The 58,365-nt window shown below is 34.3% G+C and overlaps 2 protein-coding genes across 2 annotated transcripts; both read right to left on the bottom strand.

The window, feature by feature from the left end:
- Positions 1-4,382: 4,382 nt before the first annotated feature.
- LOC123663714 (luciferin 4-monooxygenase-like) lies at positions 4,383-25,805 on the bottom strand. The gene is made up of 11 exons (XM_045598380.1): positions 25,653-25,805; positions 25,217-25,424; positions 24,678-24,876; positions 21,686-21,808; positions 20,620-20,794; positions 10,320-10,460; positions 9,847-9,972; positions 8,752-8,835; positions 7,557-7,703; positions 4,915-5,080; positions 4,383-4,609 (listed from the first exon to the last, which is right to left on the bottom strand). The coding sequence occupies exons 1-11, from the start codon at positions 25,803-25,805 to the stop codon at positions 4,482-4,484; spliced, it is 1,650 nt and encodes a 549-aa protein (XP_045454336.1). The 3' UTR covers positions 4,383-4,481.
- Positions 25,806-36,353: 10,548 nt separating this feature from the next.
- Positions 36,354-44,083, bottom strand: LOC123663713 (luciferin 4-monooxygenase-like). The gene is made up of 11 exons (XM_045598379.1): positions 43,928-44,083; positions 43,127-43,334; positions 42,591-42,789; positions 41,748-41,870; positions 41,280-41,454; positions 40,173-40,313; positions 39,760-39,885; positions 39,115-39,198; positions 37,597-37,743; positions 36,885-37,050; positions 36,354-36,580 (listed from the first exon to the last, which is right to left on the bottom strand). The coding sequence occupies exons 1-11, from the start codon at positions 44,081-44,083 to the stop codon at positions 36,453-36,455; spliced, it is 1,653 nt and encodes a 550-aa protein (XP_045454335.1). The 3' UTR covers positions 36,354-36,452.
- Between the last annotated feature and the right edge of the window lie 14,282 nt (positions 44,084-58,365).

Here is a 58,365-nt window from a genome sequence, read left to right as displayed (position 1 = left end):
ATTTGTAATAAACTTGTAGACCTCATAGATTCAGGTAATTAAGTGATTAGGCATATCCTGCATTAAAAAATCTTAAGTAAAAAAATATGACAGTCATTTTTTTTTACTTCAAACATATTTTGTAATGTCAATAGAACGTAACAACTTAACGTTAAACTTAAACTTAATATTTTACCACTGCTATAAGTAAAACTATTTAAAACTTTGAAATAGTTTGAAAATTATCATGGCAAAGAATAAAACGAATTATTCATACATTCAAAGAAGTAATTAGAATTATCAAATTAATAATTAAATTATTTAATTAGAATATAAATTGTTACAATACTTTATTGATACCTTTTGCCTTCATATCTTTTGTTAATTTTTGCTCTTGTTACATTAAAAACATCTCGAAAATCAGACTTTCTAATTAAATAAAAAACGTTATAATTAAACAATTAAGCTGCATAATGTAGATATAAAAATTGACGTATGTTTCATGATGAAAGTTCAAATAAAAAGAAATAGACAAGAACTATGTAATTTATTTATTTGTTTTTTATCGTACACCAATATAAAAATAGTAAATACAGTAAAAAAAAGATGTGTAAAGGCTATCTTATCGGTAAAAAAGTGATTTCTTCCAGACAACCTATGTGCATAGGACAGGAAACAGTAGCAGGGTGTGAAGTGCGTAACAAATTCAGTAAATATTCACTAATAAAAAAATTGTGGCACAAATATACAGATGTAGATATAAAACATAATGTATAGTCGCCTTAATATAATTAGGCGTGTCATTATGCGAGTAACCATCTGAGGATACTATATTATTGATGTTAAGTACCGTTCCGAGTTTCGCTCAAATTACAGGTCTTCAAAGACTCACTAACAATCGCTTATGAAAATACAATGTATTTTAACCGACTTTGAAGGACTTTCTAAATTTGGTTGGGAATTTTTTATGTATGTACAAACAATTTTCGTGATTCTTTTTTTGTTCGATGAGAAATAGTTACCATTTGGTCTCATAAAAATTTGATTCATTTTAGCTTAGTAGTTTGTATTTTATGGGTATTTGTTATATTAAGTTCGACTATGTATTTTTATGTGTGTTTCTACATAACTTTTTAATAGGTGTACCGATTATGATGATGCTTTTTTAAATGAATGGTAAGTATCATCAAAATCTGTACACCTAGTAAAAGGTTATGTGAAATAATACAACGTAGTTAGATGAAAAAATCAAGCTTAAGGGAAAAAGTATTAAGCTCTGATCCTTCTCCTACATGGAGAAAGAGGCCTATGCCCAGTAGTGGGATATTATAGGCTGAAGCGAGATGAAAAAATAATCTAGTAAATACACATTATTATTAAAATTAACCCCGCGACAAGCATCAGTTTTTGATTTAAAACATAATCATTAAAATAGATATATGAAGTAAAAAGTTATGAGGTAACACATATAAAAAAATACAGTCGAATTGAGAACCTCCTCCTCTTTTGAAGTCATTTAAAAAACGTAGTTTATTACAAATTTAGCTTTCATCAAAATCCATATGTAATCTATTTAGAACATACTGAATAAATCATCACACTTCACATACCGTTTTAGATTTTAAAAAAAGTAAACAAGAACTTATCGTTAATGGTGTGCTTAATTATAGTCACAGGATTACTATTCGACTGTGAATACATTAAATGTTTAGGATTTAATTATAGTTCGCCGTGGCTATTTAACTTAATACGTCTTTGGTGTCAAATACAAATGTTTTTTCTTTGTAACTTATTTATATTTTTATAAACTTTATCAACACATTTTGCAGAATTTTAGCAATGATTAATTACTGAAGCTTTTTCATTTTTGTCTGTCTGTCAGTCTGTTTGTCAACCACATCTTCAGGGTAACTGATGTTATTTACGCAGAGCCACCAACAGCCCGTTCATGTACAAGTTAAATAGACGGGGCTAGGTCAAGCCTCCTTGTCTCAATCCGCACTCCAACTCATACACATCCAAGTGCGTGCCTGCCTATTTTACCACATTTCGATGGTCGTGGTCCCAATATTCCAAGATAAACACTTAGCCGAATCATTTGGAGTTTACTCTAATTCCTCTTTAGCACTGCTCACACTGAAAATCCTAAAGGCCTCCACTCCCTGACCGTTGAGGTGCGGGGATATCTGCAAAGGTTTTTTCTCCAGGACAAATATGTCATTTGTTCTGGATCCACGTCCACGCAGAACTAATGAGGAATGAGCGTGCTGACCATCTGGCCAAGGAGGCTACGCTGAAGTCAAAATGCGCTTTTGATTACGACAGTTGCTCGGTTTCATTCATCAAGCGGAGCATCCGTATGCAATCGCTTGATGAATGGAAACAGCGGTATCGTGCCGGCGAAGCGGTAGGCGTAACAAGGGTGTTATTCCCTCATGCAATAGACATACACAGGATCACGAGTAAAATAAAGGTGGACAGTTTTGTCACGGGGCATGGCGGATTCTACGAATACTTGCAACGATTCAGGTGTTAAGGAATAGGTCTGTGATGTCGGGAATCTATGTTCCACGTCCTTCTGGAGTGCCCATAGGCTACGTCTAGAAAGTCAAATTGGTCTGAAGTTGGCAAAAGTGAAAAATAGTATTTTAATAATAATATTATTATATTTCCTGTAACATATGATAATTGTAACCAAATGATGTAGAAATAGTCTTAGAGAATATATAATTTTATGTAAAATTTAGATTAATTTTATGTAAGAACTAGCTGTGCCCGCGACTTCGTCCGCGTGAAATTTAACAAAAAATTTATTGTTCAGTTCGCAGAGCTATAAAACAAATTAATTTCCAAAATAAAAGTAGCCTATGTTACTACTTATTACACCAGCTATCTGCCAGTGAAAGTCCCGTCAAAATCGGTCCAGCCAGACAGACAGACGGACAGACAAAAAGTGTAAAAAATGTTATTTTGATATATGTACCGTGGATACATACATATACATTTAGTAAAAAGCGGATATTTTAATATTACAAGACACACTACTTTTATTTATTTGTATAGATGTATAGATAGAAAAACTGTTATTAGATGTTAAGTTTCTTTGTACTAGATTTTTTATGTTTGAGAAAATGTAGCCTCCATAGATTAATATCAGAATTATAATAGTCTGTAGTAATAGTTTTTAAGTAATATAGTATAGTACAAAAAACTTTATGTAATAATAATAACTACTGTCTAATAGTCATATTTTGAAGTAATTATAAACTATATTGAGACATTGTTAAGAAAAAAAAGAAAAGAAAAAACACGTGGGTAAATTAAAAACTTTTGTACCACAACCTCCTTTCCCCCGATGTACTAGTAGTTAAGTGTTAGAATCAATTTAACATAGATAGGAACTAACCCAGAATATTTATTTATTTATATATTTATTTATTTATTTATTTATGCATTAACAAAAACTTAGAACTAACATTACAGTTACCCAATGCGTTAGTTAAGTTTATCACAACAAGTAACATTAAATTTAACAAACAATTCAATAAAAACAAAATAATCAAAAAATATAAAATAATCAATAAATAATCAATAAATATAAAATAATCAATAAATAATCACACTTAAAAAAATCATAAAATTCATAAAAAACAAACATAATAATAATACAAATTAGTACATTTATATTAATAAAATTAAAATCAATGTCAATATGTAACATTAAATTTATTAATTAATTAAAATAATTCAATAAAATCAATAAAAAGATAATAATAATTTTACGTCTCATTAATCATATAATCAAATCTAAAAAAAAAACAAAATTCATAAAAACAAACATTCAATAATAATAACACATTTTAGTATATCTATATTAATACAATTAAATTAAATTTTTTATATGTCAGATTAAATAAATAATGTCGCGATTGATCAATTTTTAAAGAATTAAAAGATTACCGAAAAACTGAATATGAATGTGGATGGACAAAAGAAAGTATTAATTGAAATTAGTATGCAGGATGAAATTGCGAGAGGCATAAATGATAGAAAAGGAATGGAAGAGTAGTAGTAGTAAAGACTCCGAGCTATGTCTTGGAGGTATAGATGCGATAAAAAAAATATTCCAAGACAGATGCTACCTCGCTGGGTACATCCGTCTCCTCCCTTAGTTTTTCCAAAGTACATTATAGAGTATGGTATCAAAAGCCTGTGAGAAATCCAAAAGACAGGAATATACCGCAATTTTTCTAGCTGTATAGTACTGCGCATATCAGTAGCAAATAATGCCAATAAAAGCTTAAACGAAACGGCACAATTTCACTTCAACTATGAGAACACTGAGTATGTTTCTCACTGACTAATTCAGTAAAATTTACCAAAGAAAAAAGGTCAAAGCAAAATTTGTACTTAGTAATTATTTATTAACGCTTAAACAATACAATTTATTCATTTTCGTTAGCACTTTAAAGACGGCTCCGCAAATATTTTAATGAGGTCTATCATTCTCTTTTCATTGTTAAAACCATGGATTTTAATTTTGTCCGATCAATTTTATAAGTAGAAGTCAGTGGTAAATCTTTACAGAATATAACGCCTCCTCGGAGTTGCTTCGAATCGGTCAGTGAGTCTGAAATATAAGTTGCAAATTTTAAGATTTATAATTCTTCTTATAATATAAATGTAAAAGTTTGTATATGTAAAGTATAAAATGATAAATGGATCGGTGCTTGGTACTCTTTACAATAGTAAAAAAATAATGTTTCAAGATCCTTACTCAAACTGTAATAGACTCTCTATATATACTATCAACCCTTATTTCATATAACATTAAGGTACTTCCCCAGTCGAGCTGCTCCAAATATAGAGAAGAATATTTCCTGTAATTTTCTACCACAACAAAAATTACGATTACATTTATAAAATATAACCTACTTTTCACTAAGTCTTTGATTTCTTGAGCGGTGATATTATATCCCTCATGGGGTACGACGCAAGCCACAACCAAGTCTCCTTCTTCGATATCAAGAATACCGGTAACTGCTACTTGGAAGACTCCTGGATGTTCAATTATAACATTTTCGATTTCTTGTGGAGAAATCTACACAAAGAAAAAATTATATGATTATAACATTTAATACATTAATATAAAAACACTAATTGTTTTTAAAAAATTTAACACTATTTATATTTTACGCTTTCAAATTAAAATAAATGATGAAATTAATGCATCATTTTAGCAATAAAATAATTGTTTGAAAAGTTGACAAAAATTACAATTAATTTGTTGTAGGAATGTGATTAATTATTGTGATTTTAATTTGGTGTAATAAAATTTTCTTCGGCTAATTTTATATAAAAAGTCATAAACGTGAAGTAAAATAGTAATGAATAAATGTTAAATATTGATTGTTGACAAAACTCTTGTGATTCGAACTTAAGCTTTTGTGATTGGGACTAGAACTCTTCTGGTTGGAGCTCTTGTCGTGTTTGTTTTCATTACCTTTTGCGACCTGCATAAAACAAATTAAATCGAATATCTATATAATACTAATCGAATATCAAATTTAATCGAATATCTTTTCCACGGTGACACGTCACCGATTAAATTGATACGATTTTTGTGACATTTAATATTTTAAAATATATTGTATCTAGCTGACCGGCAAACGTTGTTTTGCCAATAAACTGTCTACAATAAGTGTGCGGGGATTTACTTATAATCGAAAGCGTTGTAGACACTGAAATTACCATTCTCATCTCTACTCCGTGATGTTTGCTGGATGAGAGGTGACAACGGTGGACATCTAGCGGGGATAACTGATCGATTGATAGTTGATCAGTTATCGACCGGCGAAGGCAGAAGATCAAATTGGATTGAGAAAAAAAAACATAATTAAAGGAAATTATTAAACACACATACATACATACATATAATCACGCTTCTTTCCCGTAGGGGTAGGCAGAGACCACTTCTTTTCACTTGCTACGATCCTTATATACTTCTTTCGCTTCGTCCACTTTCGTAATTCCCTTCATACATGTTCTCCGGCTTAGGGTACCTTTGACCTGGCCTTTTTTCAAGACGTCCCTTATTTAGTCTCGGAACGTCCGCCTAGATCTACGCCTTCCAACCCTTCCTTCCACACTCGCCTTATACACTTTTTTCGTCAATCGTTCTTCACCCAATCTCTCGACATGACCAAACCATCTGAGCATACCTTTCTCAATTTTGGTCACTACATCTTCTTTCAGACCACAACGTTTCCTTATCTCACTATTCTTTATCCTGTCACTCAGTTTAACTCCTATCATACTTCTCAATGCTCTCATCTCAACTGCATTTTTTCTGCTTTCATGTTTCTTCTGCCATACCCAACTTTCACTTCCGTACATTAGTGTCGGAACCAGGGGGTGTTGGTTGCATGCACAGCCAAACAAGCCTTGTTAGACACCCTCCGACTGCTCATAAAGGAGTGCAAAGCTCCATTCACCCTGTTTCCTGCATACACTCTTCTTTCAATATCACTCTCACACTTTCCATCTCTTGTAAACTTTGAATCCAGTTACACAAACTCATTCACCTGTTCAATTTGTTCATCTCCAATCACGATATTGCAGACTGTTACTGCCTCATCTCTTTCAAACACCATCACTTTCGTCTTCTTTACATTCATCTTCATTCCCTTTCTTACAAAAGCTCCACTCATATCAGTTACCATCTCCTGCAACACCTCGGGCGAAGACGCAAGTAATACTTGATCATCAAGATAGAGAAGACATTTGACGAGTAACTCATTCATTCTCAACCCATTTTCATTCTCTTTTAAATCTGTCAAACAATTGTCCATGAATTAAACAGCCACGGTGACGCTACACATCCCTGTCTAACATATTTTCGATATTAAACCATTCAGTGTATGCCCCATTTACCATAGCAAATTATTAAAAATAATAAAAAATAAAAATTGCGATGAAAAAATAGGGTTTGATCGTAGAGAGGTGGAAAATTAGAAAATTAATATAATTTTTTTTTATTCTAAGTCATGACAAAATAAAAATCTTGCCAAAAAAAGTAAAGTTTATAATTAACAAATAAAATATAGGGGTTGATCGTAGAGGGTTGAAAATTTAGAGTTGTATGTATTTTTTAATGTTGTATCATAAAAAAAAATAATTTATATAAAACTTAAAAAAAATTAGGGGTAGACTACCCTTAACATTTAAGGGGATAAAAATTATGTTCAATTCTCAGACCTATATATATACACGCAAAATTTCATGATAATCGGTCAAGCCGTTTCGAAGGAGTTTAACTACAAACACCGCGACACGAGAATTTTATATATTAGATATTTATGTATTTACTAACCATGTAACTATTATTGGTTATTAGCAATAAAAAAATACGACAATTTTATAGCTCATATAGATTTTTCTGTCGATCGAGTTTTCCTCACAAAACCTCTAAAAATTGTTTTTACCATACTTTTAGTATTATGTATATTAGTAATACCTAGTGACTATTACAAACGGCAACGGACTTATATACTTCCTTATTTTAGATAAATAGCTACCTGGTGGTTCCTATACTTTAGTAAAAGTTTCATTCGCTCGACATAATAATAGTTTGACTTTACATCTCTGTACATAATATCGCCAGTTCTTAACCAGCCGTCTTTCGTGAGTACTTCTGCTGTCGTTTCTGGATTGTTGTAATAGCACTAAAATGAAGATATCATACAAATATTTAATGTATTTTTCTTCTAAAGAATAAATAGACAATAAACGGATCACACTCAATGGCCGCTACGATACGATAAGATTCAGCCTGTAACATCCCGCTGCTGGGCATAGGCCTCTATCTCCACGTAGGAGAAGGATTGGAGCTTAATCCACCACGCTGCTTCGCTGCGAGTTGGTGGATGTGTTCTATTACTATTATTTTCGGTTAAGAAATTGTAAAGTATTTGGTCCAATAAAGAATTTATAACACCCGGGGCCGAGGGCTTATCATGCTCTCCGAGGCGCGGCGGGGAGACCCACAAAGACAGACATCCAAACCGGAAAGAAATAAATATAAATAAATAAATAATAAATATCTGCACAATACACACACGTTCATCTGTTCCTAAAGTAAGCAACTTAATGCTTGTGTTATAGGTAACAGTCGACTGGTATAGCTACATATATTTTTTTAATAATATCTTATAAATATCATATAACATACACACACGGTCGTCTGTTCCTATGGTAAGCAACTTAATGCTTGTGTTACAGATAACAGCCGACTGTTATAACTTTTTTTTTGATAAATATACATAGTAAAAAGACATATATAAATATGTATAAATAAATATAAATAAATACAAATATTACACCCAGACTCAGGCGGGAATCGAACCCGCAACCCGCGGAACAGAAAGCAGAGCTAAAAGAAAGCCTCTCCGAGGCACGGTGGGGAGACCCACAAGGACAGACATCCAAATCGGAATGTAATATTTGTACAAATACAAACATCCATCCCGAGCGTAAACGTCTGTAATAGGGAATCGAAATCAACAAAGGAATGGATGTGACTATTACGTCAAGCAATCTTTTACGATTGCATGATGCTGAAAAACAGACTGATTTTCAATGAAGTTTTCAGTTTGTGAATTTGTTTTGGACCTAAAGTTGGTGCTACTCTATTGGTTTTTTGTGATTTTTTTTTGTATGTACTTCTATTGGTTTTTTGTGATGTTTTTGTTATGAACCTTTTATTATAGTTACCTTAAATATACCTGGCCCTTTTACCCACAGTTCTCCGTGTATGTTGGGCTCCGTTACGTCTTGTAAAGTTTCAGGGTTCACCAGCTGAAATATAAAATACGTCCAGAATATAAATGTCTATAATTAAATAAAGTTTTGTAGATTGCTTATACTTAGACGTGTTTCTCTTTCTCTTGATTATTTTTCTTTGTGTGAAATAATTGTAATCATATTGTTGTTTTTTGGTTTATTTTATTAAACTCTACTTTTTTAACCGACTTCCAAAAAAGGAGGAGGTTCTCAATTCGACTATATTTTTTTTATGTATCTACTAGAACTTTTGAATGGGTTCTTTACTAGAACTTTTGAATGGGTGGACCGATTTCGACAAAAAAATTTTTAATCGAAAGGTGGTGTGTGTAATTTGGTCCCATTTAAATTTACATGAGAGCTAACAAACTACTGCTTGAGTTACATCTAATAATGCGTTTTTACTTATCTATTATTTCATCGACCTACGTTGTATTATGCCGCATAACTTTTTACTGGATGTACCGTTTTTGATAATTTTTAATGTAATCAAAAGCTGATGTTAATCATGTGGTCAAATTTAAATTTTATCGAGATCGGATAACCACATTTTGAGTAATCTTTGATAACGCAATAACGATAATATTTACTTGACTATTATTTCGTCTACCTACGTTGTATTACTCGTCGATGTAATTGAAGTCGGTTTTTTTTTTTCGTTTGCGAGCAAATACAATTATTTGTAACTTTAGTGTATATACTGTTATTTCAATGTCTGCGACTTGTTATTTCGTATTACTTATTTAGAACTACATCTTTATTTTTCTCGGGTAGTTTTTGCAAGATTTCTTTCAACTACTTTACACCTTAGTGAAAAACTTATTTAAAAAGTTATTTTCAAACTTATACATGTTTAAAAAAGTAAATAATTAAGTAAAAATTTTTACGTGTCTTAATTTCACTTGAATTAAGGACAAGGTTTTATTTTTTATTTTTCTAAAACTAAACTCCTAAATATGAGTAATTATAATCCAATTCATACAAATAAATAAATAAATAAATAGGAATTTATGAAGAAGTACTCACTCTATGTTCCAAGGACGATAAAGGTTTACCAAGAGACGTTGGCTCAGTTTCATCAAAATCGAAAGCCATACCTGACATTTCGCTCATGCCGTAAATAACAAGAATGTTTGTGTTTGGAGTGGCCATCTAAAGAAAAAATAATATAATATTAGACAAATTTGTTATAATGGCAATTTTACAAAATTATTAAGCGAATCACGGTATTTTTGTTATAAAATAAAAGTTCAGTATCATTTTTGTTTATTACCAAAAAAATTACCATTTTGTCAAAAGACTTCTTGCATTTGAATATTTTATTAACTTCTTACCAAACTAATAGCTAAAATCTGAAGAAATTTGAATATTATAAAAGTTATATAATATTTTAAAATGTGATAAAAGCATTTTAATAATTAATATTAAGACATATAATTTTATATTAAAGTATAATAATATACGATTATATAATATAAAGACAACAGATATCAACCAACTTTCATATCTTCAACGAGTTTAGGATGAACCATGCCCCCGCCGATTAGAAATGTTTCAAAACTTGTAAAGTCACATTTGTCTCGATCTCCGATTTTCATAAAAGTTGATACCATACTTGGGCCCGTAAATGTAAATGTTGGCTGTAAAAAAATGGAATTCCGATAAGATTACTTCAAATATCTGGTATCTGGTAATTAAATCAAAAGTTATTGTATATTCAAGTAGTTTTCAAAAGCATTGTTGTATCGTCATTTTACGAAGTATAATGTACCTACTTGATGATATGGTGAGCGATGAAAGTCTTTATAAAAACAATATTATTTAAATTCACAATATTTATTAATTCAAAATATAAAATGAAATTTCAATTAGATTAAAAATAAAAATAACTGTTCTATGAGATGGTTGATACAAGTCTGATTTAAAATATATTTTAATAATTAAATTGTAAAACAATCAGATTGCTGAGTCGCTTATTCTATTGTTCCCATGTTCCATCCATTCATCCTTCGTAAGCGAGATTTTTGTGTTACGGCATGGAAACGCCTTCCTCCTTAAGAGGGGAGCTAGTAACACAGCTTCCAGGAGCGTCCTCGCGACATTTTTCCTTTGACTGTTTGCTTTTGCTATGTACTTTCCACGCGACTACGCCTCTTATCAAGACATAGAGGAGTATTGTAGACCAACTCGGGATTAGCATAGTATTGAGCCAATTGGATTCTTCTACTTCATGAATGTCTTCTGCTTTATTCATGAGTTCATGGATGCTGTCCAACGAAAGGTCGTCTAAATGTAATTCGTACTTGACCTCATCTTTATGTATGTTTTGACTGGCTAACGGGATAACTTCATTGATATTGATTATATTTCTCTGTGTTCTCAACGTTCTGTTCAAGACATTTATTTGACAATCTTCTGTGACGGTGACGAGAAAGACATTTGATGTTTTCAAATATTTTGTTTTGGGTCCACTTTGAATTCTTGAGATTTCAGGTGCAGTTAATAATGTTAGCCACAGAGTTTCTTCTATCTTCTGAAGCTTTCCCCGTTTCAAGTTTAGACGAGCATGCGTGCAGTTTTTAGCTTGTTGTCTGATAAGAGAAATGATGCATGCAATCTTCTGATTTTTCTATTATTCTTGTGTCCAACGATTTGCAAAGCATGGTGTCATCGGAGATCTTCTTACAATCCTCCTCTAAGTATGCGAACTCATCTTTTCCAAGTACAAGGAATTTGGATTTAGGAATGATAGTAAGGTTTTGTTTATTAGGAATGAAGTACATATGGATATAATCATATATATTATCATCAGTGGATGGGATTTCCAATATTAAAGTTAAAGAATGTCTTGTACTATAGGTTTTTACGACAATGGACTTTTTTATTTTATAGACATTTTCCATAGAAATCTCTACAACTGATTTGAAAGAAAAAAAATTCTGCAAATTATTTATTTCTAAAAATAAAATACGTGGGTTTATAAAACATTTAACTACATTAGCTTATCTAAAATTAACCACAAACTAAAACTTATTTGTACGTATATCTCTAATAAAAAGTGTAACTGATTTGTAACCGAATTTACGGTAATATTTGCAACAACGTAACTATACTCATAAATATTATAAAGGGAAACCTGTTATTGGCCTAATTTTTTTAATTCTTTAGAGTATGTATTAACTGAAACGCTGTTGGTTTTCTTAATAAATAAAAAAAAATCTTAACATAGAAGCTATTCGGTTTTCATTTTCATGAATCTTATTTACCTACGCTAATGATACTGTATATTTCTGGGAGTTGCTAATTTTATTGACTGAAGCACGGATATTTTAATTTCATTTTCTATACGAATCGCGTCTTCGTTATCTAAATTACCAGTAATAATTTTTACTAAGGAACCTTTAATGAGACCGCGCTTGACTCTATTTCTAGGTGTCATGAAACTTAACTTTCTGTCACTCAGGTTCAGATTGAGTTCGATTTGATCCCTATACGTTTTATGTAGGTCTACTAATGTAGTCTTGTTTTCGGTTGCTTTTGTACTTGCATATAGGGACATCAGTTTAGTGGAAACAACGTGTAAATGAGTTATATTGTAAGTGCAGGCAAGGTTAAAGGTATCAATTTGTTTAATGATATGACCTTGTTTAAGTAGTAAAATTCCGTTAGTGTTATCAATGGGTTGTATTGCTACGTCGGATTTTGATTGGAACACGAAGGATCCGATGATGAAGATGATGACAATGACCCTTGAACAAGATGAGGTCTACGCAGGAGTTTGAAGTGAACTCTTATAGACTTAGAAACCAGAAAACTGCAGCAAAAAAACTAGGTATTCTCTCTAAGGTCAGGCGATACTTCACTCCAGAACAGCTGCTTCAACTATACCAAGCACAAGTTCGGTCTTGTATGGAGTATTGCTGCCATCTTTGGGATGGATCCGCCAAATACCAACTGGCAACTTTGGACTCGGTGGAAAAACGAGCTAAGAGACTCATAGGTGACCCTACTCTGACAGACACCAAGTTGCAGAGTCTCGATCATCGGCGTAGGGTAGCTCGTCTGTCGGTGTTCTACAAAATATATTTCGGTGAGTGTGCGAAGGAATTACACGATCTAATTCCCCCAACAACCTTCCGCCATCGGGACACTAGGCGCGGTCGATCGTTCCATCCTTATGTCGTCGATATGCCACCTACGCGCACAAAACGCTTTGGCTCTACTTTTCTGATGCGCACAGCTAAGGAATGGAACTCGTTGCCCGCGTCTGTGTTTCCCGAACGATACAATCTGGGTGCCTTCAAGGCCAGAGTGAATAGGCTGTTATTAGGCAGGCATGCTCCACCTTCGACCACATCGTCACTTAACATCAGGTGAGATTGTGGTCAAATGCCTGCCTATTTGTCATAAAAAAAAAAAAAAAAAAAAAAAAAAAAAAATAGAGTTAGGATGGTTACCTATAACCTCTGCTACATTATTGGGATGAAGATGAATGATTTTATACGGGCCTTTAAATACCGGCTTCTTTTGTTGTTTCTCGCGGTTTTGGCGACCTGTTTGAAAACTGTTTCACCTACTTATTTACGTTATTTTCTCTGCTGTCTGGTTGCGTTTTGCTATGATTTATTCCTTGTGCTTTGACATGTTTGCTGCAATACACTCTTGTACTGCTTCAGCGTTTTTTTGATGTTAAAGCACATAACCTTGGTAAAATTGCCTAGTATAATGAAGCTCTAAGGGGTTTCGAAATGCAGTATGTGCAAAAAATAACTCATGTGGGGTGTATTCTGTTACTGAATGAATAGTATTATTGTATGCAATAACAGAGAATTTCATAATTAATTGTATGGGGTTGTCCTTATTAGTCATTCTTTGGATCCTAATTATTTCTCCTATTGTTGAATGAAAGCGCTTTATGGGTGAATTTGAATTTGGATTATAGGGAGTTGTGAAATGAATATTGATATCATGTAAGGCACACATCTCCTTTAAGACATCGTTATCAAACTTACTGTCAGAGTCAGTTGTAATTTTAAAAGGGGTTCTTAACACTAAGAAAACGTCAAATAAGGCTTCTGCTATATGCACGCTAGAAGTTGCACTTAAAGGGATTGCCTGATCATAGTTCGAGAAGTTATCGATGATAGTAAGAAAAGTAGCTCCTTCCGTGGAATATAAGTCTATAAATAGATGATGCATAGGTTTAGTTGGGGTTTCTGTTAGGGCTAATGGGGGTCTTAAGGGGTTTCTTTCATACTTAGCTTGTAAGCATATATTACATTGATTGAAAATGCTTGAATAGTGAGTACATCTTAGGCCAATGGTAATTTCTATGGATTTTTTTTTGTACGTTTCTTGAATACCACGATGAATCGTTTTACCTTCGTGATACTTTTAAATTATTTCTTGTTTTTCGATCTTATTTTCTACCAAACTAACGCGTAAGAACATCTCAATAGCTTAGGGCCTCTATCATTGAATATCGTTGTATATACTCTAGAGCCATTATACTCAAACTACGGCCCGCGGGCCGCATGCGGCCCGCCGGGCCCTTGTTGTTGGCCCACCTGAAGTTACCAATTTATTGTAAACCAATTTAATTTTTGTGTCCACTAGAAAACGGGCGTTCGGATCAAAAATTTGAGACGATACAAATTGTAATTACTCTGAGTTGTTCGATGAGTTCATTGATTTTAAAGAAAAAAAGGGAAAAATAGAGAATATGTAGAATTTTTGAGTACCAAAAGTATAAAAACGTCCAAAGATGTGCCCAAATCCTACTAACATTTTTTGGATCTACGTATGTGTGCGAATCGTCTTTTTCAAAAATGAAATACACAGGAGGACGTTTATAGAAACAAACTTACAGACTCTCATCAGGAAGATATAATAAGGATAGCATGTAGCGCTAAACCAGACCTTAAAAAAGTTTTAAAAAGTGTTCATAAATACAAAAATGGCATTAAAATACGTTAAAATCTATATAATCGTATAATCACATTTCATTAATAAACTAACTACATTATTAGTTTGGAATTTCGTTTTAATTGAAACCTAAATAGTTTTTGCTTGCGGCCCGCGACACCATGACTGAAACGTGTTTGTGGCCCCTATAAAAAAATGGTTGAGTACGGCTGCTCTAGAGAGTGCGCGATAAAGATCTTCATTATAGAAATAACAATGGAATACTCGATCGGCTATGGTATATAAATAGTACAATTTGTTTTTCAGTATTATTCACTGGGATGAATACATCCTTAATAATTAATTTTACGAGAATTTGTTGATCTATTCTCTACCTACCCTATATTTTTGAACCAGGGGTTGACCTTATGTGAAATTGCTTAAGTTGTCTGTCTATGGCATCTTCTAAAATTGGTATTCGTTGGTTTTCGTTATCGGGTTGAGTATGATTGGTCGAAACGAGATTGTCAGGGTCAATTGAACTCATATTGTCAGATTCAGGTTCTTTGTAAGAGGTTGTTTGTCATGTCTAAGTGTTTTGTTCTCGTCAATATTAGTATTATTACCTACAGAAGGGATTTCTTATTGTATTACTGTTTCAGTCTCTTCTTCTCGACGTACATTTTCAAATATCCTTTTGATTATTTCGTCATTGTCATTGTCATCTAGATTTACTGCAAGAGAGTTGTTGCTTTTATGGAAAAATTTTACTCGGGAGACAGCGTCTGCGTTTCTTTTTATAAATAACCTCGTAGTCATACTCGGCTAGTTTTAATCTCCATCGGGCTCATTTAGAGTTGGGGTCTTTTAACGAAATTAATCATGTAATCGGCCTATGATCGGTATATATTATAAATTTTTGACCGTAAAGCTATGGTCTGAAGTATTTAACTGCCCATACTATAGCCAACAATTCATTTTCTATTGTTGAGTAGCGAGTCTCGGTATCAGAAAGAGTCCTAGATGCATAGGCTACAGGCTTATCCGCCCCTACGGGTCCTTGTGTTGTAAGATAGGTGCATTAGTCAAGACTTATTTGCATTTATTAAGGGATTCCACGAATTCTGGTGAATGTATTACCTTATTGTATTTCTTTAGACATAGAGTCATGGGCTTGGTCAGTTTGGCAAAATCTTTAATGAATTTTCTATAGTACCCTACTAGTCCTAAAAAACTTTTAATGTCTTTATAAGTTTTAGGTAAAGGAAAGTTCAAAAAGGCTTTAATTTTGTCCTGGTTTGGAACGACTCCTTGTTCTGTTAGTTCATGACCTAAAAAATTTGACGTGCTTTTTCAAAAATTCGGATTTATCTAATTGAATTTTTAAGTTATGAATTTTAAACTTATCAAATACTTGTTTAATTTTCTCAATGTGCTCTTGTAATGGTGTTGATATTATTATGACATCGTCTAAATAAGTGAAAACGTTTTCTATCCCTCTAAGGATGTAATCTTGAAAAGTGCTAGATGCATATTTCAGACCAAACGGCATCCTAAGAAACTCGTAATGTCCTCTCTCGGTAGAGAAAGCTGTCTTTTCGATATCGTTTGAATGCATTTCTACTTGATGATACCTACTAGCGAGATCTAACGTCGTAAAATATTGTGCTCTTCCTAGTCTGTCTAAACTGTCAGTAATGTTAGGTAAGGGGAATTTCTCCTCTATGAGGTTATTAAGTCTTCGATAGTCGATGACTAGCCTCCACTTCACCTTTCCGGATGAGTCTGCCTATTTTGGGACAATATGGACGGGTTAAGACCATGGAGATATACTCTCACATATAATACCCTGTTTTAGTAAGTTATCTACTCGTTTTTGTATTTCATTACACTGCTGTGAGGCCTGTCGGTAATTTTTAACAAATATTGAAGTTTGGTCAGTCAGTCTTGTAATGTATATTTTTATTCCTTGTTCATTCTCTTAACAATTATTTCGTTCGTCGAGTTGCTATTCTTCATGCTAGGCTCGCTATTAGCGTGTTTTGTGTAGGCGGCCGTGGATGGAGTTCGCGGTGTAGATTAGGCTCAGAGCTATATAAGCGCTGGTGCTGTTCAGCTCCTTCCTTTTCCTTTGTCTTCAGCCTCGATCAGTTTCAAGGTGCGATTTTGTTGGGTGAGTTGTTGTAATATTAAATACTTTTATTTAATTTTAACTACTAACTTACTTTTGTTTTAATTGCGAATATGTGTGTAGATTGTGTGTGTTAGATTAATTTTATTTGCTCTAAAGTTTATTGTTTTATTAAATTAAATTATTGTAAAATGTAAGGATGTGCTTGTCTTTATGGGCCATTTCCGTGTCAACCCAGAGACGTTGGGGGTTAACTACGGAAGGGCTCACTTTCTGGTGTAACCTTCCACGGACACGTGCGGTGCCGGTGATACCACGTAGCCGGATTTCGTGGATTGGCTGCTAGGACCCCAACACCTACGATATAGAACTACTGAACCTCTTCGGATCAGCATCGGGATTCTTCCCTCTGGTCCAGCACAATTTTTTAACCCTGGCTGACCTCGTGATGGAGATGCAGTCGTGGAGTTTGGACTACTGAACTCGAGAGACTGGCGGGAGATCGTCCAGGGAGTTTCTGCGAGCCACGTGTCACGGAGACCCGCAATGATAAATGACCACAGTTAACCTCTACCCACGTGTCAGAAATAATTCGAACCCTCAGTGTAGTTTAAATTAATATTAGATTAATCAAAAATGTATTTCGGTCCATATTACATTATTTAAAATAATTTCGGCTTTTGTTAAACTCGTTCGTTTTATCCGTAAACGGAACATAAAGTTGTTTGTTCATTCAAATTTGTATTAAGCTTAAAATTGTGTTTCCTTGTGTTAAATTACTTTCTTTTTTATAAATATATATTTACCTCTCTTTGATTTAGTTCGTCGCGTTAAAAATAGAATTAATATTCTCTTATTCTATGCTCTTTAATGTAATTGCATTTAAATATATTTATTACATACTATTTTTTTTAGCGCGCGAGAGTCTAAGTTTATGCTTAACATCGGGCGTGAAAGAAAGCGGAATATTTTCAGAGTAGAAAATGTCTTTGTACCGATAGCAAATCTTTGTGATTTCGTGGCGCTCTGCGTCGTTCATGTGGTCTGTACGTATTTTTCGTTAATTATTACACAACTTTTACTATATATTTTTAACTTTTACTAATATTCTCCGTGTTGCGTATTACTTTCTTAACGGTAATGAAATTAATAATGGAAGTTTTGAATTTGCCTTTGCTAACCTGCACTATTGCCGCGGGTGATTTTAAACCATTAGACCAAATGTACTCGTCATTAACATATTCACCGTCAGAATAATTAGTTTTTACAGTTATAACTCTCTCACATCTATGTTCGATGGTTAATTTTTTACTGGGATAGTCAAAACGAATAGGTCAGTCTGCTGTCAATGGATGTAAAATCTTATTTTTTAAGTCGATATTACTACATAATGTTTTAAGTAAGTCTAAACCTCTCAGTCCTTTATACTTCGGGTCAAAGTCAAATATCAGAAATATATGAATTATATCAGTGTTAATAGCTGAGGTATCGGTAAATAAGCTACATAATTATGCTGCGTGGTTGCGTGTGCTGTCTTTATTTCGAACGATTCAAATTCTACACAACATTGAAAGATAGAATTTATAATTACCTCGGGGGATATTAATGATCTAGAAGCACCAGTATCTGTTAGGGACTTACCTTTAAATTCCGGTAATTCTATATAAGGTCTTCATCTTGATTGATTAATTTTGTTACTTCTCTACTCCAGGGTCTGGGCTTATCGTAAAAACCTGCTGGTACCTCTTCATTTACATATGATTCTTGTTGACTCAATACGTTATCGTACGGATAATGTTCATGGTACATACCTTGTTCGTTTTCATATGGCTGTTCTTCGTGTAAACCGGTATAGTATATATAACTCTTCCACTACAAACTGTGGCTTTTCTGGACTATTGACTGATTTCATGGTTACATCTGAAACCTTTTGTTGCTTAGGCTGGCTTACCTGCTGTTGAGGAACGTTTCTTTGAAAACCTCCCGCTGGTGGTCTATAGTTGCCTGATGTAGGGCGATTCTTGTATGGTAACGTGTACTGAACCCATTGCTGGCGTTGCTCAGGTGATAAAATTTTTTTTGTGGTACAAAATTGTTATTTTGTTTTTGGACTGGGTTATTTATAAATGGTGTATATTATATATTTAGAAACTGAATGAAGTTTTAATTGGTTCTCTAGCCTTGGGTTGAGATGATGTTGGTATATTAACCTGATTATTATTAAATATCTTGCTATAGGCAAGTCTAGCCTCCTCCTGTCTGGCTATTACTATAGCTGATTCTAAATTAAGAGGGTGAGCTATTCTCACTCATATTGAAATTTGGAAATCCTAAATTATTCGTATATTTGTTCTATTACCATCTTTTCATAATATATACGGAAGGAAGTATAGCAAAGGAACTTGGAATTGAGAGAGTACTCACCAAAGCGCCTTCTGCATCTGCTCTCCGGGTCTTGTATCTTCTCTTGAAGACTTCGCCGATGCCGCCGTTATAGATTCGTTGTAGAGAAAATCGCGGTTTTAACGATCAAAATCGTTCAATTGACCAAAGATTTTATTCACCCAATTGCCGCAACAACTACTGACTGCGCGAGTTATGATATGGCGAGCGATGAAAGTCTTTTTAAAAACAATTTTATTTAAATTCACAATATTTATTAATTCAAAATATAAAATGAAATTACAATTAGATTAAAAATCAAAATAACTATTCTATGAGGTGTTTGATACAAGACTGATTTAAAATATATTTTATTAATTAAATTGTAAATCAATCAAATTGCTGAGTCGCTTATTCTATTGTTCCCATGTCCCATCCATTCTTCTTTCGTAAGCGGGATTCTTGTGTTACGGCATGGAAACTCTGGCTGGCTGCGTATTTATAAGATACTAGCTATGCCCCGAGGTTTCAAAATATTTATTAAACACATTTTACACTATCTTCTAAATTATGCATCCAAATTAAATGCAATAAGATACAAAGTTTATATTCATTAATTTTCCTTGTTCATGAAGTATTTTTCATTAGTAAGGATTCATATAATTGGCTAATAATAATGCAATAAAATCACCTTTTAAATTTTTGCCACCATTAATTTTTTACATAGTTATTTTAAAACTATGATATCTACATATGATTCATTGAAATCAATTAATGTCAATATTAATGTTGGTCAAAAAGAAATACGTGTGATAAATAACGTTTTTATTTGGATAAGGTTATCTTTATATTATGAAACCATTTTCGCAAGTAAAAATGCATTATTCTAGAACAAATATGATTAATACAATGATTTAACTTTAAAAGATAGACATATACTGTCGCGGACTTTTTTTATAACTTTTGATGGCAAATAATTCCGTGATTCATAATTTTTGGGTAGCTTTAACCGTTTACGCAACGTAGGCAACAGAAGCCCTCAAAAAGCATTTTTTTCCGTTTTTGTAACAGTTCTTATATAAGAAGCATTAGCGTAGCTCCTGTTTATCATAGCATAATTTTATATAGCCTATAGTTTTCCTGGGTAAACGGACTATCTAACGCAAAAATATTTGTTCAAAAATATTAGTTGCTGAGAGTAGCGCATTACATTATTGCAAACAAACAAACAAACAAACTTTTCAGCTTTACAATACTTGTATAGATTATGCATAAGTTGTTTCATTGTTATTTACAGGACACGTGTCATAAAATTGATATGTTTTCTTGTTTTATTAAATAATACATCTCAATAACTATAATGCTCACTTATACATACGTACCCTGTATTTATTAATGAGGTAAAAAGCATGATCCTGTGTCATTGGCGCTGAAGACTGCAGTCTAGTATGTCTTATGATCGGTGAGAAAACAAAGTGAAACAGCGCCGAGTACCACTGAATTGGAGAAAATGTTACTGATAGGCGTGTAGGTGTTGGAAAGTTTTTAAAAGTTGCCCTGCAAAAAAAATTACTTTATTCTATTGTTACCTGAACAATTACTTGACCTTGTAACTATTTATCCTTATAAACTCCTAACTGGCTCGCTGACACAGTTACTAGTAACCCTATTATCAGATTCACGCTTGTGGGTTCGATATCCACCCGAGTCTGGAAGTAATATGTATATATTACATCCATATTTGAGCTTAGGAATTGACGGTTACCTGTTTATGTTAAACGTATTATTTTTTTTTAAGAAAAGTGCGTCTCCCGTACTACAACACAGTTTAAAATAATTGTGTTTGCTCGCAAACGAAAAAAAAACCGACTTCAATTACATGGACGAGTAATACAGCGTAGATCGACGAAAAAATAGTCAAGTAACTACGTGTTATCGTAGATTACTCAAAAAGTAGTTATCAGATCTCGATAAAATTTCAACGTGACCACATGATAAACATCAGCTTTCGATAAAATTAAAATTTATCAAAATCGGTACATCTAGTAAAAAGTTATTGCGGATTTTCGAGAGTTTCCCTCGATTTCTCTGGGATCCTATCATCGGTTTCCTTATCATGGTACTAAACTAGGGATATCTACTTTTCACCAAAAAAAGAATTATCAAAATCGGTACATCCAGTAGAAATTTATGCGGTATAATACAACGTAGGTCGACGAAAAAAGCGTCAAGAAAAAACGCATTATTAGATATAACTCTAAAAGTAGTTGTTAGATCACAAATGAATTTAAATGAAAACAAATGACACACACCACCTTGCGATTAAAAAAAATCGTCGAAATCGATCCACCCGGTCAAAAGTTCTGATGTAACATTTAAAAAAATACAGTCGAATTGAGAACCTTTTCCTTTTTTGGAAGTCGGTTAAAAAATGAAATAAATAATTACCACACATAAGGTACGAAAACGGCCATATTTTTATGGGTAACAGCTACTGATTTCGGTATCCCTGTAGTTCCGCTCGTGGCTAATAATAGCGATGTTGTAGTTGCTGAATCAAAGTCGGCAGCTCTGAAAGTTATTTAGTCTTTCAATATGTAAGTACCTAGGTGACCGAGCTTAACTCATTATTTTTAGAAAATCGTATTTTGTGGAAATCATATTTAAATACGAATTACAGATTTTGTTTTATACAAGTGATATACATCCACGGGCTTTTGAACCCGTGTCCTTTTTTATTCTAAAACATGCAATTTTTATTTTTATTTTTTTTATTTCAAGGTAGGCGTTACTCAGCAACATCACTGTTCAAGTTAGACTAACGTAATGTCTCTAAAAGAGAAGTGAGTCCACCGACCGGTTCTTATTCTAATGTATGGTACAATTTATCTATGTATTTATTATTATTATTATTATTATATATTTTTTTCTTTTTTTTTCCTAATAATAATATACTTATATCTAGCTTAATCTTACATTATTTACATGCGTAAACGTTTTCTTAAAAATATATATTTTAATATTAACTATATTACCACCTACTCCTCCCAAGCAAAGCAACCTATTCGAATTTTATTTTGACATCTCGAGAATACTCTCAACAACGGCGGTGTTTCTATTATGAATCGCCATCTTGAGACTATGATCGAGGATGTCTTTTTCTGTAGCCTTCGCCGCCCTCCTGACGAAACGACAGATCGCGTCATCCCTGTAGTCGGTGTAGTAGACAAAGGCCTTGGTGTGTCTAGTCACCGCGACTATCGCGTGCGAAACGCTGTCATGTATTCGCAGCCTCCCATTTCTCGGCCGAATGAGGATGACACTCTCACTCGTGCGGCCCTGCGCCTCGTGGATAGGAAGACACGCGACCCCTTTCCCGTATCCTTGGTCCACCAGCAACTTCTTTTCTTCCTACGTAAAGACCAGGTACAGGGTCCAATTCTGTCTTGAGAGATTCGCGCGCCCGTGAAGCTTTCCACGCGCAGGGAACGGATTATTGGGCTTGAGCTATAGATATCAATGTGGACCTCACTGATGGCGAAGGCGACATCCTCGAGGTTTCGGTGCGTGCAAGACAACTTCCACGATATGCCTGTTATCAGGGTTGGTCTGCTGTACCGCATCTTGAACAGGTCTTCCCTGTCGATGTACGGCAGCTGGTTAATGTCTCCGATGAAGACCACCTCCTTGGCTCCTGATAATCGGGCTGCCATCAATATGGCCCTGAAGTGGTTAATGAGTGCTTCATCTACCGTAAGACGGCTGATTTTTGCGCCCCCTCGAAAGCCACTGACCAGTACGGAGGCCATAGTGCGCACCTTAGATTTGGCTTTAACGCCATAGCGGTGCGCCAGCTTCTCCTTAAGTTCTTTGGCAGCCTCGGCTGTGGCCGTGATGACGACTTCCTCGTCCTCATCGAATTTCCCGACTACGCGAGTTGTCTTGCCACATCCTGGAATCCCATTTATCCATTCCAGTGATGGTAGCCCCCAGACCACGGAAGAGCCATCGGCGTCACGGTCCTTCGTGATGGTTTGAGCCATCCAGAGTATCCGATCATCCAGCATCAATCTCGTGCATCTGACCACTACCAGTGTATTAAAGGTCTGAGAATCTTGTTCCTCTCGTTGTTTACCTCTCGGTTTGTCTTTGTTACGGCCAGGAACTCGGTAAGGGCATTTTACGCGTGTTCAGACGGTGTGGACGCTGGTCGAAGTCTTGGTGGTATTATTTGCTCCATATCGTCCCTTGTTCGAACAGTTGGTGGCGCTTCCGGGTGCTTCGGACTGTCGTCCTCGGTGAACCTTTTCAACGCCTCGATTTGCCGCTCTCTTGTATCGACCTGATTGGGGGACAAGTGGGGCGGTTTTTTGCCTCGTTTTGGGGAGATCGTCGATTGGATAAACTTCGCCATCGACATCAGACTCGGTTTCGGTGTGGCCATTGTCAAATTGCTTAACTCAGCCTTTTGGGCCTCGGCCTTTTTTTGTAGGCGCTTCGATCCGCTGTGTGTGGGCTCTTCAAGAGCCGGCGATGCGAGGGGTTTAGATGTCCTGATCTTGGATTTTAAGTAGCCTAGATCCTCCCCCCTGTCTTCGTATATAATGACCTCGTTGTTCAGTGAGGCCTTTAGACACCGGTACCTGTCTGGTACGTTGCCTTTGTCATATCCGACTCTCATTGAGCCCACACTGATCCTTCCAGGGGCCTCTCCGGAGGTCTCTGGATATATATATATATATATATATATATATATATGTATACTTTACCATATACTATCTTAAAAGGAGCTAAAATAAATAACAAAATATATAATATAATTAATAGTGTCTCGATGTTTCACATGCGTAGCGTAATATCTGGTGAAATGAATGGGATTTAATAGGCATGTCAGCATATGTATTATTCTTAATTTGCAGACATCTATATATTTGGTTTCATTATAAGTAAGAGTAACAAAAAATCTTCCATCCACATAAACTTTCTCATTTATTATTAGTAGTATATTTATATAAAATGTAATTTATTGATAGCAAAAAATAAATAAGACTCGTAGAATGACCAAAAATTCATTGCTACATAAGTACATTATAGAAAGAGAAAGGATATTTATAAATAATCTGTAAATTATGAAACTTCGGAATCGATTATAGTAATGCATTTTTTTGCACCGACCACTATTGCGTTTGGCAATTACTGTGACCATTTCTTCAACGCTTCGACAATCTATCTTAATCTTTTTATCTTTCTGAATAATCGATTTAATTACTTAATAGTGTTATTGCATTATATTGTACTTTAACCTCTATGATTATTTTATTTCAATATGTAGCAACAAAAAATAATAATTCTAATAATTTATAGTTGTTACAAAAACCTAACAACAATACGTACGTTTTCACTAAACAAAATAATAAATATTTACAAGTAGATATCTTACTCGAAATCGTCAACCGACACGTCACTTCCATATTTATCTAGAAGTTCAGGGAGACTCAAAGTTTCGTTACTTTTGTCGAAAGTAATAACTTGCGTATCGAAGGCCAGCTCTTCTAAAGCCAAACGAACATCCTTTAATCTTTCACTTTGACAAAATACAATCTTTGGTGCGTTTAATCTTAAGGTTTCTAAAAGTTCACCTAAAAGAAATAGAAAATAATATGCTTTTAAATTGATTTTCATTAACTATGTAGGTATATATTACTTTGTTTATTATTTGTACTTTGATTCGGCTTCGACGGGTAGTATTACCCGGTATTATTGTTTGTTGTTTTATCATTTTTTATTATTTTTAAGGAACATATAAAAAAAAATAGCCGAATTGGTCGAGCCATTCTCAATTTACGCGCTTAGCAACATTCATTTTTATTTATAGAGATAAGATTATTTATTTTATCTTATAACATGCACGCATTATTAAAAGGCTTAGCTTAGGTGTAATCACAGTAGTAAAATATATTATTTTCACTTTTCACTTACTATGTTTAAGAGTCATATCGATTCCGGCAACAGCTATACCGAGATAAAACGCGGCGTACATAGGTATAGTAAGGTGAATGTGGTTTGGACCCATCAAAACGATGACGTCTCCATGTTTCAGATCTAACTTTCTGAACGCCGTAGCACACTGAACTGATCGTGTTAGGGCAGAATTGAATGTCTCAGATTCATCTGTAGCACCATCTATCTGAAAATATATAATACAACTTTTAGTTATTGAATTGAAATTTTGAATACAAATTATTTGAATTCCCAATCTGGTTTTACAATGAAAATCCATGTAACCCATTTGATTACAAAACTGATTTTACATATACACTGATTTTACATTAAGTCATCAGTCACATGTTATTTAATAATTATTGTCAACAAAATTAGTTTAAGATAAGAATAATTCATTTATAATAACATATACCTGTAATACAAAATTTGGTGCATCTTTGAATCCTTGTAAAGTCAGTTTTCCTAGATGGTGTCGATCACTTGGTATACCACTTTTTGCCACCACTCGAGCACTTAGTTCTCCCATGTACCAATGTACGGCATCAGATCTGTGACATGGTGCCATTTTTATTTAAAGGCTGTACCCGTGCTCTTAGTAGCTGGAATTTTTTACCAAGAGTTCTTGTTAATGTTCTAAAAGTAGGTATTTCTTAAAATAAACAGTTTTTTTGGAAATATGGAGAGATTGTTTTATCACATTATCAATGTCATGACTTGAGTTCGTTACGATATTAATCTATTTTAATGTAAATAATGGAAGAGATTGCTTATGAGCGATTATCTTGACCTTGATGTCTTTTTCAAATTTTAAAATAACTATATTTAGCTATAAAACACCACCCTTTACCTTATGCAATTAACCTCGTAAGGCCCATGATTTAAATATTATTATATAAATATTATACTTAATAGTTAACACCGATGGCAACTAATTGTTGGAAATATGTGAAAGCATTTTTTTTAATAATACTAGATTGGCAAACAAGCGTACTGCTCACCTGATGGTAAGCGAATACCGTAGCTTATAAGCGCCTACAACACCAGAAGCATCGCAAGCACGTAACTGACCCTAATACCCCTCCCCCTCTAGGAGATCAGAAAGCCTAGTGCGAGTTTTGTTTAATCCGTCTCGCAATAACGGGCGTTAACTTTAAATTCATTTTGTATGGCAAATTCGGGATTTCAACCTAGTTTTCACGTTTACCGCTAGATGACTCTGTACCGATTGTATCGTATACTATTCTTTATCGTCTAGGCTGCACTGTTTAAATTCCCATACTAAATAATTTTCACGTATAAACGCGTTTCTGTCATGTTTCTGTGAATAAAACTCGCACTAGGCACTCTGGTCACCTTACTCACTACGGGAACTCAAGTTGGTTGTTGAACATAACTTTTGTTTTGTCCAAATTCATACCGAAACCAACTTGTCGGGAGGACTGGTTTAGGCTACCCAACATTTGGCTTAGGTTATCCAACGTCTCCGCAAAGATGACGATGTCAGCAGCGAAACAAAGGTGCGAGATCTATTCGCCGTTGACGTTGACGCCTTGCTCTCCCCAGCCCAATGTCTTAAGGACATCCTCCAGCGCAATGGTAAACAGTTTTGGTGTTATTACATCTCCCTGTCTTACCCCGCGCCGAAGGAAAATGGGTCTTGTTCTGTGGACTTGGATGAGGACAGTAATCGTCGCCACGTCGTACATACATCTCATTACCTCGATATATCACCAGTCGATATGACATCTCTGCAGAGAATTCAGGACGCCCCAGATCTTAACAAAGCCAAAGGCTTTCTCGTAGTCTACAAAAGCCAAACAAAGTGGCTTATTATATTTTTCTGTCTTTTGTATAATCTGCAAAACTGTATGGATGTCGTTTACGGTACTGCAATCATTTAGAAACGCAGCCCCCTTCGGTGGTATGAATTCGTCGAGTTGTGTAGCGAGATGATTCGTAACAGCCCTTAAAAACAGCTTATAGACATAGCTCAGAAGTGAGATCGGTCTGTAATTCTTTAACAGATATCTATTCTCGGCCAGTTCTCGGATCTGAGGGTTCTGGCATCCACTGTTTTGAACTTCACAAGAGGGCTTCTCCCCAATGGTCTTTTGAAAACTTTAGCCTCCTCTATTCTATTACTACTACTACTACTACTACTATTACGATTACTACATAATATATTGATATAGTAAAATAAGAGAGAAAAAGAAGATATATTAGATTTGATAAACCACAGATCCTCGCAAAAGAACACCGATTCCAACCAAGGATGATCCGTGAGGCTATTGAAATTAAAAAACATCCAAATTTCAATAGAGAAGATGGCCGGCTATTACTACCTGCTTGGAACTCCATTATTAATATAATTAATTCAAAAACCAAGCATAATTTACCACAGATTAAAGACTCAATTAGCACATTCTGCATAGATAGGACTAAATAAAATATTGATGTATGTCGGGTAGTTTCGAATAACTTTGTAACGTTAGGACGTCTGACACCTCAGTCCTCCCGTGACCATGGTTGCTGTAAAGTATCCGAAACGTCGGGAATCAAAAAAAAAAGTTAATAAACCGCGATAAAATCCGAAAAAAGTTGATTCATTAAATCAGAAAAAGAAGTACAAGGACGATATTATCGCTGAAAGAGCATTTCTTACGGTTGCCTTTGGAGATAAGACACGATACAACGGCAGCGGTTAGAATGCCTATAAATATATAATGAATAGTGTGTAACAAATTTATTAAATATTTAACAATAAGCATGTGACACACACACACACACACATATATATATATATATATTAGACCGGGCCAAAACATCAACTATGTATATTTTTAAAGATTGAAAAATATTTAAAACATTTATTAAACATTATACATATTTACAATTCATAACTTAAGAACTAAATATTTACAAATAGTTTTGGTATAAATCATGTCCGCGTGGAATCGTGCCAAGAATACTGGCAGCATTTCCCCGTTGAATCGCTATGCCGATTCTCTGGGTCAAAAATGCACCAGCCCTCTTGTCACCAGTGGAGGCAATAAGGCGAGGAGTTATTAAAAAGAAAAAAGTTAAAAAGTATATCGAAAATATTATTTGAGATGACAAAAAAAATACGTTAGAATTTAAGCTTATTATTATATTAATATCAAGCGAATTTAAATTAAGAAGAGATCATCGCAATTTATGTTTTTTTTTTTTTTTTGTAGCGGATTTATTGTCTCATAACCTTTAAACTATCGAGGTAAATGAAATAGACTTGGAAACATTTTTTTAAGAGAAATGTTCTACAAAAAAGTCTGATTCAAATTTTTTGTCACATGAACCATTTTCACCACGCCTTGAAAATTTGGTATGATATCTTACTTTGATTTTTTAAATTGGAGTTTTGTTATTCACTTAAAAATCAGTATACGGAAAATCTAGTACAAAAAAAAAATCTAAATATACTCCTTTAAAAGTTATTCAAAGTTAAAGTTGAAGACAAAATAAATATCTTGTTTTTTCACTGTAAATTATTGAACGGAAATGAAGTTTATATTAAAAATTATTAGAAGATATAATTGAAATTATAGTACGAATAAAAGGTGTATCGTATAAAAATACATACCTTTACTGTAAGTACACCTAAATCACGAACGTCTCTCCACAAACTGTACTACCACAATGATGATTTGTTTATGAGCAAATGTAAAAGTGTAAACAGAGTATTTATAGCCGGTGATATTATGATGTTGTCACAGAAAAGTACGACATCGTAAGTAGTTGATAGTGCTTTATCATCGTTACTTTTATATAATAATTAGCTGCCCGGATAGGCTTCGTTCTGTCAAAAGTTGATAGTAAAACTTTATTATTATTATTATATTTTTTTTTATGAAAACCTTCCGTGGGCCTTAAGGATCATACATAATATTTGTGTTTGCTTGCAAACGAAAAAAAACCGACTTCAATTACATCGACGAGTAATACAACGTAGATCGACGAAAAAATAGTCAAGTAACTACGCGTTATCAAAGATTACTCCAAAAGTAGTTATCAGATCTCGATAAAATTTATATGTGACCACATGATAAACGTCAGCTTTCGATAAAATTAAAATTTATCAAAATCGGTACACCTAGTAAAAAGTTATTGCGGATTTTCGAGAGTTTCCCTCGATTTCTCTGGGATCCTATCATCAAATCCTAGTTTCCTTATCATGGTACTAAACTAGAGATATCTCCTTTCTACCAAAAAAAGAATTACCAAAATCGGTACATCCAGTAGAAAGTTATGCGGTATAATACAACGTAGGTCGACGAAAAAAGCGTCAAGTAACAACGCATTATTAGATATACTCGAAAAGTAATTGTTAGATCTCAAATAAATTTAAATGGGACCAATTGACACACACCACCTTGCGATTAAAAAAAAATTGTCGCAATCGATCCACCCGGTCAAAAGTTCTGATGTAACATACATAAAAAAATACAGTTGAATTGAGAACCTCCTCCTTTTTTGAAAGTTGGTTAAAAATAAAGTAACCGAATTATTAGAGCCATTCTCGAGTTATACGCTTAGCAACATTCATTTTTAACTGGCTTCAAAAAAGGAGGAGGTTACTCACTTCGATGATTCGACGATTTTTTTTTTAAATTTAATTTTTAATGGAAACAAACAGTATAAAAAAAATAGCACACATTTGGAAAATCATCACCAGAACAGTTTCCAATGACTAATAATACATAATAAGTACGTGGCGTAGATGCGCCTTAAAACCCAACAAACTCACATGAGTCAATGAGATTAGAGTGTGAAACTATTTAATTTACATATTACATTAAAAATATAATAAACGAAACAATTGTATCGATCAATAAGAATGTTAACTAAAATTTAAATTAAAAATGTTAAAAGAGTGATAGTAATAATTATAATTATATTTTCAAGTTCGATTACCCTTAGACAAAATATTTTTAATATGAGAATTAAATTTGGTCAATGAAAGATTTAATATATCACAGTCCAGAAACAACTTGTTGTACTTATTACAACTTCTATTCATAAATAAATTTCGTGCGAAATTAGTTCTGGTTGCAGGAACGCAGAATCAGCAGAGTCTCTCTACGTCTAGAACTAACTCGTGGGCAATGGAAAAATAATCTCGAGAGCAGATAAGGTGACTCAACATGACTTTTTATAATTTTAAACAATAGTACTTGGTCTCGTTGAACACGTCGGTCAGCGGCCGTCATCATTACAACAACATTGTTTTGGTTAAAAGTTGTGGTCGACTTAAGGGCCTTGACAAAACGATTATGAATACGTTCTATTCTAGAGATGTGATTATTATACTGAGGATTCCAAACAGAAGAAGCATACTCTAAAGTAGACCTAACAAAAGCATTATATAATAATATAAGCGTAGAACGAACTTTTAAATTATTTAGAAATCCTCAGCACAAAACCAAGCATTCGGTAAGCCTTATCAGATATATAACCAATGTGATAATCAAAAAGCAGCTTAGAATCGACGTAAACACCAAGATCCTTGAAAATGTTAACTCTCGAAATGACCCCCCCACACAATTTATACGCATAATCATTAATTAATCTTTTCCTCACTCACTCACTCACTTCAGCCTATCGCAGTCCACTGCTGGACATAGGCCTCCCCAAGTTCGCGCCACACATCCCGGTCTCCCGCAATCCTCATCCAGCCTACACCGGCAATCTTACGTAGATCGTCGGTCCAACGGGCCGGAGGACGTCCCACACTGCGTTTGCCAAGACGCGGTCTCCACTCTAGGACCCGTCTACTCCAACGGCCATCGGTCCTGCGACACAGATGACCAGCCCACTGCCACTTCAACTTGCTAATTCTGTGGGCTATGTCGGTTACTTTCGTTCTCTCGCGGATAGTCTCATTTCTAATCCTGTCTTTGAGAGAGACCCCAAGCATAGCCCGTTCCATTGCACGTTGAGCGACTTTAAACTTGTGGACCAGTCCCTTGGTCAGTGTCCACGTCTCGACTCCGTATGTTAACACAGGCAGGACGCATTGCTCGAAAACTTTTGTCTTCAAGCATTGCGGAATCTTCGAAGTGAAGACTCGACGGAGTCTGCCAAACGCCGCCCAGCCCAACCGAATCCTCCTATCGGCCTCCTTCTCGAAGTTGTTGCGGCCTAGTTGGATAGTATGGCCTAGGTAAATATAATCCTGAACAACCTCGAGAAGGGTACCATCGACCGATACCGGTATCGGTATGACTTGGTTGTTAAACATAACTTTCGTCTTATCCAAGTTCATACAGAGACCGACACGTCGGGAGAACTCGTTTAGGCCGGCCAGCATTTGGCCTAACACATCCAGCGTCTCCGCAAAGATGACAATATCGTCGGTGAAACGAAGGTGAGAGATGAATTCACCGTTGACGTTGATGCCCCGTTCCCCCCAATCCAAGGTCTTAAAAACATCCTCTAGCGCAGTGGTAAACAGTTTCGGTGATATTACATCCCCCTGTCTCACCCCGCGCCGGAGGGAAATAGGTCTTGTTCTTTGGTCATTGACATGAACGGTCATCGTCGCCGCGTCGTACATAGATTTTAGTACCTCGATATATCGCCAGTCGATATGACATCTCTGCAGAGAGTCCAGGACAGCCCAGGTCTCGACGGAGTCGAAGGCTTTCTCGTAGTCCACAAATGCCATACACAGCGGTTGATTATATTCTTCCGTCTTTTGGATAATCTGCCGAACAGTATGGATGTGGTCCACGGTGCTGTAGCCATTTTGAAACCCAGCCTGCTCTGGTGGTTGGAATTCGTCGAGTCTTCTGGCGAGACGATTCGTAACAACCCTCGAAAACAGCTTATAGACGTGGCTCAAAAGTGAGATCGGTCTGTAATTCTTTAATAGAGACTTATCGCCTCTATTAAAGAACAGCACCACCACACCCCTGGACCACGCCTCCGGCGTGGTACCTCGGTGGATGACGGCGTTAAATAGTCTTGCCAAGGCTTTCAGAACAGGTCGCCCTGCGGCTTTGAGGAGTTCAGTGGTAACTCCGTCATCCCCCGGGGCCTTCCCGTTTTTAAGCTGCCCGAGCGCTGCACCAATCTCATCCTCTTCGAAGTCCGAGATACACTCCGAATAATGGCGCAACAATGGTGCCCGTGGATCTTCGGTGTCCCAAGTCGCAGGCTTGCGTGCGCTCGACGAGTACAGCTGTCCATAAAAATTCTCAACCTCTTCTCGGACCTGAGGGCGAGAGCAGACGGTTCTGCCATCTGCTGTTTTAAGCTTCGCAAGAAGGCTTCTCCCCAATGGTCTTTGGAAAACCTTGGACCCCCTATTCTGCTCAGTCAGAGTAGCAACCTCTCTCGTATTTGAGCAGCGGAGGTCTCGGCGAATAATTTTCCGTACCCTCTTGGAAAGAGCCCTCTGTTCTGGCGAAGCAGCCGGCAACTCGCGCCTCTGCCGCATCAGATCCAAGGCTTCGGGAGAAAGTTTAGACTGCTTCGTTGGCTTTGTTGGTGGAAAGTGCCTGCGATCCAGTGTACACACCGTCTTCACCACGTTGTCGGTTATCTCGTCCACGTCGCTAGTAGTTTCCAGCGAATCGAATCGGTTTTGGAGTTCCAACTGAAACTGCTCGGAGCCACATAGTATTTGGGGCAGCGTAGGGCGGAGAGTAGATTTCATCAAGCGGGTCCGCTCCTTTCGGAGACATATATTTAGAGTGCCCCGTACTAGCCGGTGGTCGCTGCCGGTGTTAAGCCTGTTAACCACTGAGACATCTCTGAATATATGCCTTTTATCCGCTATGATGAAATCTATCTCGTTCCTCGTCACAGTATCGGGGCTTTGCCATGTCCACCTCCTTTGGGGCTTCTTCTGAAAAAATGAGTTCATCAAGAAGAGCCCCTCCGATTCGAGGAAGTTGACAAGCGTCTGCCCCTGTGATTCCTGTGCCCCAATCCGTGTGGTCCGATGCTCGATCCGTCGCGGCCTTGTACTCCCACTTTAGCGTTGAAGTCTCCCATAACAACGCTGTAGAAGGTCGAAGTAGTGCCATGTATGGCCCTTGTAATATCTTCATACAAGGCTTCGACTTCATCGTCAGAGTGTGCCGAGGTCGGCGCATATACCTGTATCACTTTCAGGGAGTACCTGTCGGTGAGCTTAAGTACAAGGTACGCTACCCGGGTCGACACACTACTGACTTCCACAACGTTGTTAGTGAGAGTCTTGTGAACCAGAAAACCGACGCCACCTTGGGAAAGCCCATCACCTTCACGGAAGTAGAACAAGTGCCCGGAGTCCAGGATCATCGTGTCCTCTCCCTCTCTTCGGACTTCAGACAACCCCAGTATGCTCCACTTAATGTGACTAAGTTCTACCTCAAGTTCGGTGAGGTGATGGTCCAACCGTAGCGTGCGTCCATTATACGTAGCCAGGAATATTTTTCTATGGCAGCCTCCCGTACCCCGGTGATTCTTGGCACCCTCTACCCCACCGTTACCACGGCCGCTGCCGTAGCCGGGAATAGTGGGGCTGCCGGGAACTGAGGGCCTTATTTTTAAGTTCGAACTCATGGGGGTTTTTGCCCATAGTCACCACGCTGGGCAGGCGGGTTGGTGACCGCAGGGCTGACTTTGTCGCACCGAAGACGCTGCTGCCCGTCCTCGGTCTGTGCATTTAAAAAGCCAGCAGTTGGATGGCTATCCCGCCATCGGTCGGCCTTTTAAGTTCCAAGGTGGTAGTGGAACTGTGCTATCCCTTAGTCGCCTCTTACGACACCCACGGGAAGAGATGGGGTGGCTAAATTCTTTAGTGCCGTAACCACACAGCACTCTTTAGCAATCTTTTCCTAGTAAACGTTATTACGTTACATTTTTTCAAATTTAGAAATAAGGAATTATTTAAACAATAGGAGCTGAAAGAGTCAAGATCTTCCTGGAAACACAAGCAGTCCTCGGGGTTTTTGAATTTTTTTATATATTTTATTGTCATCAGCATACAGTAAAAACTTTGAGTATTTGAAAACTGAATTGATATCATTGATGTAAAGTGAGATTTGCTGAGATTTATTACCCATTATATATATATATCCCCGAACATACAACTTATGTACATGTTTATTATTTATGTACTTTCGGGGATAACTTCGTCGTTTATAAACTGATTTTGATAATCCTTTTTTTGTTGGAAAGGAGTGTGGTACCATGATAAGGAAACCAGGATCTGATTATGGGATCCCAGAGAAATCGAGGGAAACCCTCGAAAATGCGCATAACTTTTTACTGGGTGTCCCGATTTTGATGATTTTTAATTTAATCGAAAGCTGATGTTTATAATTTTTTTTTATACTTAGATAGGCTTGCGTTTGACCGCTATTTCACCTGATGATAAGTGAAATTGCGATCTGAGATGGAGCACGGTTTCCTAGAAGTAACCTATTCACTCGCGACTTTAAGATCCCCAGGTTATAGTTTTCCGGAAACACAGATGCTGGGAGAGAGTTCCATTCTTTGGCCGTATGGATCAAGAATGTACTAGCGAATCGCTTAGTATAGGGGGAATGTCAACCATATAAGGGTGACGTAACGCAGAGCGTCTGGTTGTACGATGATGGAAGGGGGAGGGGGAATCAGGTCATGGAGTTCTTGCGCACACTCTCCGAAGTATATCCGATAAAAAACCGACAGGCCGGCCACCCTACGCCGATGATGCAAGCTTTGCAGCTTTGCAGCGACCAGTGCATCACCACCGATGAGCCTCCTGGCTCGTCTCTCAATTGACTCAAGAAGTTCCAGCTGGTACTTGGCTGAGCCATCCCAAAGATAAGAGCAGTACTCCATGCATGATCATCATCTTCATGGCAGGTATTCCATCAGGACCACTTATTTATGTCTAGATTACGCAAGGTTTTAAGGACCTCTTTTTAACGAATTCGGAATTCAGACATAGACGTCTCGCATCGAATCGAAGAAGTTGGAGGTGTAGCGCTGCCTGAATCTAAACGTGAGGATTCTGCAAAGAGATTTGCTAACAGGTTTGCCTTCTCCTCAGCAGTGTGGGCTAGTGATCCATCGGGTTTTAGCATTGAAGGTACTGAGGGGTGACAAAAGTTCGATTAAACAGACATAGCCAGGGACCAAAAGGCTTTACTACCAGGTGAGTATGACGCAAGTCTAGTCCCAATTCTGCCAAAGTGGTCAAATCGAGCCTTCCGCAGAGCCTTCTTGCAGGACTTGGCGGCTCTGTTATAGCCCTTCTTCCTCTGACCCACGTCTGTTGTCTTGTGGTTACAAGCGTCGACCCAGGCTAGGTAAGCAGTGTTCTTTTCTGTTTCAGCACGAGAACAGTCAGAATTAAACCGGGTCGAGCTGCCAAGCTGATGCCTCAGTGAATGAATGTATGTCATACTCCATTCCCTGACGCAGCACATCAGCCACAGCATTCGCACAAGATGAGGGAACTTCAGAGGAGAAGCAAATCTGCCACCACGGGTACGATGCAAAGAAAGAACACATCTCATCCCAGTCTGCTGACTTGTATTGCCATATACGCCAGGTGCCTTTGGGGCAGGGAAAGGGCAATGAGTGGACAGATACAGACTTCACCAGATAGAGGTCGGAGCTGCCTAAAGGCGATGAGACTGATACCGAATAGCGATCGGGTGCAAGGCAGCCGTTTCGCGTATGCCATACGGCTGCTCCGTCTAGGAGAGCCATAAATGATAGAACTGAAATGGAAGAGTAGTAGTAGAAAAGACCCCAAGCTATGTCTTGGGGGTATAGATTCGATAAAAAAAAATATTCCAAGACAGATGCTACCTCGCAGGGTGCATCCGTCTCCTCCCTTAGTTTTTTCCAAAGTACTTTATAGAGTATGGTATCAAAAGCCTGTGATAAATCCAAAAGACAGGAATATACCGCAATTTTTCTAGCTGTATAGTACTGCCCATATCAGTAGCAAATCATGCCCGAAACCACCAAAGGCTTAAACGAAACTGGGCACAATTTCACTTCAACTATGAGAGCACATCGCAACTGGGTACGTTTCCTCACTGACTAATTCTGTAAAATTTACCAAGGAAAAAAGTCAAAGTCAAAGTTTGTACTTAGTAATAATTTATTTACGCTTATACAATTCAATTTATTCATTTTTGTTAGCAGTTTAAAGACGGCTCCGCAAATATTTTAATGAGGTCTATCATTCTCTTTTCATTGTTAAAACCATGGACTTTAGTTTTGTCCGATCAACTTTATAAGTAGAAGTCAGTGGTAAATCTTTACAGAATATAACGCCTCCTCGGAGTTGCTTCGAATCGGTGAGTGAGTCTGAAATATAAGTTGCAAATTTTAAGATTCGTAATTCTTCTTATAATATTGATGTAAAAGTTTGTGAATATAAACTTTAAATGATAAATGGATCGGTGTTTAGTACTTATTACAATAGTAAAAAAATAATGTTTCAAGATCCTTACTAAAACTGTAATAGACTCTTTATACATACTATCAATCCTTATTTCATATAACATTAAGGTACTTCCCCAGTCGAGCTGCTCCGAATATAGAGCAGAATATTTCCTGTAATTTTCTACCACAACAAAAACTACGATTACATTTATAAAATATAACCTACTTTTCACTAAGTCTTTGATTTCTTGAGCGGTGATATTATATCCCTCATGGGGTACGACGCAAGCCACAACCAAGTCTCCTTCTTCGATATCAAGAATACCGGTAACTGCTACTTGGAAGACTCCTGGATGTTCAATTATAACATTTTCGATTTCTTGTGGAGAAATCTACACAAAGAAAAAAAATTATATAAGATAACATTTAATACATTGATATAAAAATGCTGTTGAAATAAAAAATTGTTTTTAAAAATTTAATACTATTGATTGTTGACAAAACTCATGTGATTCGAACTTGAATTTTGTGATTGGAACAACTTTTCTGGTTGGAGCTCTTGTCGTGTTTGTTTTCATTTTCTTTTGCGACCTAAATAAAACCTTCGGTAAACGAAATTCTCTGGTGACAGGTCACCGTAGAAAAAATATTCGATTTAATTGATACGTCATCGAGAATTATGTGACATTGATTATTTTAAAATATAATGTAATAATTATGTATTTACTAACCATGTTGTGTGTTATTGGTTATTATTATTATCAATAAGAAAAAAACAACAATTTTATAAATCATATAAATTTTTCCGTCGATCGAGTTTCCTTACAAAACCTCTAAAAATTGATTTTTTACCATACTTTTAGTATTATGTAATACCTAGTGACTATGACAAACGGCAATAGACTTATTATACTTGCTTATTTTAGATAAATAACTACCTGGTGGTTCCTATACTTTAGTAAGAGTTTCATTCGCTCGACATAATAATAGTTTGACTTTACATCTCTGTACATAATATCGCCAGTTCTTAACCAGCCGTCTTCCGTGAGTACTTCTGCTGTCGTTTCTGGATTGTTGTAATAGCACTAAAATGTAGATATAATACAAATACTTATACAATTACAATAAATTAAAAATTGTATAAATAAAAATATTTATTCCATTATTTATATTGTTAAAATTTTTCTTTCTTTGCTATGTATGATTTCTGTTTGTGATGTACAATGAAGTGTATTATTGTTATTGTTATTAAAGTATTTTATACATTTTTCTTCTAAAGAATAAATAGACAATAAACGGATCACACTGCTGGGCATAGGCCTCTATCTCCACGGTGCACCACTGCGAGTTGGCGAATGTGTTCTATTACTATTATTTTCGGTTAAAAAATTGTAAAGTATGTGGTCCAATAAAGAATTTATGGACCGAGGGCTTATCATGCTCTCCGAGGCGCAGCGGGGAGACCCACAAAGACAGACAATCAAACCGGAAAGAAATATTTGTACAAATACAAACATCCATCCCGAGCGGGCATCGAACCCTCAAACCGTCGGTGTTTAGGCAACTCCGCGTACCCCCACACCAGATCAGTTGTTACAGTATGTTTGTTGTTGTTTCAATGGCCACTAGTAGTAGGATATCTTGGTTTGTATGTCCGAAAACATACACAACACCAGGGGAAACACCCAGACCATAACGAAATATTTATTTGTATGGCCAAACGTTTGTAATAGGGAATCGAAATCAACAAGCGAATTGATATGACTATTGCGTCAAACAATCTTTTTAACCGAATTCCAAAAAAGGAGGAGGTTCTCAATTAGAATTTTTTTTTTTATGTATGTGACATCAGAACTTTTGCCCGGGTGGACCGATTTCGACAAAGTTTTTTTAATCGAAAGGTGGTCTGTGTCATTTGGTCCCATTTAAATTCATTTGAGATCTAACAACTACTTTTAGAGTTATATCTAATAATGCGTTTTTACTTGACGCTTTTTTCGTCGACCTACGTTGTATTATACCACATAATTTTACTGGATGTAACGATTTTGATAATTCTTTTTTTTTTTTTTTGTTGGAAAGGATATATCCCTGGTTTGGTACCATGATAAAGACACCAGGATTTGATGATAGGATCTCAGAGAAATCGAGGGAAACTCTCGAAAATCCGCATAACATTTTACTGGGTGTACCGATTTTGATAATTTTTAATTTAATCGAAAGATGATGTTTATCATGTGGTCACATATAAATTTTATCGAGATCTGATAACTACTTTTGGAGTAATCTTTGATAATGCGTATTTACTTGTCGATATAATTTAAGTCGGTTTTTTTTCGTTTGCCTGCAAACACAATTATACGATTGCATGATGCTGAAAAACAGACTGATTATCAATAAAGTTTTTAGTTTGTGAATGATTCTTTTTGGAGCTAAATTGTTATAGTTATAGTTACCTTAAATATACCTGGCCCTTTTACCCACAGTTCTCCGTGTATGTTGGGCTCCGTTACGTCTTGTAAAGTTTCAGGGTTCACCAGCTTAAATATAAAATACGTCCAGAATATAAATGTCTATAATTAAATAAAGTTTTGTAGATTACTTATACTTAGACGTGTTTTTCTTTCTCTTGACTATTTTTCTTTGTGTGAAATAATTGTAATCGTATTGTAGTTTTTTTGGTTTATTTTATTAAACTGTACTTTTTTAGTGTATAGTGTTATTTTAATGTCTGCGACTTTTTTTATTTCGTATTACTTATTTAGAGCTTTGTATATATATATATATATATATATATATATATATATATAATATTTTCCTCGGGTAGTTTTTGCAAGATTTTTTGCACTACTTTATACCCTAGTGAAAAACTCATTTAAAAAGTTATTTTCAAACTTATACATGTTTAACAAAGTAAATACTTACTAATTTTTTATGTGCAGAAAAAAAATATACTGTAGTAAAAAATATTACTTGTTTTAATTTCACTTGAATTAAGGACAAGGTTTTATTTTTTATTTTTCTATAACTTAACTCTTAAATATGAATAATAATAATCCAATTCATACAAATAAATAAATAGAAATTTATGAAGTACTTACCCTATGTTCCAAGGATGGTAAAGGTTTACCAAGAGACGTTGGCTCAGTTTCATCAAAATCGAAAGCTATGCCTGACATTTCGCTCATGCCGTAAATAACAAGAATTTTTGTGTTTGGAGTGGCCATCTAAAGAAAAAATAATATTAGACAAATTCGTTGTAACAGTAATTTTACAAAACTAAAAAGCGAGACACGGCATTTTTGTTATAAAATAAAAGTTCATTATTATTTTTGTTTATTACGAAAAAAATTACCACATTGTGTAAAGACTTCCTATTTCTTAATATTTTAATAACTTCTTACCAAACTAATAGCTAAAATCTGAAGAAAATTAAAAATTATAAAAGTTATATAATGTTTTCAAATGTGATAAAAACAATGATATAATATAAAGTCAACAGATATCAACCAACTTTCATATCTTCAACAAGTTTAGGATGAACCATGCCCCCGCCGACTAGAAATGTTTCAAAACTTGTAAAGTCACATTTATCTCGATCGCCGATTTTCATAAAAGTTGATACCATACTTGGGCTCGTAAACGTAAATGTTGGCTGTGAAAAAATGGGATTCCGATAAAAAAATTTCAAATATCTGGTAATCAATCAAAAGTTATTTATTCAAGTAGTCTCGAAAAGCGTTGTTGAATACATGAAGCATAATATACTACCTGGCTGCGTATTAATAATATACTATCTGTGCCCGAGGTTTCACCGCGTTAATTTAAGGAATAGACTTACAAAAAATATTTTTTAAACACATTTTACATTATCTTCTAAATTATGCTTCCCAATTAAATGCAATAAGAGAAAAAGTTTATCTTCATTAATTTTCCGTGTTCATGAACTACTTTGAATTTGTAAGGATTCATATAATTGGCTAATAATAATGCAATAAAATCACCTTTTAATTTTTTATGACCATTAATTTGTTACGTAGTCATTTTAAAACTATGATATCTATATATGATTCATTTAAATTGATGATGAATGATTCAATTGATGTCAATAATAGTATTATTCAAAAAGAAATACGTGTGATAATTAACGTTTTTATTTGAATAAGGATATATTTATATTATGAAACCATTTTCGCAAAAAACAACGCATTATTTTAAAACAAATATGATCAATATAATGAGTTAACTTTAAAAGATAGACATATACTTTCGTGGACTTTTTTTATAACTTTTGATGGCAAATAATTCCGTGATTCATAATTTTTGGGTAGCTTTAACCGTTTACGCAAAGGACGCAACGGAAGCCCTCAAACAGGATTTTTTTTCCTTTTTAGTAACAGTTCTGCTTAATGCTTAGCTACTGTTTATTGTAGCATGATGTTATATAGCCTATATAGCTTTAAACAAACAAACAAACTTCTCAGCTTTACAATACTCGTATAGATTATGTATAAGTTATTTCATTGTTATTTACAGGACACACAGTCACAGTTTCACAGTCAGGACAGTTTTATTGAATAATACATCTCAATAATTATAATGCTCACACATACATACGTACCCTGTATTTATTAATAAGGTAAAAAGCATGATCCTGTGTCATTGGCGCTGAAGACTGCAGTCTAGTATGTCTTATGATCGGTGAGAAAACAAATTGAAACAGCGCCGAGTACCACTGAATTGGAGAAAATGTTATTGATAGGCGAGTAGGTGTTGGAAAGTTTTTAAAGCTTATCCTGCAAAGAAAAAAAGTTATTTTATTCTATTGTTACCTGAACAATTTCTTGACCTCGAAACTATTTATCCTTGTATACTCCTAACTAGCTCAAAACAGTTACCATATTTTCAGATTCACGGTTGTGGGTTCGATTTCCACCTGAGTCTGGAAGTAATATGTATTATAGTACATCGATATTTTAGCTTAGGGATAGACGGATATCTGTTTATGTTAAACGTATTAAAAATTATTACGAAAGCTACGTCTCCCATACTACACAGTTTCAAAAAAAAAAATGAAATAAATAATTACCACATATAAGGTACAGAAACGGCCATGTTTTTATGGGTAACAACTACTGATTTAGGTATCCCTGTTGTTCCGCTCGTGGCTATTAGTAGCGAGGTTGTAGTTGCTGAATCAAAGTCAGCAGCCCTGAAAGTTATTTAGTCTTTTAATATGTAATTTAAAGTCAAAGGGAGAGAAAGAGACAAAATTTACTTTATCATATACTATCTTAAAAGGGTCAAAAATAAATAACAAAATATAGAATATAATTAACAGTGTCTCGATGTTTTAAATGCGTAATATCTGGTGGAATGGATGGGATTTAGTAAGCATCTCAGCATATGTATTATTCTTGATTTGCATACATCAATGTATTAGATTTCATTATAAGTAAGAGTAACAAAAAATCTACTACTCTTCTATCCACACAAACTTTCCCATTTATTATATTAGTAGTATATTTATGTAAAATGCAATTTATTGATAGCAAAAAATAAGTAAGACTTGTAGAACGATCAAAAATTCATTGCTGCATACGTACACTATAGAAAGAGAAAGAGAAGGAGATTATTAAAGAATATTGAAGATTTATTATTATTATTATTATTATTATGCATTTGTTTGCACCGACCACACTTCAACACTTCGACAATCTATCTCAATCTTTATATCTTTCTGAATAATCGAATTAATTGCTTAATAGTGTTATCGCATTATATTGTACTTTAACCTCTATGATTATTTCATTTCAATATGTAGCAACAAAAAATAATAATTCTAATAATTTATAGTTGTTACAAAAACCGAACAACAATACGTACGTTTTCACTACACAAAATAATAAATATTTACAAGTAGATATCTTACTCGAAATCGTCAACAGACACGTCACTTCCATATTTATCTAGAAGTTCAGGGAGACTCAAAGTTTCGTTACTTTTGTCGAAAGTAATAACTTGTGTATCGAAGGCCAGCTCTTCTAACGCCAAACGAACATGCTTTAATCTTTCACTTTGACAAAATACAATCTTCGGTGCGTTTAATCTTAAGGTTTCTAAAAGTTCACCTAAAAGAAATAGAAAATAGAACCTACGCCATTAAACTGATTTTTATTAACTATTATATGTATGTATATATTATACTTTGATTCGGCTTCGACGGGTAGTATTACCCGATATTATTGTTTGTTGTTTTATCATTTTTTATTACTATTAAGGAACATATAAAAAAAATTAGCCGAATTGGTCGAGCCATTCTCAAGTTATGCGCTTAGCAACATTAATTTTTATTTATATAGATAAGATTATTTATTTTATCTTATAACATGCACACATTATTAAAAGGCTCAGTTTTCATTGGTGCAGTGACATTAGTAAAATATATTATTTTCACTTTTCACTTACTATGTTTAAGAGTCATATCGATCCCGGCAACAGCTATACCGAGATAAAACGCGGCGTACATAGGTATAGTCAGATGAATGTGGTTTGGACCCATCAAAACGATGACGTCTCCATGTTTCAGATCTAACTTTCTGAATGCTGTAGCACACTGAACTGATCTTGTTAGGGCAGAATTGAATGTCTCAGATTCATCTGTAGCACCATCTATCTGAAAATATACGAAACAATTTTTAGTTATTGAAATGAAATTTTGAATACAAATTATTGGAAATTCCAATCTGGTCTTACAATGAAAATCCTTGTAACCCAAGTGTTTATAAAACAGATTTTACAGTTATGGAACTGTAAAAAATGTTGAACATTTTATTTATACAAAATATTATACATATTTACAATTCAAAACTTAAGAACTAAATATTTATAGATAGTTTTGGTATAAATCATGTCCGCGTGGAATTGTGCCAAGAATGCTGGCAGCATTTCCCCGTTGAATCGCTATACCGATTCTCTGGGCAAAAAATGCACCAGCCCTCTTGTCACCAGTGGAGGCAATAAGGCGAGGTATTATCTCATTTAAAATTTTTTTAGCACTGCTACTCCAAGGTCCAAGTGTTTCGACTCCAAACGGCACAAAGATGTAATTTGGAATTAGTGACGAATATTTGTGCCGTTTAGTCGTTTCAATTATCAATTTAACTATGAATACGATTCCTACTTAAGTCATCAGTCACATGTTATTTAATAATTATTATCAGCAATATTAGTTTAAGATAAGAATAATTCATTTATAATAACACACACCTGTAATACAAAATCTGGTGCATCTTTGAATCCTTGTAAAGTCAGTTTTCCTAGATGGTGTCGATCACTTGGTATACCACTTTTTGCCACCACTCGAGCACTTAGTTCTCCCATGTACCAGTGTACGGCATCAGTTCTAGTGTGACATGGTGCCATTTTTATTTAAAGGCTGCACCCGTGCTCCTAGCAGCTGGAATTTTTTACCAAGAGTTCTTGTTAATGTTCTAAAAGTAGGTATTTCTTAAAATAAACTGTTTGTTGGAAATATGGACAGATTGTTTATCACATTATCAATGTCATGACTTCCTGAGTCCGTTACGATGTTAATCTATTTTAATGCAAATAATAGAAGATATTGCTTATGAGCGATTATCTTGACCTTGATGTCTTTTTCAAATTTTAAAATAACTATATTTTCCTGTAAAACACCAACCTAAACCTTATGAAATTAACATCGTAAGGCCAATGATTTAACTGTTATTATATAAATATTATAATAGTTACCACCGACGGCAACTTATTTTTGGAAATATGTGAAAGCGTTTTTTTTTTAATACTACTTGGTTGGCAAACAAGCGTACGGCTCACCTGGTGGTAAGCGGATACCGAGAGTTATAAGCACCTACAACAACAGAAGTATCGCAAGCGCGTTACTGACCCTAATCCCCTTCCCCCTTACGAGATCTGGTCACCTTCACAGGAACTCAACTTTATTGTTAAACATAAATTTTGTTTTGTCCAAATTTATACCGAGACCGACTTGTCGGGAGGACTGGTTTAGGCTGCCCAGCATTTGGCCTAGCTCATCCAACGTCTTTTCCCTTTGTCCCTTCTCTTCCCGTGGGTGTCGTAAGAGGCGACTAAGGGATAACACAGTTCCGTTACCACCTTGGAACTTAAAAAGCCGACCGGTGCGGTGGCGGGATAACCATCCAACCGCTGGCTTTGAAATACACAGGCCGAAGACGGGCAGCAGCGTCTTCGGTGCGACAAAGCCAGCCCTGCGGTCACCAACCCGCCTGCCCAGCGTGGTGACTATGGGCAAAACACATGAGTTCACGTTATTTTTGGCGTAAACTTGTGGAGGCCTATGTCCAGCAGTGGACTGTATAGGCTGTAATGATGATCCCACGTCTTTGCAAAGATGAACTTGCTTTCCCCAATCCAAGGTCTTAAGGACATCCTCCAGCGCAATGTTAAATAGTTTCGGTGATATTACACCTCCCTGTCTTAACCCGTGGCAAAGGAAAATGGGTGTTGTTCTCTGGTCTTAGATAAGGACGGTCGTACATACATCTCAGTACCTCAATATATCGCCAATCTGCAAAACTGTATGGATGTGATCTACGGTATTGCAGTCATTTCGAAACGCAGCCGCCTTCGGTGGTATGAATTCGTCGAGTTTTGTAGCGAGATGATTTTTTTTTTATACCACTTGGTCGACAAACAAGCGTACGGCTCACCTGATGGTAAGAGATTACCGTAGCTTATAGTCGCCTGCAACACCAGAAGCATCGCAAGCGCGTTGCCGACCCAATCCTCAATCCCGCCCAGGAAGGAGCTCTGGTCACCTTACTCACCAACAGAAACACAATACTGCTTGAAAACAGTATTATTTAGCTGTGATCTTCTGTAAGGTCGAGGTACTACCCCAGTCGGGCTGCTCCATATTTTGAGCAGGAAATTCCTGCTATGCCCTACCTCAGTTAAATATTGATTTAATATGATTCGTAACAGGCCTCAAAAATAGCTTATAGACATGGCTCAGAAGTGAGATCGGTCTGTAATTCTTCAACAGATCTATTCTCGGCCTCTTCTCGGATCTGACTGAGGGTTCTGCCATCCACTGTTTTGAACTTCACAAGAGGGCTTCTCCCCAATGGTCTTTTGAAAACTACTACTACTACTACTACTACTACTACTACTACTACTACTACTGCTACTGCTACTGCTACTGCTACTACTGCTGCTACTGCTACTGCTGCTGCTACTACTCCTGCTACTGCTACTGCTACTGCTACTGCTACTGCTACTGCTACTGCCACTGCCACTGCTACTACTACTACTACTACTACTACTACTACTACTACTACTACTACTACTACTACTACTACTACTACTACTACTACTACTACTACTACTACTACTACTACTACTACTACTACTACTACTACTACTACTACTACTACTACTACTACTACTACTACTACTACTACTACTACTACTACTACTACTACTACTACTACTACTACTACTACTACTACTACTACTACTACTACTACTACTACTACTACTACTACTACTACTACTACTACTACTACTACTACTACTACTACTACTACTACTACTACTACTACTACTACTACTACTACTACTACTACTACTACTACTACTACTACTACTACTACTACTACTACTTCTACTATTACGACTACTGCATAATATATTATCGATCTTATCGCTGAAAGAGCATTTCTTTCGGTTGCCTCTGAACATAGGACACGATATAACGGCAGCGGTTAGAAAGTGTATAAATATATAATGAATAGTGTATAACAAATTTATTAAATATGTAACAATAAGCATGTGACACACACATATATATATATATTAGACCGGCCCAAAAAATCAAATATATATATTTTTGAAGTATATCGAAAATATTATTTGGGATGGCAAAAAAAATAGAATTTGAGCTTATTTATATTAAGCGAATTTAAATTGAAGAGAGATCATCGCAATTTATGATATATTTTTTGGAGCTGGTTTTTGTCTCATAACTTTCAAACTATCGAGGTAAATGAAATAGACTTGGAAACATTTTTTTATGAGAATTAAATGTTCTACAAAAAAAGTCTGATTGAAATTTTTTGTCAGATGAACCGTTTTCTCCACGCCTTCAATTGGTATGATATTTTACTTTAATTTTTTAAATTGGAGTTTTGTTTCACAATTCACTTTAAATTCAGTACCCGGAACAATCTTATAGACGTTCTTTGAGGAAATTTAATCCCCTAGAAAAACGTTTCTTAACATTTTAGCTAAATTTACTCCTTTGAAAGTTACGCAAAGTTAAAGTCGAAGACAAAATATATATCTTGTTTTTTCACTGTAAATTATTGAACGGAAATGAAGTTTATATTAAAAATTATTAGAAGATATAATTGAAATTATAGTACGAATAAAAGGTGTATCGTATAAAAATACATACCTTTACTGTAAGTACACTTAAATCACGAACGTCTCTCCACAAACTGTACTACCATAATGAGGATTTGTTTATTAGTAAGTGTAAACAGAGTAATCTTATTTATAGCCGCTGATATTATAATGTTGTCACAGAAAAGTATGACATCGTAAGTAGTCGACAGTGTTTTATCATCGTTACTTTTATATAATAACTAGCTGCCCGGACAGACTTCGTTCTGTCATAAATGATAGTATTTTTTTTTTTTTGTATGAAAACCTTCCGTGGGCCTTAAAGATCATACGAAAAAATAAATAAGCCGAATTCGGCGAGCCATTCTCGAGTTATGCGCTTAACAACATTCATTTTTATTTATATAGATAGATTAACTAGCTGTCACGTTCAAACTTCATTGGAGTCCAGTCCAATTACTTTTTTAAAAACTTTTATTTTATTAACATTATATGTAAGTACATCTAAAAATATGTTTGTTAGGGTGGAGTCTTTCAACTTATTTTTGAATTATATATTTTTAACCTATTTACCTGAAATTTTGTGCAAAATGCTACGTCACTCTAAATCCAATATGGCCCAACATCCAAGATGTCAGAGTAGTTATTTTTAATGCACTTCTACAATATGGGTATCAAATGAACTACACGAGAAACAAAGTGACATCACTGTAATTCCAATATAGAGGACTGGTAAAGATGGCGCATATTATTAACCTTAAACTTCTCAAAATTTTTTAGATTTGTTATTTAAGTAAATAAGTAGAAGAGAGATCAATCTAGGCTTCAAGCACTCAATGTTTACAGTGCAATCATAGCAATATTAAAATTAAGACATTTGAATGTTGATTGAATTGACAATATAATCGGTTTAGCGTCTTTAACACGTACGTTATTTTCTTAAAGATTTTTTTTTTAACATCAATTTCACATTGCATTTTCCCTGTGTCGCTGTCATACATCAGCTGACTTTGTTTTAATTGTACAGTCATATAAATTTGTCTTTAGATACAAACAGTCTTGTTTTAATTTATTAATTATTTTATTAGAAATATTTTAATTCAAATTATTTTATTACTTTTTTTGATAAATGTGTTAATTTTTATGCATTATTATTTATCATGTACTTTTATTTTTTATCAATCGAATAATCATAATTATGATGATAAATTTTAAATAATCGATGATATACTTTGTATGATATCCCCAAGGTTGTCATTGAAAACCAGCGATAGGGGGCATTGCATCGGGCTCCTATGTTGCGAAACAGGATGAGTGACCTTGCTATATAATTTTTTACTTTATTATATTTTTTTTTATTCAGAGTCATACAGGAGCTGTTGTTCTTTATCCACGACTAGGGGCCTGTCCTATCGGCTGCTGATAAGGCTATCGGAGATACAACAACAGATAAAAGTCGATGATGCAGTTTTCTTTTCCACTGTAAAATCGTTTTACAAATCTGAGAACTCAACACTTGTAGTTCATTAGTTAAGCCTACAATTTTTAAGTCTCGCAATTTTTCAAATAAAATTATCATGATTTAAATTATATGAGATAGGACAAATAAGAATATCAACTAGGTTCAACTTATCTCGAACAGAAAAACAAATATTGTCATGTTATTGACCTACTAAGGCATAGTTTTACAATTTTTACCCAAGAATATTTTCTTTATCTTTATAAATATCACGACACTCATAGTTATATTACTGTACATACATTTTTCGAACAGGACTCAGTGCACTGGGTAATAATAATTTAATTGTAATTTTTGTGGAATTGATTTTTGTTGTTATATGTTTGTTGTGATGTTTGTATAATAAGGGCCAGTTTCATTTTTTTATATTAAAAAAAAAACATGACATAGTACATGTATCTGTGACTGACTAGTTTGTAGTGGCCCTGCTTTGTGTTCCGCGGGTTGCGGGTTCGATTTCCGCCTAAGTCTGGGTGTAATATTTGTATTTATATATTTATTATTTGTATCTATATTAAAAAAATAGTTCTACAGTCGGATGTTACCTGTAACACAAGCATTAAGTTGCTTATTATAGAAACAGATGACCGTGTGTGTATGTTATAAGATATTTATTTATTTATCAGTGGGTTTTTTTTGTTGATAAAATGTAATTATTAATTATGTTCCTATCAAAAAAAAATTAATGTACTAAGCTGGATGACTTTTTGTTTTTTATTTTAGAACAACCTTGACTATATGCTATATGGAGGAATTGAGCTCGCACGTGGTAGCGAAGAGCGGTATACCGAGTGATAGACACCATCTGGGAAAACTAATTTTTCAAAGCTTCAAAGATTTTTTTATAAATAAATAAATAAATAAATAGACACCATCTGGGAAAACTAATTTTTCAAAGCTTCAAAGACGCTCCTGATCATACTTTACAAGTAAATGAGTTATACTTTTCTGAACTTTGTATAAGATTTTTTAATAAAAAGCTTCACACCTCCACTTCTTTGCATCTTTTCTTCGCTACGCCCTTACCATACCCTGCGTCCTATATCCCTACCTACTTTCGTGGACTTGATTTCTAAATATACATTATTTGGACAACTTTTCACCATCTATAGAGCTTACATTTTAAATTTCAATTCTCTTACTTCAAAAACATAGGACATTCATACAAACTTCCAACCCCCAAACCTACCTGCCTAATTCCAAGTTTGTGTTATAGTTTCGGAGATTTCGTGATGAGTGTCCTTTCGCTTTTATATATATATAGATATACATATATGTTATCTGTATATAATATGTAATAATAAATTCTGTTCTATTCTATTCTGTTCTGATCTTTTCTTTTCTATTCTGTTCCATTCTGTTCTTATTCTGTTCTATTCTGTTCTATTCTGTTCTTATTCTGTTCTATTCTATTCTATTCTGTTCTATTCTGTTCTTATTCTGTTCTGTTCTATTCTGTTCTTATTCTGTTCTGTTCTATTCTGTTCAATTCTGTTCTATTCTGTTTTATTCTGTTCTATTCTATTCTGTTCCATTCTATTCTGTTCATATTCTATTCTGTTCTGTTCTATTCTGTTATATTCTGTTCTATCCTGCTCTGTTTTGTTCTATTGTTCTCTTTTATTCTGTTCTTATTCTATTCTATGCTGTTCTAGTCTGTTCTGTTCTTATTCTGTTCTATTCTGTTCTGTCCTTATTCTGTTCTATTCTGGTCTATTCTATTCTGTTCTATTCTGATCTATTCTATTCTGTTCTATTCTGTTCTGTTCTGCTCTGTTCGAGTCTGTTCTGTTCTATTATGTTATATTCTGTTCTATTCTGCGCTGTTCTATTCTGTTCTGTTTTGTTCTCTTCTATTCTGTTCTTGTTCTGTTCTATTCTATTCTGTTCTTATTCTATTCTATTATATTCCATTCTATTCCATTCTATTCTGTTCTTATTCTATTCTATTCCATTCTATTCTGTTCTGTTCTATTCTATTCTATTATATTCTGTTCTATTCTGCTCTGTTTTGTTCTATTGTTCTCTTCTATTCTGTTCTTATTCTGTTCTATTCTGTTCTATTCTATTCTATTCTGGTCTATTCTGTTCTGTTCTATTCTATTCTAATTCTATTCTATTCCATTCTATTCTATTCCATTCTATTCTGTTCTTATTCTATTCTATTCCATTCTATTCTGTTGTATTCTATTCTGTTATATTCTGTTCTATTCTGCTCTGTTTTGTTCTATAGTTCTCTTCTATTCTGTTCTTATTTTGTTCTATTCTGTTCTATTCTGTTCTATTCTATTCTATTCTGATCTATTCTGTTCTGTTCTATTCTATTCTAATTCTATTCTATTCTATTCTGTTCTGTTCTGTTCTAGTCTGTTCTCTTCTTATTCTGTTCTATTATTTTCTATTCATTTCTTAATCTGTTCTATTCTTTTTCTTTCTGTTTTGTTCTTGTTCTGTTTCTATATACAGATAACAGGTATATAAAACATATAAATATCTTCAACTAATGTGTGCGTAACACAAAAATAAAATCGTACATATTACAAATAGCATGGTGTCGTCTCCTGTCAAAGATTTTCATTGTAATATGAAACTTTGAATATTTACGGGTCTCTGTAAAGAACTCACTATAGACGGCGCCACTGTTCGCTTAAACCGAAAATAAAAATCATCATATCAAAAATTTCGCTCTAGCGGGTACATCGTTCCATAGCTTAATTGGCTAGAGCGCCGACACGGTCAGTCGGAGACGCGGGTTCGAATCCCGCTGGAGCGGTCAATTTTTGATATGATATTCAAAAAAATGTTTAGAATTCCTAATGTGTGGGTAACACAAAAATAAAATCGTACATATAACATTTTAGTCATTAAATAAGTTTTAATATTCTTGAGTGAGTTAGTGACCTTTCTTTTTCTTATATATAAGGTTAAAGATCGTTTATTTCTCAAAAGAATACAATTCACTTACATGAGAAATTACAAACACTAAAATTTAACAAAAATATTACATGTTGGGTACATCGCATCACAATATATTAACAATTTATAGTCGAGACAAGAAATTAACAGTATGTAGGGTAGGCTTAAAACATATATACACAAGTTAACAGAATATGCGCAACTGGAAGTGTCATTGTTAAGGTGTTATTTTATGTTTCATTATATTATAGTAAAAATTAGTACACGTATTTATTTTTATTTATTTGTTAATTTATTTATTCCTTTTTTTTTTAAAGTGAAAACGTATGATTTTTTTTCTTTATTATATGTATATAATTTTAGTATTTTTTTTTTTTATTATAAGTAACAAAAAAAAAATATGCTATTATTATTATGTTTTTTTTTTCTTGCTAAATTCCATTAACCGTAGTTTAGTTTTAATTTAATGACATTCATGTAGTTTAATTGTTATGAAATTGAAATATTAGTGCTTAGTTGATCCTGACTATACTATTCGATTTTTTACATAGCTTTTGAGTAATTTCTTGAAAGTAAAAAGCGATTTAGCTCCCTTAACGTCGTTTGGCAGTTTATTGTACAGTTGGGTACCTTCGAACATTACACATCTCTTCCCATAGTTAGTGCGTGGTTTGTAGAGTATAATATCATTGGCAGATCTTAGTTTCATTTTTTGTATTTCTTGTTTTTTTGTAAAAGTTATTTTAGAGTGTAAATCCTTGTTTAATATTTTACGTATCAATAAGCAATTATAATAAACATAAGTTTGATGAACATTCATAAGACCAGTTTCCTTGTAAATTTTTTGGTTGGAGGTGAAGAAATTATATTTAAATAAAATTTTTATTAATTTATTTTGTGCTACTTGTAAAGGCTCTAAATTTGTTTTTGCCGCGGAGCCCCAGATTTCAACCAAATAATCTATGTGTGGCTTAATAAGAGAATTATATATAATGTAACGTACATCATGTGGCAAACATCGGACGATGCTTTTTATAGCTCCCATTAAAGAAGTTAATTTAGATTTTATTTTATGGATATGTGGTTTCCATGTCAATTTACTATCCAATATTAATCCTAAATATTTTTCCTGGTCAACTTTTGTTATTTCTTGATTATTTATTGTTAACGATACCTTTTGAGATATTTTTTTATTTTTTGGAGCAAATACGATATATTTAGTTTTTGAGATGTTTACTGTAAGCAAGTTAGATTGGAACCAAATATTCAAGATATCCAAATCGTCCTGAGCATCCTTTACAATAGTTTCTAAGTTATTTCCATAGTAAAATAAGCTAGTATCATCTGCATATAACGAGATATCGCCGCGAAGATTTAGAGTATGGATATTGTTTATATATATAAGAAAGAGCAAAGGACCCAAAATCGAGCCTTGGGGAACGCCGCAAGTAATGACTCGTGGATCACTCTGTGTCTCTCCCATCTTAACTACCTGATATCTATTTGTAAGATAGGATTTTATCATTTTAAGCACTGATCCCGCGATGCCAATAGATTGTAGCTTTTTCAAAAGAATTTCGTGGCTCCCTGTATCGAACGCCTTTTTCAGGTCAATAAATATTCCCAATGCTACCTGCTTCCTATCGATATTCAGTTTAATCTTTGTTACAACGTCTATAGTTGCTGATAAAGTGTTACGTCTTGGTCGAAACCCGTACTGTTTATCATAAAAGAAATTTTGTGAATTTAGAAAAGATTCTAGTCGCATATATATTATTTTTTCAAAAACTTTGGACAAAACAGGAAGTACTGATATGGGACGATAATTACCTGGATCTGACTTGTTGCCTGATTTATAGATAGGAGTAACTTTAGCTATTTTTAGAGTATTGGGGAAAATTCCTTCATCTAAGCATTTGTTTATACAGATAGTAAGTACATCCAATATTAAAGATTTTATACATTTTATGGATTTTACATTGACACAGTCAATACCTGCACTTACGTTATTTTTTAAGCTACTAATGATATTCGCAACTTCTTTAGTATCTGCAAATTCAAAATTGTTTAGTGTTTGTTCGTTCGATCCAGTTGCGCGTATATCCGTTACGTAAACATTTTCGTTATGATATCTTAATGGAATTTGTTTTGCTAAATTAGATCCAATATTACAAAAAAAGTTGTTAAAATAGTCACAAATCTTTTTAGAGTCTGTTATAAGTCCATTTTCAGTTAAAAGTGTATTCGTCGACGAGTGAATTTTTACTTTGTTGACTGACAAGTTGTTTATTAGGTCCCACATCTTTTTTGGTTTTTTCACACAGGCCGTAAAGGATTTCAAATAGTATGCACTTTTTAATTTTTGTATATTTTCAGATACCTCATTTCTTTTTTTGTTAAATTCTTTTTTAGTAATATCACTGGGGTTATTTTTATGTTGTGTCCAAAGGTTATTTCTCATACGGATATCCTCGATAATTGTTTGGTTTATCCAATCTTGTCTTGGTGGATTTAATTTTTTGCTTTTATTTACTATACTGTCACGAATACAACTCATCAGCTTTTTTTCAAATGAGATGTACAATAAGTTTGGTTCGTTGCTGATACTGCTATCAGCGATGTTTTTATATAACCTCGTATAATCAATAGCTTTGTAATTTATTTTCTGCGGCTTAGGTGACAAATATTTTTTAATTTCTACATAAATTTGTTTGTGATCGGACATGGACGAATCTATAAGAGAAAAATGGAATTGCGTTTCTTTCAAATTAGAACATACGTGATCTATGATGGTTTTCACTTTAGAAGTTTCTCGAGTACAGAAATTTTCAGTTATACTGTTTAGAAACCTGTAACCAGCTTCTTGTAGCATTTGTTTGTACAAAACGACTTGACGATCTGATCTCAGTAGGTTAATGTTGAAATCCCCAAAAACTATAGTCCTTCGTCTTTTGTGTAGTTGCTGAGAGTAGTTATCCAAAAAGGAATTAAGATTAGTAGATTCAGGTTTTCTGTAAATAACACCAACGTTCAAGGAATAATTTTCAATATAAATCCATAGGTAGTGGCTGTCGTTCAAACACACTTCTTCCATTTGGCTGTGTTTAAGTTTATTGTGAGCGAAAATCGATACACCACCCCCTTTTGTAGCTCTTCTGAAATTGTAATAGTGTGTATATCCAGTTATTTGAAAACGGGCTGCTTCATCTTCAGACTTCAACCAAGTTTCGGTTAGAACGATAAAATCAAAATCAAAGCCGTTCACTATACATTTCAATTCGTCAAATTTTCCACGTTTAACAATACTTCGTATATTTGCATAGAAAAATTTCAGTGATTTTTTTGACTTAGTTAGTTTTTCGTAATCATTGACATGTTCATAAGTAGTATCATTATTATCTGGGTTTACAATTTGCTTACTAGAAACTTTTTCATTCGCATATTTTAGTTTTTTGGGGACATCTCAACAATCCTAGGCACATTTTTAATAAATTTAATCGTTAGATTTTTTTTGCCGTTATCAATTTGTTTTTTAAGTTCTTCCTTAAGATGATATACAGGGTGTGGCGTAAATAGTGGTCCACCGTTAAGGATTCGATAAACCAGGTAATTTACTATAACATATTACAATTTTATCCATTTTTACCCAAAGGTTCCGGAAATATTTTTATTTTTTATTTTTTTACGATATTTGTACCCCTTGTTACAAATTTGGTTGTAGTTTTAACAAATACCATTATTTTTTCATTTTGATTACTGGTAATTACTGCTGAACACTAGAGCTATCGTTAAATAACATGTTTTTAATGTAAATTTAAGGCTTTTGAAGAAAAAAATTGGTTTTACTCTACTTTAAACCCAAATTTTTAACATATCATGCTAATTCAAGAGCGATTTTTGTAAAAAAAATGTACTAAGCTGTCAGTGCCCATTCATTTAAAAATATGCCTACTAAATACCAATTTCAAAATGGTATCACAATAGCAGATCCTTTTGTTTAACAGAAAGATATCCAATTTTAATTGAAGAAAGGAAGATTTTCATTAAAATACATTTTAAAATTTAGTTGCATTAATACTTATGATTTTTGTAAAAAAAGTAACTACACTGTCAGTGCCTATTCATTTTAAAATATTCCTACTAAACACAGATTTTAAAATGATTTGCCATCCCATTAATAAAAAAAATTATGGCAATTTTAATTGAAAAAGACTTAAAATAAAAATAAAAAATTACTACTGTTACTGAGTGATCTTGGCCTAACTTGTAAATTAGAACAAGGTATTAAAAAAAACAAGTCATACTGTCATCGTTTATTATTATTCTTTGACATGATTACAAACACTGTAAAAATTACACCAAATGCTTGAAATGGCCCCCATTCGCAGCTATACATGCTCTGCAACGTCGAATATACAGTGTTTGTAATTATGTCAAAGAGTAATAATAAAAGATGACAGTATGACTTGTTTTTAACCGACATCCAAAAAAGGAGGAAGTTTCTCAATTCGACTGTATTTTTTTTTAATGTATGGTTACATCAGAACTTTTGACCGTGTGGACCGATTTCAACAAATTTTTTTTTAATCGAAAGGTGGTGTGTGTCAATTGGGCCCATTTAAATTTATTTGATATCTAACAACTACTTTTCGAGCTATATCTAATAATGCGTTTTTACTTGACGCTTGTTTCGTCGACCTACGGTGTATTATACCGCATAACTTTCTACTGGATGTACCGATTTTGATAATTATTTTTTTGTTGGAAAGGAAATATCCCTAGTTTGGTATCATGATAAGAAAACTAGGATCTGATAATGGGATCCCAGAGAAATCGAGGGAAACTTTCGAAAATCCGCAATAACTTTTTACTGGGTGTACCGATTTTGATAATTTTTAATTTAATCGAAAGCTGATGTTTATCATGTGGTCACATATAAATTTTATCGAGATCTGATAACTACTTTTTGAGTAACCTTTGATAACGCGTAGTTACTTGACTATTTTTTCGTCGATCTACGCTGTATTACTCGTCGATGTAATTGAAGTCGGTTTTTTTTTCGTTTGCGAGCAAACACAATTATTTTTTAATGCCTTGTTCTAATTTACAAGTTAGGCCAAGATCACTCAGTAACAGTAGTAATTTTTTATTTTTATTTTAAGTCTTTTTCAATTAAAATTGCCATAATTTTTTTTATTAATGGGATGGCAAATCATTTTAATTAACAACTAAATTTTAAAATGTATTTTAATGAAAATCTTCCTTTCTTCAATTAAAATTGGATATCTTTCTGTTAAACAAAAGGATCTGCTATTGTGATACCATTTTGAAATTGGTATTTAGTAGGCATATTTTTAAATGAATGGGCACTGACAGCTTAGTACATTTTTTTTACAAAAATCGCTCTTGAATTAGCATGATATGTTAAAAATTTGGGTTTAAAGTAGAGTAAAACCAATTTTTTTCTTCAAAAGCCTTAAATTTACATTAAAAACATGTTATTTAACGATAGCTCTAGTGTTCAGCAGTAATTACCAGTAATCAAAATGAAAAAATAATGGTATTTGTTAAAACTACAACCAAATTTGTAACAAGGGGTACAAATATCGTAAAAAAATAAAAAATAAAAATATTTCCGGAACCTTTGGGTAAAAATGGATAAAATTGTAATATGTTATAGTAAATTACCTGGTTTATCGAATCCTTAACGGTGGACCACTATTTACGCCACACCCTGTATGTATTTTCGTTGTTGAGGTGTTTGATCAGAATAAATCGTAATAGATTCCGTACTTACTTTATTTTTGGCACGCAAAATTGACTTGACTGTTTCATGAGAATCAAAACAAACCTTTAACGGACGGTTTTTATCAGATTGATATTTTCCTAAACGAAATATTTTTTGAGGACTAGGAAAATCTTCACTGATTTTTTTAATTATTTTTACTGCTTCTTTAGTGTCCAAATTTTTTCTTTGGTCTTTATCTTATATATATATATATATATTATATATATATATATATATATAAATTACAATGCATTATTTGAACACCTTTTCACCATCTATAGAGCTAACATTTTAAATTTCAAGTCTCTTACTTCAAACACCTAGAACTTTCATACAAACTTCCAATCTTCGTTTTATACCCTTAGGGGTCGAGTTTCATAAAATTCCTTCTTAGCGGTTCTCTACGTCTTATAAGGAACCTAACCTTAAGAAATCCGTTAAACTACACTTTCTTAAAATGGGTGGGATTTAATCCTTTGGTTTAGGTTTCCAGTCTTATGATTGTCTTCTTCTGTCACTATTAATCTTGTTTAAAAACTTCTTAGTTATCTAGTATGAACTTTGTGTGTATGTGTGTGTATGTATGTGTGTCTGTGTATGTGTGTGTTTGTATGTATGTAAACAAACTATCTATGTAAGTATGTATGTTTATTTATTGAGTTGCTTTCTATTATTTTTTATAAAATTATATTCTACACCTACACCGTCAATATATCATCTCCTTTGCCCTAAGGTTGCCTGGAAGAGATTACTTTTAAGCAATAAGGCCGCCTTTTGTACATTTTTTTTTCTACAAATTATTGCTAATGTTGCTTTCTTATTTTAATTGTATGGTGTACAATAAAGTGTTAAATAAATAAATAAAATAAAACAACCTGCCAAATTTCAAGTTTATAGCTGTTATAGTTTTGGAGATTTATTTATGAGTGAGTCAACCTACCATCCCCTGTTTTAACCCCATAAGAGAGTTGATTTCTAAAGATACATTACTTGGACACCTTCTCACCATCTATAGAGCATACATTTTAAATTTCAACTCTCTTACTACAAAAACAT

This window comes from Melitaea cinxia, chromosome 20 (assembly GCF_905220565.1).
Source record: "Melitaea cinxia chromosome 20, ilMelCinx1.1, whole genome shotgun sequence".
Classification (NCBI taxonomy): Eukaryota; Metazoa; Arthropoda; class Insecta; order Lepidoptera; family Nymphalidae; genus Melitaea; species Melitaea cinxia.
Note: the sequence above shows the minus strand (reverse complement) of the source record. Positions and strands in the feature narration are given on the sequence as shown.

Bases quoted from the DNA above. Each gene is read 5' to 3' on its own strand.
- LOC123663713 (XM_045598379.1), bottom strand. From the start codon at position 44,083: ATGGCACCATGTCACACTAGAACTGATGCCGTACACTGGTACATGGGA. The intron at 39,886-40,172 runs GTTGGTTGATAT...TTTTTTCTTTAG, and splicing joins AACTTGTTGAAGATATGAAA to ATGGCCACTCCAAACACAAA. The intron at 37,744-39,114 runs GTAACTATAACT...TCTACATTTTAG, and splicing joins AAGGGCCAGGTATATTTAAG to TGCTATTACAACAATCCAGA.
- LOC123663714 (XM_045598380.1), bottom strand. From the start codon at position 25,805: ATGGCACCATGTCACAGATCTGATGCCGTACATTGGTACATGGGAGAA. The intron at 24,877-25,216 runs GTAAGTGAAAAG...TATTTCTTTTAG, and splicing joins CGATATGACTCTTAAACATA to GTGAACTTTTAGAAACCTTA. The intron at 4,610-4,914 runs GTAGGTTATATT...CTTATATTTCAG, and splicing joins AATCAAAGACTTAGTGAAAA to ACTCACTGACCGATTCGAAG.